This window comes from Spea bombifrons, chromosome 9, assembly GCF_027358695.1.
Source record: "Spea bombifrons isolate aSpeBom1 chromosome 9, aSpeBom1.2.pri, whole genome shotgun sequence".
Taxonomy (NCBI): Eukaryota; Metazoa; Chordata; class Amphibia; order Anura; family Pelobatidae; genus Spea; species Spea bombifrons.
In genome coordinates this window covers 23153435-23225523 of record NC_071095.1, presented here as the reverse complement: position 1 = coordinate 23225523, position 72089 = coordinate 23153435, and the positions used below count along the sequence as shown (strand labels likewise).

Below are 72089 nucleotides of genomic sequence, written 5' to 3'. Positions count from 1 at the left end.
CTCATGCAGCCACTACCACAGCTAAAAGCTTTGTGTAACTGGAAATAAGTCTCTGCCTCTCAAGGAATCGTTATACGTAGAACCTTTTGATGAGACAAGAGGATAGGAGCAAGATAAGCATCTTTAAGGCCTATGGAGACCAAGAAGTCGTTGGTCCATCTTGAATCTGAAATAACAGAGGTCTAATTTAAGATGGAAACTGCTGTTGGGACCAGGAAAACCGGAGAGTAGATTCCAGAATTCTTCTCTAGCTCAGGTATCGGTATAATAGCCTGAAAGTTTTGATTGAAAACGTCTGGTCTGATCTTGGGGAAGGAGACATCAGAAACCACTCTGGTCTGATATTAACAGGCAGGCTTCTGACCCAGGGATTTTGAGAAACTGAAAACCAGTTGTCTTCGAAGAACCTAAGCCTTCCTCCTACTGGAATACAGGTGGCGTCATGCCGAACCCTTAGGATCCTGGAGCTCCCTGTGAGTCTTTGGGTGCCTGGAGCCATATCCCTGGGGCGGACTAGGAAGGTGCGGATGGAAGAGCTTAAATCTTTTCACCATTGTTTAGCATTGAATACCTCAAAGAAAATCACCTGTAGGTCTTTCTAACTGGGATTCAAGATCTTCCCCAAACATGGATCTGCCCCTGAAAGGGATATTAAGTAGCCTATTCAACCATAGAGCTCTTCTGACAGCAACACAAAGCAGAAGCTCTGGCTGACATACTAATGGATTTGATAGAAGGATCACACAAAAAGTCCACGGCGAATTTGAAGGCAGCGATACTCTTCCTAATTTCTTCTTCAGAAGTCTTAGCAACGATGTTATCCTCAGTCTGTGACAGCCAAGGTCTGACAGCTCTGCCCACCGAAGTAGAGGAGATTCCTGGTTTGAAAGCAGAGGTGGAGTCTTCTCGGTAGCCGCTTCTGTCTTCTTCTCCTCCATCTGATCAGAAAAATGAGAACCATCTTCTAGCGGCAAGGAGGTCTTATTCCGAAACTTCCATGACTGCCTGATCCATTTCAGGTGCATCACAAGCCTGATTAAAGCCATCAAACAAATGCCCGGTACGTTTGGACAGGTTCATTCGCTTTTCAGGTTGACCTCACTCACTAAGGGGGGGGGTCACACGTTGGAGCGACATCTTCGGAAACATGCATAGTGCAGGAAAAAACAAAGAGCTTTCCCATCGGATGTATCTCCCAGCTCCATAAATCCTTCTCCCCGCAGGATCCGTGTCAGCCACAGACTTCGCACAGGCCGGGCAAAGTTTCCTTCTGGAACCCCTAGGACTTGTGACATCCTGAGAATTGCACATGTTTGGGTTTCATAAGAGCTTTTTTAGGCTTTTCCTCCACAAAGAGCAGTTCAGTAATATCAGGAGCGGATATAATACAAAGATGTAGCAGCACCTAGAAAAAGCAATATAGGCAGAGAATACCTATCCGACCAGCAATTAAATCCATGTCAAAACGTGACAGCGGTGAAATGATGCGTCCAAAACGAGGCTTGGAACCCATACCAGACTCACGGATCGCGCATTAACAGGGCGTTCAGGGCTCAGCCCCGTCTTCCTGCTACTCAGGACTGCTGCCATGAGAGAGGGATAGACAACAGACGGGGAGCTGCGATGCTCCGGTTCACCTCCCATCTGGACCCCCCATTACCACCACCGTGAGCGACAGGAGAGAGACTTTCAGCCCCCACAGGGGTAACTCGATGGGTCAGAAGAGCACCAACCCAGACAGGGGCTAAAGGCGCAGAGGGTTCCTCTGACCAAGGGAGCTTAAGCCCTGGAACCAGGCTCAACCGAGAGTCCTAAATATAACAGGTCGATGAGTCCTCCCCACCTAGAACAGTTCTAGAGCGGTTTCTAGGGTACAGAGGAGCCAATCTACTAGAGTCACCAGAGACTGCAGGGAAAATATACAGCTTAATAATATAACAAACCGCTTATTATACAGAATAATAATAACAATAATGACAAGTAATCTCGGATGTGGCCCCAGAGAGAGCTGCAGAGGAGACCAAAAAGCCAGCTGGTCTCAAACTATAAATCCAGCAGCCGTCGGGCTGTTTGTGGAATATAAAGAAGCAAAACCGGGTTCTGTATAAGGAGCGATTCCGGCGCAGTATGTAGTAGAGGAGCAATTGGTAGGAACGGTGTATTGGTTGCCATGGTGATTACTCCACTTGCTGCTTAATACCCCCCTGTAGCCGGTAACGCGTAGGGACTTGGGGTGATTTCAGACTATAGTAACTCACAATAAACTTTGGAGCCGCCGAAAATACATTAGAAATGAGTTATAAATTATATGCAAATCTGGACTGATCTGTGGTTATTGAATTGTCTCCGGTACATGAAAATAATTAATTTACAATAAGAATATATTAACCGGATCCAATACGAAGAGAAAATACCCCGGTCAATAACAAAAAGACATCACAGGCCTCGCTTCTACCTTATCGAGTACCATTATTATTATTACTTGTTAAGTGCATAAAAAAGGGAAAAAATAAAGCTTGAATACACAGCATTGTTACAGCAGCAAAAACACATTTATTATCAGATACATAGTATATGATATATGTAATAAATATAACATATGTAGAAATATTCATTGCTATTACGTCAAGAAAAACGAATACATGTATCTCCATAGGCCCATACACACAAATCCATATACATCCCCATATACACATATCACGCACATCCACCTATACATTCATCATATACATGCATATACCACACACGTGCATCATATACCTACACCATATACAAACATATATATCCCTATATACATATGCCACGTACACCATATACATACATCCCCGTTTCATAACCCGTTATAATGGAGCATATTAAGTACGTTTTTTGGGTGGATATACTGGATATAGGAGCGCAGAGCCAATCGTATAAAAGCCACAGAATGTAAAAGAGAATAATAATAATAAGAATTAATAAATAATAATAATAATTAATAAATACTACTACTACTAAATAATAATAATAATAAATAAGAATAATAATAATAAGAATTAATAAATACCATTACTACTACTACTAATAATAATTAATAAGGTAGTTTCTCGCTTACTGGGTTCCATGAGGAGTAATGGATTTTATGACTTTTTGCGAATAAAATGATAAATATCGTCTTATTTGGAAATATACAGAAATTGCTGATATAATATAATATGATGTCATTGTTCAAACAATAAAAAGCTATTCCCATGAAACATATTAACCCGTTGTATGCCTTTTGCCTACAGATGGACAAAGCGAGTGTTTCCAATAATTCGGGGGTTTAACGCCACATGAGAGCTTTCCAGAGTAACTCACCCATCGGGGCGACGCAGAGGTTTCCGGAGTAACTCACCCATTGGGGCGACGCGGAGGTTTCCGGAGTAAATCACCCATCGGGTTGACGCAGAGGTTTCCGGAGTAACTCACCCATCAGGGCGACGCAGAGGTTTTTGGAGTAACTCACCCATCGGGACGACGCGGAGGTTTCTGGAGTAACTCACCCATCGGGGCGATGCGGAGGTTTCCGGAGTAACTCACCCATGGGGGCGACGCTGAGGTTTCCGGAGTAACTCACCCATCGGGACGACGCGGAGGTTTCCGGAGTAACTCACCCATCGGGATGACGCGGAGGTTTCCGGAGTAACTCCCCCGTCGGGGCGACGCGGAGGTTTCCGGAGTAACTCACCCATCGGGGCGACGCGGAGGTTTCCGGAGTAACTCTCCCATCGGGACGCCGCAGAGGTTTCCGGAGTAACTCACCCATCGGGATGACGCGGAGGTTTCCGGAGTAACTCTCCCATTGGGACGACGCGGAGGTTTCTGGAGTAACTCACCCATCGGGGCGACGCGGAGGTTTCCGGAGTAACTCTCCCATCGGGACGACGCGGAGGTTTCTGGAGTAACTCACCCATCGGGACGACGCGGAGGTTTCCGGAGTAACTCCCCCGTCGGGGCGACGCGGAGGCTTCCGGAGTACCTTTCCTGTTGGGACGCGGAGGTTTCCAGAGTATCTTTCCTGTCGGGACGTGGAGGTTTCCGGAGTGTATGAGGAGGAATTATTAAATCACCTGTAAACCAGATGACTTATGGTAAATGGGACCTCCTATTCTGGGTGTCAGCTTCATACTCCCTACGCAGGGACCCCCGGGGTAAGTAAGCCCCATTATTGGGTAACGCAGACGAATTTTGACTTGGAGAACGATGAAGAATTACCCCATCTCAATGAATTCTCTTTTGTTTTAGGAAACAGAGTTTTCCAGCCGATGGCCAGAATCCCTAAAATCTCCGCCTGGACACACAGGGACCCTGTGTTATAATTCCTGCCCAGCCGGTATCTGCTGCGTGTGACACCGCCAGAGGCAGACGGTAAAGCTTCCCGAGGGCATATGCATGTACCCTGTTACACCATTTATCAGTATTAACCCCTCATATGCCACAAACTCCACACAAACCATCATCAGGCAATAAGGGAGCAGCCAACAAACACATTCGATTCCTCCCCAAGGGCTACATGATCAGGGACTGAGAAGCAGAGGCACAAATCCTCAGAAGTCCCTTCTTCAGATTTACATAATGCGCATATACACCCACTTTATATCCCATTACATATCAACGTGCATATACACCCACGTTATATCACATAACGTAACGTGTATATACACCCACGTTTTCTCCAATTACATAACGCGCATATACACCCACGTTATATCACATTACATATCAACGCGCATATCACATAACATAATGCACATATACACAAACATATCATATTACATAACGCGCATATACACACGTTATACCCCATTACATATCAACGCACAAATATACCCATGTTATATCACATTACACAACGCGCATATCACATAACATAATGCACATATACACAAACATATCATATTACATAACGCGCATATACACACGTTATACCCTGTGACGGATCGTCCTGTGCCCCAGACTGGACACATCCGCCTGTCAGCTCCTTCCCTCTCCCAGTAAGCGGACACGCTGTGGCTGTCCGAAGAAAGCAGTCACAGACCAGCACTTCCCTCCATCATGAGACAGAACTTCATGCTTTGAGGTTAAAAACAGAACTCCCTTTATTACAAACACACAGAACTTATATACAATCTCCATTCACTGTGCACCAAACCCAACCCCCAATCCCATCAGTCACATCCCCTCACAAATCCCATCAGTATACAGGGGATGTATCAGGTGAGGGGATTAAGGGATACAATGGGTTCCCCCACCTGTGTTATCCCCCCCTGTAGTGCGGGTGCCGTCTGGGCAGATAGAGCTGTGCTGGCTGATTAAGAGCCCCAGCCAGATTATAGGATCTTCTCTTTGAAGGCTGGAGCTGCAGCCACATTCAAACCGGGTACACATAAATATAATAATAATAATAACAGTGAGGATCAGACAGGGTTCGTCACATACCCCATTACATATCAACGCACAAATACACCCATGTTATATCAGATTACACAACGCGCATATCACATAACATAATGCACATATACACACACATATCATATTACATAACGCACATATACACACTTTATATACCCCATTACATATCCTAACACACACATACACCCACGTTATCTCCAATTACATAACGCGCATATACACCCATGTTATATCCTATTACACAACAATGCACAAATACACACGTTATAACATATCAACGCGCTTAAACACCCACGTTATACCCCGTTACATATCCGAACGTACAAATACACCCATGTTATCTCCAATTACATAACGTGCATATACACCCACGTTATATCACATCACATATCAACACGCATATCACATAACATAATGCACATATACACACACACACATTATATCGTATTACATAACACACATGTACACCAACGTTATATCACATTACACAATGCGCATATACACACAAACTATATATCTCTAGAGAGATCGAGCGAATATACATATTATATAATATATAGAGAATATACACGCAGTTTGGGACATGTTGGCCACTAAATGAGATGTCGAGCCTCTTCGGCTCCATTTACTGTATTCCGTCCCGTTTCAAAACAGAAGCGACAACTTTTACAATCTGAACGACATTTTATGGACCGAATATCCGGCCCCAAAGTCTCTAAAATGTTATTAAGATGCCAAAAGCTGCCGTTTCTGGTTTTAAATGACATTTTGTAAATATAAGCAAACCGGTTTGGATATTCGAAGCGTCTGCGGGAGGCGAGAATGCAAAGAAACAACAACATTATTCTGTAGAACGTGAAGAACGCGCATATACCCCCACGTTACGTCACATTACATAAAGCGCATATACCCCCACGTTATACCACATTACATAACAACCAAAGGTAGGCGTCATTGGGGGGCACAGATATGTAAATAATGTAAAACCAGCAGATTTCCGTGCAGAGAAGGAACGGACGTTCTGTATAAGGAGCGATTCTGGTGCAGAATGTAGAAGTGGAGTAATTGTCAGGAACGGTGAATTGGTTGCTATGGTGATTACTCCAATTTTACCACCAGAATTATCACTTATACAGAACCTCCGACGGCCCCGGAGCGTACAGGGGGTAACTGTGATGAAGTTATCCTGGAAGGGTGATGTGGTGAGTGACGCTATACCCATGCTACATCACATTACATTATGCGCATAAACACCAACGTTATACCCCATTACATAACACCGCCCATATACACCCACGTTATTCCGTATTGCGTGTGTGCGTGTGTGTATGCTTGTGGCATGGGTGTCTTTTGATTGGGGTATGCAAATGTAGAGGTGGGAATCCCTAGGGGATAAAGGGTGCCATCTGGGTGACCCCGGCCATTGTCACTTTTTTCAGAGACAGCTTATCTGCTTCCCACCCTCCTTCCCTAAATGTTATGTACTGACGTTCTTTTCTTTTGACACAGCTGGCGGTTTGCATGTTCTTGCCGGTCTGGTTTTGGTAAGTGATGGAGTGTGGATGATGGTGTGACGGAAGGCTCAATCCTCCCCTGACCTCTGGTATTTTTTATTGGACGTGCCCACCGAGCTTATGGACGGCTGGCGGTTAGCATTGGTTGTGACAGCGGAAGTTAGCTGTCATTTTTGTTTGGACGAGGGGGGGAGGTGAGTACCTGTGGTTTGGATTGTACATTGGTGAGTAGCCGGCAAGGATGGGGTTAATTCATTCATATTTGTATTCATTGTGATGGTTTATTGCATGTTTATGGTGTTTAGGCCAACACAGTTTTGTTTGTGGTTATTGTTAATAAAATACGCTGTGGTCTGTTTTATCCAACTTTAGTGTCCGTGTCGGTACTTGGTTGGTCTAGGTGGTAGTTTGTTGGTGGTGCACGGTACGCACTACCTACATACATGGAAGAAATGTTCGCAGCACTGTTACAAATCACAGGGAAGTAGGGTTTGGTTTTGACGTCATCTCATTGAAGTTATCTGTCTGCCATTATATGCAAATGAACACAGTCTCTCCATCACAGATATTTGAATAAGTGATGCCCTTTATTGAAAACTTTCATACAGTGGGATTTCTAGTCACACAGTCTTTGAAGATCTGAAGAAGAGACAACTGAAGTTGTGATCGCTCTTGTGACCACATCTTACTGTAACCACATCTTACTGTAACCACATCTTACTGTGACCACATCTTACTGTGACCACATCTTACTGTAACCGCATCTTACTGTAACCACCGGCTCTATCCTTATTCTCTTTACAGGAATGTGAACTATTGGGGGAAGCGGTGAAAGTTCCTGTCATTTCCTGATTAACGGGCTGTGCTTAATGTAATAAGAAATGCGTGGCCCCCGAGTCACCTGCGCTGTGCATCGGATGCGTTCCATGCACCACTAAGCTACTGTTTGTGCAAATACTCCAGGAATATTTGGTTGCAGCCATGACCTCCTCCTCTGTGTTACTGACCATGTTGCCTTCTGATTAACGTTGTAGGAGAGCGAATGGGAAGCAGAGAATCCTTGCAATAAACAGGTTAGTTCATTCAGTGCGTGTTACGTGAGAACTGTCATTGCGCGCGCACGCCGGTTTCTCCAGCCTCTGCCGAAAGGAGGATTTCTTCCCCAATCCTACATATTCCAGTTCATCACACCATATAAAGTAGCGTCACGGTGTTACAGATAACAATGTGATCCGTACGTATGTATGCAGTAAATATATTTATGCTGATTGCGCAGGGAAGGGTAGCTTTCTGCATTAATCTTCTCTGCTCATTCCCTCTAAGTTGCAGTGTTGAGGAGAGGGTGATAACGTCAGGCTACTATATGATGATAGCACCGCTTTCAGTGTAGGCGAATGGCAGATATTTTGTGAGTAGCTCGTTGAATTTATCGGTTGTTGTTTGGATATTTGTTGTGGTTTTGGGTAAATGTGTAAAGCCGTTACGCTCTGCTGACATTAGATTGAAATACCGTGGCCGGCGTAATCCAACTCGTCGGCTTCACGCTCGCTCTGTAATTGGATCCGGTTTTGTGCGGCGAGTATCTGGATCCTCTTAAATGGATGATGTGATCTATTTTCTGCTTCTATTGAGACCGTGCCTTTGTTGATTACTCGACCTCTCGCATTCCTTCACACAGTGGGCCCTTTGGGAAGCGTGACTTCCTGAGCTTTACAGGCATCTCTGTAAAGTTGCAAACATCCAGGTGTGTTTGGAGCTGTCTGCCAAGAGATAAGAAGGTAGCATGACAGCCAGGTGGCAGGGATTCAAGCGATGGTTACCGAAATTAGATGTAATCTCTGAACATCGGCCATTAGCAGCTGCATCTTGTCGGAGCCAGCTCTGCCTGCGGTTGGATTCCTGATGACTCTGGTGTCTGCAGGTTTGTGTCGGGGAGTCCTCCTCTTATCTGCGGTTTGAATTCCCACCTTAGATGCGAAGAACTTTAAAATCTGAACCGAGGAACAGCTTGCTTTTGCCTAATGCCAGGGGGTCTGTGTGCATTACTTAGCATTTGCCTTTGTGATCTAGCGGCATACTAATTGAATGCAACAATGAGGCTTTGTGGGAAGCTCTCACTGGTTGGCAGAAATGCAGAGCGTGATGGTAATCTTATATCGGATGTGTCTTGGGTTTATTCCGGGGCTTGTCCTTATATTGTCTTTGCGCTTCTAATATTGTCTTAATCATCAATGACCGCTAAAATCAAGAAATGTCACTTGTTATTGTTGCTGTTGTCAAGGAGAAGAGCACTAAGCTTGACTTTAGAAAAAAGCACTAAATCCTAGAGTAATTAAGTGAAATAGATGTGTAATTTAATAGATATTTATCCCGATATTTATTTACTAAACTGATCTTCAGCTCTCCAATAGATGGTTGATGGATCTTTGCGCCAGTCACCTTAATCAGTGAGAAGGGGCCGGTTACCTCCATGGAGCGCATTCAGCTCTCTGTCCTTGTTGTGACCACCAGAAATTCAATAGTTTGTGCCTTCCTGATTAATATTACTATGGCTGTTGTTTGTTACTGTCTCATAATTCCACTACCATAACAATACAGATTCCGAATCCCTCGCTTAAGAGATATGTAACGTGGCGTGATTTGAGTGTCTCCGTGCTGGGCGCTTCTAGTTACACTTCCCTAGATTGTGTGACGTGTAGGGCTGCAACTAACGATTATTTTAATAATCGATTAGTTGGCCGATTATTTTTTCGATTAATCGATTAATCGGATAAAAAAAATGTACATTTTTCATTTATTTAAAATAATTTACTAATTTGCTACGCTGCCTCCCAGACATGCCATGCTGCCCCCCCACATATGCCACGCTGCCTACCACAGCACTCCACGCTGCCTCCCACATTTACCACACCACGCTGCCTCCCACATATGCCACTCCACGCTGCCTCCCACATATGCCACTCCACGCTGCCTCCCACATCTGCCACTCCACGCTGCCTCCCACATATGCCACTCCACGCTGCCTCCCACATCTGCCACGCCACTCTACCCCCCACATGCCACTGTGCCTGGTACGCCTTATACCCCCTGAAACACCACTCCATCCTCCCCAGACATGCCACCCTGCCCTCCCCACATATGCCACGCCATGCTGCCTTCCACATCTGCCACTCCACGCTGCCTCCCACATATGCCACTGTGCCTGATACGCCTTATATCCCCTGATACCCCACTCCATCCTCCCCAGACATGCCACCCTGCCTCCCAGACATGCCACTTCTCTACCCCCAGATATGCCACTCTACCCCCAGATATGCCTTATACACCCTGATACACCACTCCGTCCTCCCCAGACATGCCACACTGCCCTCCCCACATATGCCTTATATACTGTATATGCCTTATACCCCCAGATATGTCACTTCACTGCCCCCAGGATTTAGATTCCCCTAAATTAACCCTAAACTCCCCATTAACCATAACTGCCCCTAAATTAACCCTTAACACCCCCTTAACCACAGCATCCCCTAAATTAACCCTAAAGACCCCATCAACCACAACTGCCTCAAATTAACCCCAAACACCCCATTAACCATATATACACATACATACATATATATATACATATATATACATATATACATATACTTACAGTTAGATGAGTGTCACAGCCATGTGGTTCTGGCCTGGAGAAGGAAGGGGCGGGGCCAGTTGTCACAGTGATTACAGGGAGGGGGAGTAAGTAGGAGCTGCTGCTGTGAGACGGTTAGTCAGACTAAACGGATTATATAATGAGGGGGATTTTTCAGAGCGTTTGCTCTGAAAAAACCCTCATTTTATAATCGATAATAATCGATTCAACTAATCGATAATGAAATTCGTTGCCAACGAATTTCATTATCGATTATTATCGATTTTATCGATTAGTTGTTGCAGCCCTAGTGACGTGGTACTCCTGGTGTCACCTCTGCTGGGATACTGTTCTTGGTCCCGTTATTTTTATGTAGATAATGTGTAGTGATATTCCTAGTTTTGTCCATTCCAGGGATTCTGTGCTTGACACTCCTAGTTACACCTCTGCTGGAGTTCTGTACTCGGTACTCCAAGTTACACCAGTGACATCGGTGCCCCCTGTAGTAGTGTTTGCGACCATACGGGGTTAATAGTTTCCGTCTGTGGTAGTTATTGTGTGAATTCTGTATGTCCCAACATATATGTGATTATTGTTATGATGCTTTAGTTCTCCCCTCATGTGTTACCCTGTCCATGTGCCTTATGTCCTGCTCCTGGACTTTAACCCCTCTTAGCCCGGACACCATCAACCCGACCACAGCACTATTGTATCGAGATACCCCACGGGCGGTGGAGGTATGGACCATGGCCGGTTTTTGGAGTTAGCCGCCTGTAGAACGTTTGGCGCTCGGGGTTCCTGAGAGGCTGTGTCGTCTGCTACGATTGCTTTTTAGTCCTTTTTGAGGACAATAGCCCCGTTGTGTGGGTCAGCTTTGGCTAGCCACAGTGGTGAGGCAGCCCCTGTAACGGGTTCACCAAGAGACCTGTAGTAACTCCCAGAGATCACCCACATGTATCCTCCTGTTGTCCCCGGAATCACTTCTAGCACCAGTCAGCATGCGCACCTTGGAACCCTGCTATGTGTACCCAATAAGTAGACACAACTACCTTGAACTGAGTACAGCAGACTCATATAACCACAGAACTGCATTAACATAAATTAATATTGTTAAACAGGTAAACAACCCAACCGTTAATCCCCTTTAGCTACTGAATCTCCCCCTAGCAGCAATCCGGTTATGGGATTAGTTTACACAGTGGAGTTCCTGCCTGTTTGGTAGCCAGGCTGGAGCCATCTTTGAGTACCTTGCGGCCCTGTATGACAGGTAATTCTGTCATAGCCCCTTTTCTCTACATGCTGGTTTTGTGTTGCGTCGAAGGGGTTAATTGCTGTTGGCCATGGGGCGGAGGAAGCGATGTTTGGCGGGTGTACCCATTTGGGGTGCAGGTCTGTCCCGCCACAACACCTCTGCATTCTAAGCAGCCGCTGAGTGGCTGCGAGCGGGATAGAAAGCCATCTCCTCCTGCCGCTGGTGCCTAATGAATTTTAAGGGGCCGGCGTGCACGCACCACGCCACCCAATGGCCGGTCCTCAGCACTTTGTCCCAGGTCTTAAAAGGGGTGGGACGAAGAGCTGAGGCATGGCTATTGGGTGGCGTGGTGCGTGCACACTAGTCCCTTTAACTTTATGAATGCCGCCCTCTACCTGCTGCCCCCACCAGACGCCAGGGAGTCTGAAGCAGTGGTAAGTCGGGGGAGGGGGGAAAGGTCCACTTTATTCAGCGGGCAAAGTGGCATTTGTCCAGGGCCCACTAACCTTCGGGGGCCCCCCTCTGAGCTTTTAATCATCCACAGTGTGACCACGCGCCCCACATAGTGCGGTTTTTTTATTATTATTTTTTACGCAGTGCGTTTCTCATGAACGTTTCAGCAATCACTCTGTCTCCTCCGGGAGGCCTCTAGCTCGGTTGTGGTGCAGGCGTGTCTTGCTGATCTCCGGAATATGATGTGAAGCAGCGCGCACTGCGGCGGAGCAAAGAGAAAGAGGCCTTGTGTTGTCACCGCAGGACGTCTGGAAGGTAAGTGAACTACAAAGGGGGGGGTGGATTCTAAGAAGGGTGGGGGGGTAGATAGCGAGGAAGAGTGTTGTATGAATATTGAAATAAAGAGTGAGATAATAAATGAATTAGTGTGTGGATGAATTGTGTGAATGAGGGAGAGTATGAAATAATGTGTGGATAAATTATTTGAATGAGAGAGAGAATGAATTTGTGAGAATACATTAATGAATATGTGTAATTGATTTGTGTGAGTGAGAGAGTAAATGATTATGTGAATGAAAGTGTCAGTTGGTGAGTGACTGTAAAAGTGTTTGTGTGTATCATCATAGATGTATAATTGATTAGTGGAAAGGCAAAGAGGGTGCATGTGCATTGGGGACAAAGATGGCATAGGATGGGCTCTTTGGAGACAAAGTTGACTTGTGCTGGGCTGTTTGGGAACAAAGATGGCAAGTCTTTTGTGTGTTATCTGGTTGCCAGTCAGGTTGTATGTGGGCAGTGTGGACGCCAAGGCTGGCTTTGTGGTGTGCAACCTGCGATCTGGGGTTTTATCTATATTTATGGGTGTGTGAAGCGGGTTCCAAGGAAATGCTTGCATAGGGTCCATTTTTATAAATATAAAATGTATGTGTAATATTTATATATATATTGACAGTTGGGGCTAATATTAATCTATATTGGCAGCAGGGTGTAACTTTAACCCCTTAATGACAAAGCCCGTACATGTACAGGCTCAAAATGCATTGTTTTCAATGGGTTTAGGGACCGCCCATTATCCTTAAGAGGTTAAAGAAACGGAGCAGTTCAGCTGTTGTTTTTACTTCAAAGTGATAAGTACATATGAAGGAGTTAAAAATGCATGTCTAACAACGCACACATATATATATATACACACACACACATATATATCTGTGTGTGTAATATCATGGGTGTCATAGTGTGTTTTGGAATGGCAGAAATAAGATGTGGTCACTGTGACGGAAGCCTCCATAACTGGGACCAGTGGAGAAGCCTGACTGCCAGCCTCCTCCCTATTGACTATGGGCTTTGGGTTTGTAAAGGCTTCTGTGGCTACCCCCAGCAGTATCATCTCATCACCGGCTGAGGGGATTATCTCTGGCAGACAGCCAGGATCTGCCACCAGGGAGTGACCACCATTGTTTCAGTTTAATGTTGTATAAATCAGTCCCCCCCCCATTGTATTGTTAATCTCGTTAGTGCCCCCGTTGTCTCTGGGAGGCAGAGTAAGGGGGCGGTTTGTGTCCCAATATCTTGTTTTATGTTAATGTGTGTTTTGCTGGATATATCCAGCCCCGTGTGTCCGAAATAAATCAGTCTTCGTTTGGTTTTACCCTACACTGAGTCTCGGCTAGTGACTGGGGAACCGGGGAAAGTGTGTGTCCAGGGCTAAGGGAGGACAAGACAGTTGAGGTAGTCGGTCGGACTAGCCAGCTCCGTGACATTGGTGGCAGCGGTGGGATTTCTTCTTAGTCTGAGGGACAATTACTTTCTACCGGGATTGACCGACAGGACGGCAGACTTGACGAGGACATGGATGTGGTATCAGAATTCCAGGGGCTTTTGCGGGTCATCCTGTCCTGCTACACCACTACTCTGCCTACAGAACAATACCAGAATCTGAGGCAACTGGTTCGACGGTCACTATGGCAGAGGGCTGTTATATGCCGGGGTCAGTGTCTTCCAAGCTCCGAACAAAAGATTAGAGACCAGCGGGAACTATAGATGTCATTCCTGGGACAGCAACCCCAGGAGCAATGGGTATTCGAATTGGACAAGCTGGTCCAACAGGAGGTAGAGCTGGAAGATCACTATAGGGCTCTGCAGGTTTACAGAACAAGCATATTGGGGAACTGCGAAATAATTTTCTCCAGAGGGCTATGACTTTGGTGGCCCGGGATTATTATGGGATAGTCTTCAGGAGGATCCGGACTTCGGAAGTACAGCGGAGTGGTGGATTGAGGACATCTGGGATTTCAGGGAGTGGGACCAACCAGATGCACTAGGACTTAAAGGTGATTAAGACTTTTGAACTACACAGGAGTAGGAACTGGAGAAGGCATATAAAAAACTGTTTTACCGCGTTCAACAGAATGCCCCAGTGTCCAGGGATTTTGTGGATGTTATTGAGTGGTCATCTGAGGATGTTGATCCAGGGGGGGTGGATGGGACTGCGGCCTCCACCCCTGAGTCACAGGGATACTGGGCAGCTAATCCAGATCCGATACCAGAGCTATGTGACTTTACACCACAACCGGATCCAGAGATTGTGGATCTAATTGAGTTTACATCTGAGGATGTTGGTCCTGGAGGGCTTGCAATTGGCTTATCTTCCCAGGGAAAGGAAGAAAGTTTTCTTGGGGTAGTGGATGGGACTGCGGTCTCCACCAGCACCCACCCAGCTGAAGAGCTAGCAACAGGGCAGAGCGCTGCTGGCTTCTCCCCTACACCTTCAATGGCTACAGGGATCCAGGGAGATGCGGCACCCGGCCCTGTACAATACAATAATGTTGTATAAATCAGTCCCCCCCCTCTATTGTATTCTTAATTCCCTTACTGCCCCCGTTGTCTCTGTGAGGCAGATTAAGGGGGCGGGTTGGGTCCTAATATCTTGTTTTATGTTAATGTGTGTTTTGCTGGATATATCCAGTCCTGTGTGTGAGAAATAAATCAGTCTTCGTTTGGTTTTACCCTACACTGAGTGTCGGCTAGTGACTGGGGAACCGGGGAAAGTGTGTTGTCCCAGGCTAAGGGAGCACAAGACAGTGGAGGTAGTCGGTCGGACTAGCCAGCTCTGTGACAGTCACCCTAGGTCCGCGGTAGTGGAATTTGAAGATGGCCGCACGTCCAGCGGCCTTCTGACTGTAGGGCCCCCCCTCCGCTCTTCGTCTTCTGGCCGCCTGCGGTGGCGTGGCGGACTAGGAAGCTGATTTAAAAAGATGGCCGCATATACTGTGGCATCTTTACTTCTAAAGAGATGGAGCGCTCGCTTCCCCCCGGCCTCAACGGCACTTCTCAGCTCTGGTGTTGAGAGCTTGCTGTGACTTATCGATGCAATGTTTTAAATGTGAAAAAAAAAAACCAAGCCAAGAGCACATTGGGCCTCCATTGCATAAGGATCCCCCTCCCTGTTGCTCAAGGTTTTGAATTTTCCCTCAGCCTCTTTTCATGATTATATCCATTATCCTCCCCCCATATAGCACCTATCCCCCCCACTGCATTGGGGGGGGGGCAGTGGCTGTAGTGGAGGGAATACAGGCTAGTAGTGGGGGCAACAGGGCTAGTGGGTCCTCAACTGTAACCCCCCCCCCTACTAGAAGCCTCTGTACTCCCCAGTTTTTGCATTTGATCGGTGGGAAGGCAGAAGGATGGGCCCACTATTATATTTTTTGCCCAGGGCCCACCAGAGCCTTGAATTGGCCCGGGGGGGTTTGTTATATGGGGGTATAAGGCTTTTCTGGAGGCAGAGTGCCCCATGATATGCCTTTTAACTCCCTTTATGCCACCCTGCCTCTAGAAATGCCTTTTAACCCCCCTATATGCCACTCTGCCTCCAAAATTGCATTTTAACCCCCTGTATGCCACTATGTCCCATGATATGCCCCTGGCATATAGGGGGTATAAGGCATATCATGGGGCAGAGTGGCATATAGGAGGGTTAAAAGTGGTTGGTCAGGAATAATTTTTCAGCAACCGCTCGGTGCCTCTCACTCGCCTCTGTGTCGGTTGCTCACTGCGGCAGAGCAGGGAGATAGAGGCCTCGTGATCTCATTGCAGGACTTTTACAAGGTAAGTGAACTTCAAATGGTGGAGAGGGTAGATAGGGAGATAGGGGGAGGATAGATAGTGAGGAAGGGGTAGAGGGTAGATAGTGAGGAAGCGGTAGATAGGGAGAAGGGGGGAGAAGGGAGGGAGAGGGGGTAGATAGTGAGAAAGGAGGGTAGCAAGAATATTGAAATAAGGAGTCAGAATGAGAGAGTGAATGTATTGATGTGTGGCTGGATTGTGTGAATGAGTGAGGGAATGAATGAATATGTGTAAATAGTTTGTGTGAAAGAATAAATGATTGTGTGAATGAAAGTGAATTAGTGATTGACTGTAAAAGTGTTTGTGTGAATCATAGGTGTATAATAATTGATTTGTCAAAAAGGCAAAGATGGTATAAGCAGGGTGTTTAAGTATTGGGGACCAAGATGGCATAGGCAGTGTGTTTATGGGAGAAAGATGGCATACGCTCTGCTGTTTGGGGACAGTGTTGACTCCTTCTGGCCTGTTTGGGTGCTGGTCAGGTTTTATGTGTACAGTGTGGATGTCAGGGTTGGCTTTGGGGGTGTGCAAGGGCCAGGCACGTGCAGGGCCAGAAGGGAGGGGGTAATTACTCTCCCTGGGGGGTATGTAAGGAAGGGTCGTGGCCTATAGGGGCAATCACTTTAAAGAAAATTTTACCTTTTGTCTTGCAGGTTCCAGATGACTTCCAGTATGGAATCCCTGCTCGAGATGTCGAGTGGCTCCGGGAGCGGCTGTCCGGGGTCCTGTCCTCTTCGCCGGCTCCGGGACCTTCTTCTGCTCCTGGTTCGTTGAGGTCCGGCCGATCCAGGGTCTCCCGTCTCCCCGTCAGGCTGAGCCCAGAGGTGTCTGGCCGGAGAGTGTCTGCCGCGTCTCCGGCCCGCCCTGCGGCCTGTTCGGGGCCTACCAAGCGCCGGCGAGATCCGGGAGGGCCGGCGAGCCCGGAGGTGCAGCCGCACTGTTCATCCCTGCCGCAGTCTCCATCCAGCTCCGGTCGAGAGCTCCGTTGCCGGTGTGTCCGGAGCTTCTGGAGCCGCCGGCGCGGTTTCCTCGCGGCCCGGCGGTACAGGCCCCCGAGTCGTGGCCTGGGTTGCGGGCCAGTGCGGGGACCCCGTGAGTGCTGGGTAGCTGCGGAGAGACTGGAGAGGCTGCTGCTGGTTGTCGCTCGGTTGCTCCACGCACTGAGACAGAGGATGATCTGCTGAACAGTCCTGCTGCTTTCCGGTCCGGTGATTCTGCTGCACATTCTCCGGAGGCTTTGCCTTCTACATCCACCGCTGGGGGTGCTGCATCTCAGGGTGAGCATTTGGTTCCATTAATTTCTCCTCTTTCTTCGCACTCTGCACCTGTTAGTGGGTTGGCTAGGAGTGGTGGGAGTTCTTCTGTTTTGCTGGGGAACTCGCCTGCGGTTTCTGGGGATCGGTCGGCATTAGCGCTCCAATTGCTTTCAGTTTTTCGTGATCTGGTGGCGACGTGGTTTGGGGGGTCAGGGTGCGTCTCCGGCGCAGGTGTGGGGGTCATGTGGTGCGCCTGGGGCTGGAGGTCTCAGTGCTTTGCGGAGTTGTAGTGTTGCACCGGCTGTTACTGGGGTGCCGTCTGGGGCTGTGGGGCTGGTAGTGCCGGCTCCTGTTACTGCTCCGGTTAGCGCTAGCAGCGTTTCTGCCGACCTGGCTGCTGGGGGTTCGCGCGCTGACATTGATTCTGTTCGGCTAGCTGACGCTGCCCGTGGAGAGGTGTATGTTTGTTTTGAGGCTCCTTTGGGTACGCATTTAAAGCAAGAAGTGTGGGACAAGATTAGGAAGGGGGAATATGTAGAAATATTTTGGCTCCTTCCTCTGGAGAAGTTCAATCTGGATAGGCCGTCTAAGAATGAGGCCACTAAAAAAGAGGATGAGGAGAAGCGGCAATACCGTTTGATTCGTCGCAACTTTTCTAATTGGCTGCAGGCTTTCGCCATTTTGGCCAGTGTCATTGGTCAGAAGGCGCCTGAGCATTGTTCCGGGATGCTGCCCGGTTGCTGGAGGAGGGTTTTCGGCACAGTTTTCGCATTCCGTCTAGGGTTGAGGGTTTATCTGCTCGGTCGCGTAACCTTAAGTCGGCGTTGGCCAACCCGGCTGTTGTTTCTGACAAGTTGCTTAAAGAGGTTCGGTTGGGTAGGATGGCGGGTCCGTTTCCTTCCTCCCCCATCCCTGATTTACGGGTGTACCCGTTGGGCCTGGTGCCCAAAAAGGAGCCGAACAAGTTTCGGTTGATCCATCATCTGTCGTGTCCCAAAGGGCAGTCGGTGAATGATGGTATGGACCCGGCTCTGTGTACGGTCTCTTACGCGTCTTTTGACAGGGCGGCGCATTGGGTGAGGGTGTCTGGTAGGGGGCGTTGTTGGCAAAGGTTGATATTGAGGCTGCTTTCCGTCTCCTGCCTGTGCATCCGGACGGTTTTCATTTGTTGGGGTGTTTTTGGGGTGATGGGTTTTTTGTTGACAGATGTCTCCCGATGGGTTGCTCCATTTCTTGCTCGTACTTTGAGAAGTTTAGCACGTTCCTGGAGTGAGTGGTTAGGGAAGTTGCGGGTCTCCCTTCCATTCTTCATTATTTAGAGGATTTTTTGTGTGTCGGTCCGGCGGGTTCTTCTCAGTGTGCGGTTTTGTTGGCCACAATGCAACAGGTGGCGCGTCTTTTTGGTGTCCTGTTGGCACCTGATAAAACTGAGGGGCCGTGTAGTTCCTTGTGTTTGTTGGGTATTGAAATGGGGGGACATGTCTTATCGGCTCCCTGAGGCAAAAGCGGTTGAGCTTGGTTTTTTTGTTGCGAGTTTTCGGCGGCTGCACAAGGGCACTTTGCGGCAGTTGCAGTCCTTGCTGGGAAAGTTGAATTTTGCGTCTCGGGTTATGCCGACGGGCAGGGTTTTTTCGAGGCGTTTGTGTTTAGCGACTGCTGGTGTATCGGCCACGCATCATTTTGTGCGGCTTACGAGATCCCTGAAGGAGGATCTTGAGGTGTGGGATTTGTGTCTGCGCGACTATAACGGTCGGACGTTGTGGATGGAGGAGCCGGTCACTAACGTGGACCTGGAGTTGTGGATGGATTCGGCAGGAGCGGTGGGGTTGGGTGCTTATTTTAGGGGTAGTTGGTGTGTGGGGAGCTGGCTGGCCGGCTGGGCTCGAGCGGGTTTAACAAAGAATTGAACTTTCTTGGAGTTGTGTCCCATTTTGGTGGCGGTGGAGGTTTGGGGTGATGGGCTCGCTAATCGCCAGGTTGGTTTTTGGTGTGACAACCTTGCGGTGGTTCAGGCGATTTCTAACCTCACCTCTTCCTTGGTTCCCACGTTGCGCTTGTTGCGGCGCTTGGTGTTGCGTTGTCTTCAGCTCAATATGTGCCTCCGCGCTTCTCATGTTCCTGGTGTTGAGAATTGTATAGCTGACTCCCTTTCTCGTTTGCAGTGGGACCGATTCTTTGCTTTGGCGCCCGGGGAAGACAAGGCGGGCACGGATTTTCCGGCTTGGATGAGGAGTCTGGGTGAGCTGGAGTAGAGGTCCTGCTGCAACGTTCCCTGGTCCCTTCCACGCGTGGTTTTTATGATCAGGTTTGGGGTGAATGGAGTGCTTTTTGGGTTGAGGCTTCCAGCTTGGAAGAGGGTCTCAGTAGGGCGGAGGGCCTGTTGCGGCTGGTGGGTTATTGGTTTAGTAGTGGGGTATCTGTTGCTGGTTTGGGTTGCCGGATGGCGGCGCTGGCTTTCCATTGTAAGGCCGGGGGTGAGCCTGATTTCACGAAGCACTGAATGGTCCGTCAGGCTCTGCGGGGGTACCGGTGGGGTGCTGTTAGCCGGGATACTAGGAGGCTGGTTTCATACCCCCTGCTGTTGGATTTGGTCTTTGGAGGTCCAAGACGGACCAGGAGGGCAGGGGGCGTTTTATTGTTTTGCAGGCGCTACCCGGCTCTGCGGTCTGGAGGCTTATCTTGCGGTACGGCCTCGGGTTGGGGGGCCTTTGCTTTTGCATATGGACGGTTCCCCTTTGTCTCGGTTCCAGTTTATTGCCTTGTTTAGGCGGGCTCTTGCGAGCCTCGGTTTGTCGGTTAGTGAGTTTGGGTCCCATTCCTTCCGGATTGGGGCGGCTACGGAAGCTGTGCCATGGGGGTTGCGTCAGGAGGTGATTATGAGGTTGGGTAGGTGGGAGTCTAGCCGTTTTGGGTCGTATGTTCGTCCTCATTTGCTGTGATGTTTGTTTTTTTGACGGTTGTTTTTCTTTGTTTGCTTTTAGGAGCAGTTTGGATCCTGGGGCATTCTGGCTTGTCTGGTGTGTGTAGATGAGATCTGTGTAATAATGCTGTGACATAGGCCAAAGAAAGGAAATGTACCTTTTTGTGACGGTGCAATAGGTACGGAGCGGAGTTAAAGTAGCGGTATCGGAAAGAAGAACACAGTCTGCGGAAACTCGATCCATGCTGAATCTAATCTGATGTATCATGATATAGATATATCAATCACAATAGTTTCTGCTGTGGGATATTACCGACTGTGTTTGGATTTGCTGGGGGTCCGACTGAATGGTTCCTAATGCGGATATAGAGCAAACGACACCTCCGCTTGCTATGGAGCACAGCAAAGGGTATTGAGCTGATTTGTCGAAGTTATTATTGTCAGCGACATCATCGTGTATACAATGTAATGTATGTAACGCTAATTATTAATATTTCAAGAACATTCCACGCTTTGTTGTAGAGTCTAATATATGATTTAGGTTTGATTGGTATTAGTTTAGGTGCGTGATTGCTCCTTGTTGTATGCTTTTAACATTGGAGGTCTTTATGTTTATGCTTTCTGGCGCTGGATGGTTTCATTGTTTCCTCGTCTTTAGGAAGAGGTTCCTCAAGATGTCCCTTAGTTGAAGGTAAAAAACTCTTCAAGCTTAGCTCCAACTATCGGTAGTCATGTAGCTAAGGGGGCATCTGTGGGCTCCACGCAAGAAGAGTCACTTCCCCCGCTGAACCCGGGCAAAGATCACGGGGGGGCGACAACCACCCAGGATCCCACTTTGTCCGCACTCGACGAGGATCTGGAATTTCTGCTGAGGCAAGCGGCCAACCCACTGTGGGAGCAGAATGTGAGGAGAATGACCTGCAGGCGACACCCAAAAGACCCGGTAAGTGAAAAAGTCTGCGATGTACATTCAGTCTTTGCCTGGTCTGTTTTTTTAATGCCTCTACGCTCCAGAGCACAAATCTCCAGTTTTCTACAGGTGACGTGCGGGGAGCTCCCAGCCAGCTTCAGCGGGGGGTTCACGCAAGTAAGCGATGAAAGAATACCCCCCCCTACACACACTGGCTTGCTTATGCACAAACAGCTCTTCCATTGGTTTTAATGGGAGCGCTTCAATGCCAGTGGGTGGCAAGAACTAGTGCAGGCCATAAAGGGAGGGATGCCCTGAGGCTCTCGAGGTCCATGCACTGAATGTGTACTACGGCGCTTACAAAAATTACTTGCGTGGTGAACCCGGTGATTGTTGCTTCCTAAGATGTGTGTGTGTGTGTGTGTTGTTTGTACCGAAGGCAGCTTTTTACACACACACACGCTTTGGTGCCTCCTTCGTTAAACAAGGCTGGATCTTTACAGCTGCCTGAACCGTTGTAGTTGTTATCCAATTTCCTCCAGAATTCTCAAGCAAGCACCGGATCGATGAGTCCTCCTTCTCCTGCTATGTATCGTACGGCGTGCAGCTGAAACCGCTAAAGCTCTACTCCCGGGAAGGTTTGTCGTACGGGAAGACAAGACAACATTGAGAATATGGCTCTCAAACACTTGGTGGGCTTGTCATAGACGAGACGCAGTCAGCTCCATGTGTGTTTGTTTGTGAAACTACCCGTTGACCATAGAGCGTCAGCTCCTTTTAAAACGGAGACAGACGACAGGTAAAGATGCTAGCGACGCATCGATCGACTGGGTCTGCTTTGAGCAGAGGACTAAACTAAATCTAGAGTAAAATGTTGTCCATGAGATATTGTTTGAAAATGGTTGTTTGTGGCTACTTGAAGCAAGCTCTTGATAATACTGATCCGTCTCCTTTTTTGCAGACACCAACGTTATGGAAGATGTCGGTTCAGCTGCTGATGAGAAGCAGACAGAGATGACTGAAGAAGATCTGGAAGACTGGTTGGACAGCGTGAGACGTGCAAATTGCACACAGCGATGTGTCGTCACACCCCCGGGAAGGATGTTTAAGGCGAGTGCGGAAAGGGAGCCATCCCCGCTGTGATATTGGGCACAGACCGTTGTTAAGAGTACGTCAGAGGGAATGTCCTGCGCTAGGTAGGGCAGTAAAATGTATGACGATTGTGTATTTAGCGTCACATAGTAACATAGTAACATAGTTCATAAGGTTGAAAAAAGACCAAAGTCCATCAAGTTCAACCTATATACATATTGTGTCCCTACCGTGTTGATCCAGAGGAAGGCAAAAAACCCTTATGAAGCAGATGCCAATTGCCCCATACCAGGGGGAAAATTCCTTCCCGACTCCAAATATGGCAATCAGAATAAATCCCTGGATCAACGTTCTGTCCCTATTAATGTACTATCCATAACTTGTAATATTATTGCTTTCAAGAAACACGTCCAGGCTCCTTTTAAACTCTTTTATTGAGTTTACCATTACCACTTCCTCTGGCAGAGAGTTCCATAGTCTCACCGCTCTTACTGTAAAGAACCCCCGTCTGTGCTGGTGTAGAAACCTTCTTTCCTCCAGCCATAGAGGATGTCCCCTTGTTATAGATACAGTCCTGGGTATAAATAGGTCCTGGGAGTGATCTCTGTACTGCCCCCTTATATATTTATACATAGTTATTAAGTCCCCCCTAAGCCGTCTTTTCTCCAAACTAAATAACCCTAATTCTGATAATCTTTCTGGGTACTGCAGTCCTTCCATTCCCCTTATTACTCTGGTTGCCCGTCTTTGAACCCTCTCCAGTTCCACTATATCTTTCTTGTACACTGGTGCCCAGTACTGTACACAGTATTCCATGTGTGGTCTGACTAGTGACTTGTACAATGGTAGAATTGCGAGAATAAAGGCGTGCTTCTCTTGACCGTTTTGTATCTGCGCAGTAAGACACCGAGCTCAGACGGGTGAGTGTTTATCGCGACGGGCACTTTATTGTATGTGAAGAGAAATGCATAAAGTTAGCAGCTTCACTACAGCACTTACCAATGACCAGAAAGCAGTGCTTGAATTTGGCCTAAGATTTCACTTTGAGAGAATTCTAGATGTTTAAGATACATTCCAGTTTCCTGAAATAACAGCAATCAATCAGCTGTCATTAAAAGAAAACCAGCGGAATAGCAACCCAATGCGGTTTTTCATCTCATACAGTAAGATGACTTTTAGTCATTGTAATAGACTACCGGTAAAATTAGTAAAGAATAAAACACATGTAGCACGTGTCTACAGACGGTTAAGGCACTTAATCGATTGAGTTCGGGTCTGTCAAAATGTTAACAACAATGTTTCTCCTTTTTGTTATCTCTTTTTCCTTCAACTGCTTGTACAGAAGTTGTGGTGGGAGGTAAAGGTGATGCTGGGAACCCGTTCCACTTAACATTAAGGGGGTATGTAGAAGCGTTATTAAACAAACACTCGTCTACAGACACGAGACAGGCCAGAAGGCTTACTTTCCTCTCCGAAATCTCATGGCGCTGCCACAACCACAAGGGATTTTATCAGCAGCTTTACCCACCATAACTTCTGATGCTATGGTTGTTTTTGTGGACCTCCCAGCCTGGAGTATGAAGTCAGTATGACAACCTCCCGTTAAGAAGCATGAAACAGCTGTCCACGAGCGGCGATCTGGCTATGGCACCTCTTTCCGAGTTTTGTGTAAAGGCTGTCCTGTACGGCGGGCAATGACTTTCAAGGGATCCATGTATAAAGTAAGGGAAAATGGTAGAAACAAACAAAGTACAACAGCTATATATATATATTATTATTTATTCCATCAATCAATTGTCATTGATTAGACTCTCGTATCTTACAAAGGTGAACAGCGTGTCCAGTTTGGAAGTGTGAACCATGGCTGTGTACAGTTGGGTGTTTGGGTTTGCTAACAGCAAACACCTAAGGCTGTAGCCGTTGTAACAACAGATCCTATTTTTTCAGGGTGGAGAGCACAATGTTTTTAGAGACAGACCACACAATGAATGTCGATAAATGTGGAGTCTGTGACCAGCGTAAGGTTCTTACAAGTGATGTCGTCAAAAGCCAATGGCAACTCTTTAAAAGATAGATAGATAGAAATACAAGGAAAAAGATAGGGGAAATCCTATGCATGCTGTCCAGACACGGGATCCACTCTTAAGTGGCGGCTGAGTCAGTTTTCCTCTGTCTGTGAGTCGAACAGATGCCTCAGTAGTGTGTGTGTGTGTGTGTGTGTGTGTGTGTGTGTGTGTGTGTGACAATAGGTATTGTGCATTTCAGATGGGTGTCCATTAGCCTTTGTGTTCTGGGGCAGCCCATGGTGGCTCTTGAATAGTGAGGTGTGTGTTTATGTGACTGATGGATGGCATACTGGGTGTTGGTGTAAACGTGTGGCTCTAGGTCTTTTCTAGATTCATTCAGATACGGTGTAATGGTTTATCATCAGCGTCGACTCAATACACGGCACTATGGTTGATTGTGTGTGGTAGTGCATTGGTTTCTTGATGATCTACTGTAGTGATTAGTGTTTGATCAGGGATGTAATTGCACATTAGTTAGGACATCCTTGATTGAAGGAAAGGACTCTGATCCAGACGAGCAGCAGCAGCAGCTTGCGATGTGGTAGGGTAGTGTGTGTCCAGTAGTCGTCTCCCAGGGGATGTGAGTTTTGGCTTTGGGTGACTCTGTTATCTTTGTATTGTTTGCGGAAACAATTGCCGGCAGGGAAGAAGTCCCAGCAACGTTCCTGGTACATCTTCCATACGTAGGATTCCTAGAAAGGATATGAGTGGTGAGCTCGATGCTCGATTTGGTAGAACCCAAACCTCTGGTGGTTGAGCAGAGTGTAGCTGCTAAGTGAAATGTCAAGGTTATGTGAAATGTGCAGGATGAGGATATATTATTTATGGCAAAAGAGGAGGGATCTAATTGAGTTTACATCTGAGGATGTTGGTCATGGAGGGCTTGCCATTGGCTTCTCTTCCCAGGGAAAGGAAGAACGTTTTCTGGGGGCAGTGGATGGGACTGCGGTCTCCACTCGCACCCACCCAGCTGAAGAGCTAGCAACAGGGCAGAGCGCTGCTGGCTTCTGCCCTACACCTTCAATGGCTACAGGGATCCAGGGAGATGCGGCAGCCGGCCCATCTCCCCAGTGGCGGCTCACATGTCCGGCAGCGGAGGAACCGGTCCTCCCTCCCCAGCGGCAGGCCGACCCACAAGATTCCCTAACCCCAGCTGAAGCGTTGGCAACTGGACAGAGCATCGCTGGCCTCTGCCCAGCACCTACCAAAGCGGCAGGAATTCAGGGAGATACAGCGGCCAACCCGCCTCCCCAGCAGAAGCAGGGAGGTGGAAGAGCCGGTCCATCTCCCCAGCGGCAGAACCTAATTCCGGGACCGGATCAACCTGACCTCCCTCCTCAACGGCAGCAGGAGCACCAGGGAGGGGATGCAGGAGGCATCCCTCCCCAGCGGTACCCGGGAGATGGCGCAGCCGGCCCATCTCCCCAGCAGCAGCAGGAGCACCAATTTGGGGAGGGCATTGATGGGGCAAATTAACCGACTGACTACGGAGTCAACCCGTTTGGGGTCTCATCCTGTGTCAGTCCAATTCGAAAGGGGGAGAATTGTGACGGAACCCTCCATCACTGGGACCACTGGAGAGGCCTGACTGCCAGCCTCCTGCCTATTGACTATGGGCCCTGGGTTTGTAAAGGCTTCTGTGGCTACCCCCAGCAGTATCATCTCATCACTGGCTGAGGGGATTATCTCCAGCAGACAGCCAGGATCTGCCACCAGGGAGTGACCACCATTCTTTCAGTTTAATGTTGTATAAATCATATTTGCTCTGATAAGGAAATTAAATCCTTCTCTCAGATTCTGGAGGAATTTTTACTTCCTTCTAAGGAAGTACTCTCCTATTTTAGAATTAAAGGATTCCTTTCGAAATATGATATATTAAATACTGTTGAAAAATGGTCCCTCCTTAACTCTCTGCATAATATGACACAGTCTAAGGGAATGATTACCAAGTGCCTAACTCTTATTAAATTGAGATGTGAACATATGCCTGTAAAAGCAATTAAGACGTGGGAGAGAGAATTGAATCGATCTATCTCCTGGGATATTTGGAGATCTACAATACAATCGGTTAATAATGAGATTCATTGCTTAAATTTGAGAGAGAATTTTTTTAAGATTTGTTATAGATGGTACCTTGTTCCCACAAGGTTGGTAAAAATGTGTGCACACAGTGAGGTAAATTGTTGGAGATGTGGAAATGAAATTGGAAGTTTCTTACATATCTGGTGGACCTGCCAATATTTATTTAACCTTTGGAGAAAAGTATCTCAACAGATAAAGCAAATTACAAATGTTTCTTTACCTTTTACACCAGACTGTTTCTTATTACACCTAGATTGGCCAAAAATGTCTAATCTCCATAGAAGCTTGATAACCCATATCTTTGCTTCTACTAAGCTATTGATAGCAAAGAATTGGAAAAGCAAAAAACTGCCTAATTGGGAGGAGATAAAAGCTAGTACAATCTACCATTGTAAAATGGAATTGGGCATTATTAAATTAAATGGATTTAACGTAATTAAAATTAGGAAATGGGAAAAAATCTTAAATTTATTGGAAATTAGAGTTTAACTGGCCCCGGGCTTTCCTTCCTTTGATGCAAATCAAAATGTTTTTTTTTTTTTTTTCTTTCTATTTTTTAATGTCTGTCCGGCGAATATTTATTATGTTTTAGAGAGATGTCTTACACTTCTGGACTTGTGTTGGTGTATTATGCTTTTTCCTTTTGTATTTTCTTTTGTTTTAGTAATGCTTAAGTATGGCTATACTATATAAGCATTCTTTTGTGATGTTATAAAAGAATAAAAAAATATATATATATAAAAAAAAAAATGTTGTATAAATCAGTCCCCCCCTCTATTGTATTGTTAATCCCGTTACTGCCCCCGTTGTCTCTGGGAGGCAGATTAAGGGGGCGGTTTGTGTCCTAATATCTTGTTTTATGTTAATGTGTGTTTTGCTGGATATATCCAGCCCTGTGTGTGAGAAATAAATTAGTCTTTGTTTGGTTTTACCCTACACTGAGTCTCGGCTATTGACTGGGGAACCGGAGAAAGTGTGTTGTCCCAGGCTAAGGGAGCACAAGACAGTGGAGGTAGTCGTTCGGACTAGCCAGCTCTGTGACAGTCACCCTAGGTCCGCGGTAGTGGAATTTGAAGATGGCCGCACATCCAGCGGCCTTCTGACTGTAGGGCCCCCCTCCGCTCTTCCTCTTCTGGGCGCCTGCGGTGGCGTGGCGTACTAGAAAGCTGATTTAAAAAGATGGCTGCATATACTGTGGCATCTTTAATTCTATAGAGATGGAGCGCTCGCTTCCCCCCGGCCGCAACGGCACTTCTCAGCTCTGGTGTTGAGAGCTTGCTGTGGCTTACCGATGCAATGTTTTAAATGTGCAAAATAAGAACCCAGCCAAGAGCACATTGGGCCTCCATCACATAAGGATCCCCCTCCCTGTTGCTCAAGGTTTAGAATTTTCCCTCAGCCCCTTTTCATGATTATATCCATTATCCTCCCCCCATATAGCACCTACCCCCCCCCCACTGCATTGGGGGGGAGCAGTGGCTGTAGTGGAGGGAATACAGGCTAGTAGTGGGGGCAACAGGGCTAGTGGGCCCTCAACTGCAACCCCCCCCCCACTAGAAGCCTCTGTACTCCCCAGTTTTTGCATTTGATCGGTGGGAAGGCAGAAGGATGGGCCCACTATTATATTTTTTGCCCAGGGCCCACCAGAGCCTTGAATTGGCCTGGGGGGGAGGGTGTTATATGGGGTATAAGGCTTTTCTGGAGGCAGAGTGCCCCATGATATGCCTTTTAACTCCCTTTATGCCACCCTGCCTCTAGAAATGCCTTTTAACCCCCCTATATGCCACTCTGCCTCCAGAAATGCATTTTAATCCCCTGTATGCCACTATGTCCCATGATATGGCGTTTCTGGAGGCAGAGTGACATAAAGGGGGTTAAAAGGCATATGGGGCAGAGTGGCATATAGGAGGGTTAAAAGTGGTTGGTCATGAATAATTTTTCAGCAACCGCTCGGTGCCTCTCACTCGCCCCTGTGTTGGTTGCGCACTGCGGCAGAGCAGGGAGATAGAGGCCTTGTGATCTCATTGCAGGACTTTTACAAGGTAAGTGAACTTCAAATGGTGGAGAGGGTAGATAGTGAGGAAGGGGTAGATAGGGAGAAGGGGGGGAGAAGGGGGGGAGAAGGGGGGGGAGAAGGGAGGGAGAGGGGGTAGATAGTGAGAAAGGAGGGTAGAAGAATATTGAAATGAAGAGTCAGAATGAGAGAATGAATGTATTAATGTGTGGCTGGATTGTGTGAATGAGTGAGGGAATTAATGAATATGTGTAAATAGTTTGTGTGAAAGAATAAATGATTGTGTGAATGAAAGTGAATTAGTGAGTGACAGTAAAAGTGTTTGTGTGAATCCTAGGTGTATAATTGATTTGTGAAAAAGACAAAGATGGTATAAGCAGGGTGTTTAAGTATTGGGAACCAAGATGGCATAGGCAGGGTGTTTATGGGAGAAAAATGGCATACGCTCTGCTGTTTGGGGACAATGTTGACCCATTCTGGCCTGTTTGGGTGCTGGTCAGGTTTTATGTGTACAGTGTGGATGTCAGGGCTGGCTTTGGGGGTGTGCAAGCTGTGATCTATGCGTGTAATTTAGGGGGGGTTTACCTATAGCTTTTAATGCAGAGGTTTTTTATGTGAATTGCAATTGTTTGATACCCGCAAAGCTGTTTTGTGTGTTATTCGGGAGTGCTGTTGTCAAGAACAGCCCCGGAGGGAAAGAATTGGACAGAGGGGGCCACATGAATGTAGTGCGGACGAGGTACCCATGGTCAGGCCTGTTTAAGGGGTTAAGGCGTGACTAAGCGGAAATTTTGGTACTGAAAGTGTTAAGTTGGTGGCGCGTGCAGGGCCAGAAGGGAGGGGGTAATTACTCTCCCTTGGGGGTATATAAGGAAGGGTCGTGGCCTATAGGGGCAATCATTTTAAAGAAAATTTGACCTTTTGTCTTGCAGGTTCCAGATGACTTCCAGTATGGAATCCCTGCTCCAAGAACTTCAGGAGGCTGCCGGGGGGAGATGTCGAGTGGCTCCGGGAGCGGCTGTCTGGGGTAGTGTCCTCTTGGCTGGCTCCGGGACCTTCTTCTGCTCCTGGTTCGTCGAGGTCCGGCCGATCAAGGGTCTCCCGTCCCCCCGTCAGGCTGAGCCTGGAGGTGTCTGGCCGGAGAGTGTCTGCTGCGTCTCCGGCCCGCCCTGCGGCCCGTTCGGGGCCTACCAAGCGCCGGAGTTCCCGCCGGAGGTGCAGCCGCACCGTTCATCCCCGCCGCAGTCTCCATCCAGCTCCGGGGAGGAGCTGGGCGGCGCGGTTGAGAGCTCCGTTGCCGGTGTGTCCGAGTCGCGGCCTGGCTTGCGGGCCAGTGCGGGGACCCTGGGAGTGCTGGGTAGCTGCGGAGAGACTGGAGAGGCTGCTGCTGGTCGTCACTTGGTTGCTTCACGCACTGAGACAGAGGATGATTTGCTGAACACTCCTGCTGCTTTTCGGTCCGGTGATTCTGCTGCACATTCTCCGGAGGCTATGCCTTCTACATCCACCGCTGGGGGCGCTGCATCTCAGGGTGAGCATTTGGTTCCATTAATTTCTCCTCTTTCTTCGCACTCTGCACCTGTTAGTGGGTTGGCTGGGAGTGGTGGGAGTTCTTCTGTTTTGCTGGGGAACTCGCCTGCGGTTTCTGGGGATAGCTCGGCGGGAGCGCTCCAATTGCTTTCAGTTTTTCGTGATCTGGTGGCGACATGTGGCGCAGGTGTGGGGGTCATGTGGTGCGCCTGGGGCTGGAGGTCTAGGGTTCCGTCTAGGGTTGAGGGTTTATCTGCTCGGTTGCGTAACCTTAAGTCGGTGTTGGGCAACCCGGCTGTTGTTTCTGACAAGTTGCTTAAAGAGGTTAGGTTGGGTAGGATGGTGGGTCCGTTTCCCCCCCCATCCCTGATTTACGGGTGACCCCGTTGGGCCTGGTGCCCAAAAAGGAGCCGAACAAGTTTCGGTTGATCCATCATCTGTCGTGTCCCAAAGGGCAGTCGGTGAATGATGGTATGGACCCGGCTTTGTGTACGGTCTCTTCCGCGTCTTTTGACAGGGCGGCGCATTGGGTGAGGGTGTCTGGTAGGGGGGCGTTATTGGCAAAGGTTGATATTGAGGCTGTTTTCCGTCTCCTGCCTGTGCATCCGGACGGTTTTCATTTGTTGGGGTGTTTTTGGGGTGATGGGTTTTTTGTTGCCAGATGTCTCCCGATGGTTTGCTCCATTTCTTGCTCGTACTTTGAGAAGTTTAGCACATTCCTGGAGTGGGTGGTTAGGGAAGTTGCGGGTCTCCCTTCCATTCTTCATTATTTAGAGGATTTTTTGTGTGTCGGTCCGGCGGGTTCTTCTCAGTGTGCGGTTTTGTTGGCCACAATGCAACAGGTGGCGCGTCTTTTTGGTGTCCCGTTGGCACCTGATAAAACTGAGGGGCCGTGTAGTTCCTTGTGTTTGTTGGGTATTGAAATCGGGGGACATGTCTTATCGGCTCCCTGAGGCAAAAGCGGTTGAGCTTGGTTTTTTGGTTGCGAGTTTTCGGCGGCTGCACAAGGTCACTTTGCGGCAATTGCAGTCCTTGTTTTTAAGGGTTTTTTCGAGGCGTTTGTCATTAGCGTCTGCTGGTGTATCGGCCCCACATCATTTTTTGCGGCTTACGAGATCCCTGAAGGAGGATCTTGAGGTGTGGGATTTGTTTGTGCGCGACTATAACGGTTGGACGTTGTGGATGGAGGAGCCGGTCACTAACGTGGACCTGGAGTTGTGGACGGATTCCGCGGGAGCGGTGGGGTTCAGTGCTTATTTTAGGGGTATTTGTTGTGTGGGGAGCTGGCCGGCCGGCTGGGCTCGAGCGGGTTTAACTAAGAATTGAACTTTCTTGGAGTTGTTTCCCATTTTGGTGGCGGTGGAGGTTTGGGGTGATCGGCTCGCTAATCGCCAGGTTTGGTTTTGGTGTGACAACATTGCAGTGGTTCAGGCGATTTCTAACCTCATCTCTTCCTCGGTTCCCGTGTTGCGCTTGTTGCGGCGCTTGGTGTTGCGTTGTCTTCAGCTCAATATGTGCCTCAGGGCTTCTCATGTTCCTGGTGTTGACAATTGTATAGCTGACTCCCTTTGTCGTTTGCAGTGGGACCGATTGTTCGCTTTGGCGCCCGGGCAGACAAGGTGGGCATGGATTTTCCGGCTTGGATGTGGAGTCTGGGCGAGCTGGAGTAGAGGTCCTTCTGCAACGTTCTCTGGTCCCTTCCACGTGTGGTTTTTATGATCAGGTTTGGGGTGAATGGAGTGCTTTTTGGGCTGAGGCTTCCAGTTTGGAAGAGGGTCTCAGTAGGGCGGAGGGCCTGTTGCGGCTGGTGGGTTATTGGTTTAGTAGTGGGGTATCTGTTGCTGGTTTGGGTCGCCGGATGGCGGCGCTGGCTTTCCATTTTAAGGCCGGGGGTGAGCCTGATTTCACGAAGCATTTCATGGTCCGTCAGGCTCTGCGGGGGTACCGGCGGGGTGCTGTTAGCTGGGATACTAGGAGGCCGGTTTCATACCCCCTGCTGTTGGATTTGGTGATGTTCTGGATGGGGCTTGTGTGACGCGGGAGGAGTTCTTGTTGTTTAGGCTGGCGTTTGTTCTGGCCTTTTTTGGTGCCTTCCGTATTGGCGAGCTTGTGAGTCCCAGCAAGTCTGTCCCTGGGGGCCTGATGTTTGATGATGTTTTGCTCTCCAGCGGGGGTGTCCGGTTGGGTCTTCGGAGGTCCAAGACGGACCAGGAAGGCAGGGGGCGTTTTCTTGTTTTGCTGGCTCTACCCGTCTCGGCCGTTTGTCCGCATGGCTGTCTGGAGGCTTATCTTGCGGTACGGCCTCGGGTTGGGGGGCCTTTGCTTTTGCATATGGACGGTTCCCCTTTGTCTCGGTTCCAGTTTATTGCCTTGTTTAGGCGGGCTCTTGCGAGCCTCGGTTTGTCGGTTAGTGAGTTTGGGTCCCATTCCTTCCGGATTGGGGCGGCTATGGAAGCTGCCTGATGGGGGTTGTGGCAGGAGGTGATTATGAGGTTGTGGTAGGTGGGAGTCTAGCCGTTTTCAGTCGTATGTTGGTCCTCATTTTCTGTGATGTTTGGTTTTTTGACGGTTGTTTTTCTTTGTTTGTTTTTAGGAGCAGTTTGGATCCTGGGGCATTCTGGCTTGTCTGGTGTGTGTAGATGAGATCTGTGTAATAATGCTGTGACATAGGCCAAAGAAAGGAAATGTACCTTTTTGTGACGGTGCAATAGCTACGGAGCGGAGTTAAAGCAGCAGTATCGGAAAGAAGAACACACTCTGCGGAAACTCGATCTATGCTGAATGTAATCTGCTGTATCATGATATAGATCTGTCAATCACAATAGTTTCTGCTCTGGGATATTACCGACTGCGTTTGGATTTGCTGAGGGTCCGACTGAATGGTTCCTAATGTGGATATAGAGCAAACGACACCTCCGCTTGCTACGGAGCACAGCAAAGGGTATGTAGCTGATTTGTAGAAGTTATTATTATTCTCAGCGACATCATCGTGTATACAATGTAATGTATGTAACGCTAATTATTAATATTTCAAGAACATTCCACGCTTTGTTGTAGAGTATAATATATGATTTAGGTTTGATTGGTATTAGTTTAGGTGCGTGATTGCTCCTTGTTGTATGCTTTTAACATTGGAGGTCTTTATGTTTATGCTTTCTGGCGCTCTGTGTGCGTCGAGTTGAACTGTATGCTTTTATTGTTTTCTCGTCTTTAGGAAGAGGTTCCTCAAGAAGTCCCTCAGTTGAAGGTAAAGAACTCTTCAAGCTTAGCTCCAACTATCGGTAGTCATGTAGGTAAGGGGGCATCTGTGGGCTCCACGCAAGAAGAGTCACTTCCCCTGCTGAACCCGGGCAAAGATCACAGGGCGGCAACCACCCAGGATTCCACTTTGTCTGCATTCGACGAGGATCTGGAATTTCTGCTGGGTCTGGAAGTGCTGCTCACCGCTGAGGCAAGCGGCCAACCCACTGTGGGAGCAGAATGTGAGGAGAATGACCTGCAGGCGACACCTGAAGGAGCGGGTAAGTGAAAAAGTCTGCGACGTATATTCAGTCTTTGCCTGGTCTGTTTTTTTTAATGCCTCTACGCTCCAGAGCACAAATCTCCAGTTTGCTACTGGTGACGTGCGGGGAGCTCACAAGCCAGCTTCAGCGGGGGGTTCACGCAAGTAAGCGATTAAAGAATACTCCCCCACACACACACTGGCTTGCTTATGCACAAACAGCTCTTCCATTGGTTTTAATGGGAGCGCTTCAATGCCAGTGGGTGGCAAGAACTAGTGCAGGCCATAAAGGGAGGGATGCCCTGCGGCTCTCGAGGTCCATGCACTGAATGTGTACTACGGCGCTTACAAAAAGTACTTGCGTGGTGAACCTGGTGATTGTCCCTTCCTAAGATGCGTGCGTGTTGTTTGTTTGTACCGAAGGCAGCTTTTTACACACATACACGCTTTGGTGTCTCCTTCGTTAAACAAGGCTGGATCTTTATAGCTGCCTGAACCATTGTAGTTGTTATCCAATTTCCTCCAGAATTCTCAAGCACCGGATCGATGTATCGTACAGCGTGCAGCTGAAACTGCTAAAGCTCTACTCCCGGGAAGGTTTGTCGTACGGGAAGACATGACAACTTTGAGAATATGGCTCTCAAACACTTGGTGGGCTTGTCATAGATGAGACGCAATCAGCTCCATCTGTTTGTTTGTGAAACTACCCGTTGACCATAGAGCGTCAGCTCCTTTTAAAACGGAGACAGACGACAGGTAAATATGCTAGCGACGCATCGATGGACTGGGTCTGCTTTGAGCAGAGGACTAAACAGATGGAAAGTAAATCTAGAGTAAAATGTTGTCCATGAGATATTGTTTGAAAATGGTTGTTTGTGGCTACTTTAAGCAAGCTCTTGATAATACTGATCCGTCTCCTTTTTTGCAGACACCGACGTTATGGAAGATGTCGGTACAGCTGCTGATGAGAAGCAGTCAGAGATGACTGAAGAAGATCTGGAAGACCGGTTGGACAGCGTGAGACGTGCAAATTGCACACAGCGATGTGTCGTCACACCGCCGGGAAGGACGTTTAATCCGAGTGCGGAAAGGGAGCCATCCCTGCTGTGATATTGGGCACAGACCGTTGTCGAGAGTACGTCAGAGGGAATGTCCTGCACTAGGTAGGGAAGTAAAATGTACGACGATTGTGTATTTAGCATCATTTGTGAGAATCAAGTCGTGCTTCTCTTGATCGTTTTGTATCTGCGCAGTAAGACACCGAGCTCAGACGGGTGAGTGTTTATCGCGACGGGCACTTTATTGTATGTGAAGAGAAATGCATAAAGTTAGCAGCTTCACTACAGCATTTTCCAATGACCAGAAAGCAGTGCTTGAATTTGGCATAAGATTTCACTTTGAGAGAATTCTAGATAGTTGTTTGTTGAAGATATATATTCCAGTTTCCTGAAATAACAGCAATCAATCAGCTGTCATGAAAAGAAAAACGAAATAGCAACCCAATGCAGTTTTTCATCTAATACAGTAAGATGACTTTTAGTCATTCTAATAAAATGAATAAAGAATAAAACACATGTTGCACGTGTCTACAGATGGTTAAGGCACTTAATCGATTGAGTTCAGGTCTGTCAAAATGTTAACAACAATGTTTCTCCATGTTATTTCTTTTTCCTTCAACTGCTTGTACAGAAGTTGTGGTGGGAGGTAAAGGTGATGCTGGGAACCCGTTCCACTTAACATTAAGGGGGTATGTAGAAGCGTTATTAAACAAACACTCGTCTACAGACACCAGACAAGCCAGAAGGCTTACTTTCCTCTCCGAAATGTCATGGCGCTGCCACAACCACAAGGGATTTCATCAGCAGCTTTACCCACCATAACTTCTGATGCTATGGTTGTTTTTGTGGACCTCCCAGCCTGGAGTATGAAGCCAGTATGACAACCTCCCGTTAAGAAGCATGAAGCAGCTGTCCACGAGCGGCGATCTGGCTATGGCATCTCTTTCCGAGTTTTGTGTAAAGGTTGTCCCGTATGGCGGGCAATGACCTTCAAGGGATCCGTGTATAAAGTAAGTGAAAATGGTAGAAACAGATAAAGTACAACAGCTATATATATTATTATTTATTGTATCAATCAATTCTCCTTGATTAGACTCTCGTATCTTACAAAGGTAAACAGCGTGTCCAGTTTGGAAGTGTGAACCATGGCTGTGTACAGTTGGGTGTTTGGGTTTGCTAACAGCAAACACCTAAGGCTGTAGCCGTTGTAACAATGGATCCTATTTTGTCAGGGTGGAGAGCACAACTTTTTTAGAGACAGACCACACAATGAACGTTGATAAATGTGGAGTCTGTGACTGGCGTAAGGTTCTTACAAGTGATGTCGTCAAAAGCCAATGGCAACTCTTTAAAAGATAGATAGATGGAAATACAAAGAAAGAAAAAGATGGGGGAAATCCTATGCATGCTGCTCCAGACACGGGATCCACTCTTAAGTGGCGGTTGAGTGAGTTTTCCTCTGTCTGTGAGGTGTGTGTTTATGTGACTGATGGATGGCATACTGGGTGTTGGTGTAAACGTGTGGCTCTAGGTCTTTTCTAGATTCATTCAGATATGGTGTAATAGTTTATCAGCGACGACTCAATACACGGCACTATGGTTGATTGTGTGTGGTAGTGCATTGGTTTCTTGATGATCTACTGTAGTGATTTGTGTTTGATGAGAGATGTAATTGCACATTAGTTAGGACATCCTTGATTGAAGGAAAGGACTCTGATCCAGACGAGCAGCAGCAGCTTGCGATGTGGTAGGGTAGTGTGTGTCCAGTAGTCGTCTCCCAGGGGATGTGAGTTGTGGCTTTGGGTGACTCTGTCATCCAAGCCGGTCTTTGTATTGTTTGCGGAAACAATCGCCGGCAGGGAAGAAGTCCCAGCAACGTTCCTAGTACATCTTCCATACGTAGGATTTCTAGAAAGGATATGAGTGGTGAGCTCGATGCATCCGTGAAATAATTGATACCCTATCATGGTGTTAATCTATGAGCAAGTGGGATTTGATCCATAAATTTGGTTGAACCCGAACCTCTAGTGGTTGAGCAGAGTGTAGCTGCTAAGTGAAATGCCAAGGTTATGTGAAATGTGCAGGATGAGGATATATTCTTTATGGCAAAAGAGGAGGGAGCAGATCAGGGCGTAGGCACTGCTATGTAAGTAAGTAAGTGGAATATATGCATGTACTAACAACAAACATGCAAACCTTCTGTAACATGGATTCACTCTAACAAACAAACAGCATACACTTACACACTGAGTCAAACAAACAAACAAACATCATGCATCGTCACGTATAGATATGTACATGCAGAGTAACACAATCAATCGCATTGTTATGAATGAGTGATAGATACTCTTCTTCCTAGTTTTCATTGTTATTTGAGAAATGTAATGACTCAATGAACGTGTTTGTACCTGACCAGTATGTTCTGTTTCATCCTTATTAATGATATACATGAGAAAGAATGTGGAAAACGCAAAAATGGAGAGATGATGATGATGATGATGATGATGTTTACGTAAACTGTGGAGTCTGGTAAATTGTGAGATAAGATGTCTGGATTGATGAGCACCGCTAGCGGTTAATGAGCTTTTGGGAAGGACTGTCTGTCTGCAGTCTAGGAGGTAGCGATGGATTATCTACATGCTGCAAGGAAAACTTTTATGTTGTTTGTCATCAGACAGACATTTGAGATAGATAGATAGATAGCTAGGTTTTTTTTTTTAGGGGTCTGTCTGGTTTAGTGAAAGTGTAGAAGGAAGGAGTAGGTTTGAGGAGTTTTTGAGCCGAGTGGGAAGGTTTGAATAATTTGACAGCTAAAGATGCAGATATTCCCTTTGAGCAGCGAATAAGATTGCAGTACACGGGCAGCACTCTCTGATGGACAGCGACAACTGTGACAATGGAAAGGCGGTTGTGAATTGAAAGAAACAGGTAGGTAGTGTCGTCTATGTGGAGTTTGTGTCATCCTGATTGCTGAGTGACATGTTTGTTGGTTAGTTTGCAGATAATAATATCTATCCTCTTAGTGGAGGATGTTGTGGGCAGTATGGTTTCATGGCTATGGAAGGAAAGAGGGAGCGAATGAGTGAGATGAGAGGTGAGTCCATGAGACATTTACAGATAGATAGATAGTGTGACGGAAGCCTCCATCACTGGGACCACTGGAGAGTCCTGACTGGCAGCCTCCTCCCTATTGACTATGGGCCCTGGGTTTGTAAAGATGTCTGTGGCTACCCCCGGCAGTATCATCTCATCACCGGTTGAGGGGATTATCTCCGGCAGACAGCCAGGATCTGCCACCAGGGAGTAACCGCCATTGTTTCAGTTTAATGTTGTATAAATCTGTCTCCCCCCCACCTGTTGTATGTTTAATCCCAATACTGCCCCTGTTGTCTCTGGGAGGCAGATTAAGGGGGCGGTTTGTGTCCCAATATCTTGTATTATGTTGATGTGTGTTTTGCTGGATATATCCAGTCCTGTGTGTGAGATATAAATGAGTCTTCGTTTGGTTTTACCCTACACTGAGTCTGGGCTAGTGACTGGGGAACCGGGGAAAGTGTGGTGTCCAGGGCTAAGGAAGCACAAGACAGCGGAGGTAGTCGGTCGGAGTAGCCAGCTCCGTGACATCGGTGGCAGCGGTGGGATTTTTTCTTAGTCTGAGGGGCAATTACTTTCTACCGGGATTGACCGACAGGACGGCAGACTTCGGTCGCCTTGACGAGGACATGGATGTGGTATCAGAATTCCAGGGGCTGCTGCGGGTCATCCTCTCCTGCCAATAGAACAATACCAGAATCTGAGGCAACTGGTTTGACGGTCACTATGGCAGAGGGCTGTTATATGCTGGGGTTAGTGTCTTCCAAGCTCCAAACAAAAGATTAGAGACCAGCGGGAACTACGGATGTCATTCCTGGGACAGCAACCCCAGGAGCAATGGGTATCCGAATTGGACAAGCTGGTCCAACAGGAGGTAGAGCTGGAACATCACTATAGGGCTCTGCAGTGGTATACAGAACAAGCATATTGGGGAACTGCGAAATAATGTTCTCCAGAGGGCTATGACTTTGGGGGCCCGGGATTATTATGGGATAGTCTTCAGGAGGACCCGGACTTCGGAAGTACAGCGGAGTGGCGGACTGAGGACATCCAGGATTTCAGGGAGTGAAAGTGGGAGTGGGAACTGGAGAAGGCGTATAAAAAACTGTTTGACTCAGTGTCCAGGGATTTTGTGGATGTTATTGAGTGGTCATCTGAGGATGTTGATCCAGGCAGGGTGGATGGGACTACGGTCTCCACCCCTGAGTCACAGGGATACTGGGCAGCTAATCCAGATCCGATACCAGAGCTATGTGACTTTACACCACAACTGGATCCAGAGATTGTGGATCTAATTGAGCTTACATCTGAGGATGTTGGTCATGGAGGGCTTGCCATTGGCTTCTCTTCCCAGGGAAAGGAAGAAAGTTTTCTGGGGATAGTGGATGGGACTTCAGTCTCCACTAGCACCCACCCAGCTTAAGAGCTAGCAACAGGGCAGAGCGCTGCTGGCTTGTGCCCTACACTTTCAATGGCTACAGGGATCCAGGGAGATGCGGCAGCTGGCTCATCTCCCCAGCGGCAGCTCACATGTCCGGCAGCGGAGGAACCGGTCCTCCCTCCCCAGCGGCAGGCCGACCCACAAGATTCCCTAACCCCAGGTGAACCGCTGGCAACCGGACAGAGCATCACTGGCCTCTGCCCAGCACCTACTAAAGTGGCAGGAATTCAGGGAGATACAGCGGCCAACCCGCCAACCCAGCAGAAGCAGGGAGGTGGAAGAGCCGGTCCATCTCCCCAGTGGCAGAACCTAATTCTGGGACCGGATCAACTTGACCTCCCTCCTCAACGGCAGCAGGAGCACCAGGGAGGGGATGCAGGAGGCATCCCTCCCCAGCGGTACCCGGGAGATGGTGCAGGATTTTGGGGAGGGTATTGATGGGCCAAATTAACCGACTGACTACGGAGTCAACCCGTTTGGGGTCTCATCCTGTGTCAGTCCAATTCGAAAGGGTGAGAATTGTGATGGAACCCTCTATCACTGGGGCCACTGGAGAGGCCTGACTGGCAGCCTCCTCCCTATCGACTATGGGCCCTGGGTTTGTAAAGGCTTCAGTGGCTACCCCCAGCAGTATCATCTCATCACTGGCTGAGGGGATTATCTCCAGCAGACAGCCAGGATCTGCCACCAGGGAGTGACCACCATTCTTTCAGTTTAATGTTGTATAAATCAGTCCCCCCCTCTATTGTATTGTTAATCCCGTTACTGCCCCCGTTGTCTCTGGGAGGCAGATTAAGGGGGCGGTTGGTGTTTTAATATCTTGTTTTATGTTAATGTGTGTTTTGCTGGATATATCCAGCCCTGTGTGTGAGAAATAAATGAGTCTTCGTTTGGTTTTACCCTAAACTGAGTCTCGGCTAGTGACTGGGGAACCGGGGACAGTGTGTTGACAAGACAGCGGAGGTAGTTGGTCGGACTAGCCAGCTCTGTGACAGTCACCCTAGGTCTGCGGTAGTGGAATTTGAAGATGGCCGCACGTCCGGCGGCCTTCTGACTGTAGGGCCCCCCCTCCGCTCTTCCTCTTCTGGCCGCCTGCGGTGGCGTGACGGACTAGGAAGCTGATTTAAAAAGATGGCCGCATATACTGTGGCATCTTCAATTCTATAGAGATGGAGCGCTCGCTTCCCCCTGGCCTCAACGGCACTTCTCAGCTCTGGTGTTGAGAGCTTGCTGTGGCTTATCGATGCAATGTTTTAAATGTGCAAAATAAGAACCCAGCCAAGAGCACGTTGGGCCTCCATTGCATAAGGATCCCCCTCCCTGTTGCTTAAGGTTTTGAATTTTCCCTCAGCCTCTTTTCCTGATTATATCTATTATCTTCCCTCCATATAGCACCTATCTCCCCCACTGCATTGGGGGGGGGCAGTGGCTGTAGTGGAGGGAATACAGGCTAGTAGTGGGCCCTCAACTGCAACCCCCCCTCTACTAGAAGCCTCTGTACTCCCCAGTTTTTGCATTTGATCGGTGGGAAGGCAGAAGGACGGGCCCACTATTATATTTTTTGCCCAGGGCCCACCAGACCCTTGAATTGGCGCGGGGGGGGGGTTGTTATATGGGGGTATAAGGCTTTTCTGGAGGCAGAGTGCCCCATGATATGCCTTTTAACTCCCTTTATTCCACCCTGCCTCTAGAAATGCCTTTTAACTCCCCTATATGCCACTCTGCCTCCATAAATGCATTTTAATCCCCTGTATGCCACTATGTCCCATTATATGCCCCTGGCATATAGGGGGTATAAGGTGTTTCTGGAGGCAGAGTGGCATAAAGGGGGTTAAAAGGCATATCATGGGGCAGAGTGGCATATAGGAGGGTTAAAAGTGGTTGGTCAGGACTAATTTTTCAGCAACCGCTTGGTGCCTCTCACTCGCCTCTGTGTTGGTTGCGCGCTGCGGCAGAGCAGGGAGATAGAGGCCTTGTGATGTCATTGCAGGACTTTTACAAGGTAAGTGAACTTCAAATGGTGGAGAGGGTAGATAGGGAGATGGGGGTGGTAGATAGTGAGGAGGGGGTAGAGGGTAGATAGTGAAGAAGGGGTAAATAGGGAGAAGGGCGGGAGAAGGGGGGAGAAGAGAGGGAGAGGGGGTAGATAGTGAGAAAGGAGGGTAGCAAGAATATTGAAATAAGGAGTCAGAATGAGAGAGTGAATGTATTGATGTGTGGCTGGATTGTGTGAATGAGTGAGGGAATGAATGAATCTGTGTAAATAGTTTGTGTGAAAGAATAAATGATTGTGTGAATGGAAGTCAATTAGTGAGTGACTGTAAAAGTGTTTGTGTGAATCCTAGGTGTATAATTGATTTGTGAAAAAGGCAAAGATGGTATAAGCAGGGTGTTTAAGCATTGGGGACCAAGATGGCATCGGCAGTGTGTTTATGGGAGAAAGATGGCATACGCTCTGCTGTTTGGGGAAAATGTTGATTCATTCTGGCCTGTTTGGGTGCTGGTCTGGTTTTATGTGTACAGTGTGGATGCTAGGGTTGGCTTTGGGGGTGTGCAAGCTGTGATCTATGCGTATAATTTAGGGGGGTTTACCTATAGCTTTTAATGCAGAGGTTTTTTATGTGAATTATAATTGTTTGATACCTGCAAATCTGTTTTGTGTGTTATTCAGGAGTGCTGTTGTCAAGAACAGCCCCGGAGGGAAAGAATTTGACAGAGGGGCAACATGAATGTAGTGTGGATGAGGTACCCATGGTCAGGCCTGTTTAAGGGGTTAAGGCGTGACTAAGCGAAAATTTTGGCACTGAAAGTGTTAAGTTGGTGGCATGTGCAGGGCCAGAAGGGAGGGGGTAATTACCTTCCCTGGGGGGTATATAAGGAAGGGTCGTGGCCTATAGGGGCAATCATTTTAAAGAATATTTGACCTTTTGTCTTGCAGGTTCCAGATGACTTCCAGTATGGAATGCTTGCTCCAAGAACTTCAGGAGGCTGCTGGGGGAGATGTGGAGTGGCTCTGGGAGTGGCTGTCCGGGGTCCTGTCCTCTTGGCTGGCTCCGGGACCTTCTTTTGCTTCTGGTTCGTCGAGGTCCGGCCGATCCAGGGTCTCCCGTCCTCCCGTCAGGCTGAGCCTGGAGGTGTCTGGCCGGAGAGTGTCTGCTGCGTCTCCGGCCCGCCCTGCGGCCCGTTCGGGGCCTACCAAGCGCCGGAGTTCCCGCCGGAGGTGCAGCCGCACCGTTCATCCCCGCCGCAGTCTCCATCCAGCTCCGGGGAGGAGCTGGGCGGCGCGGTTGAGAGCTCCGTTGCCGGTGTGTCCGAGTCGCGGCCTGGCTTGCGGGCCAGTGCGGGGACCCCGGGAGTGCTGGGTAGCTGCAGAGAGACTGGAGAGGCTGCTGCTGGTTGTCGCTCGGTTGCTCCACGCACTGAGACAGAGGATGATCTGCTGAACACTCTTGCTGCTTTCTGGTCCGGTGAATCTGCTGCACATTCTCCGGAGGCTATGCCTTCTACATCCACCGCTGGGGGCGCTGCATCTCAAGGTGAGCATTTGGTTCCATTAATTTCTCCTTTTTCTTTGCACTCTGCACCTGTTAGTGGGTTGGTTGGGAGTGGTTGGAGTTCTTCTGTTTTGCTGGGGAATTCGCCTGCGGTTTCTGGGGATAGCTCGGCGGTAGCGCTCCAATAGCTTTCAGTTTTTCGTGATGTGGTGGCGACATGTGGCGCAGGTGTGGGGGTCATGTGGTGCGCCTGGGGCTGGAGGTCTAGGGTTGAGGGTTCCGTCTAGGGTTGAGGGTTTATCTGCTCGGTCGCGTAACCTTAAGTCGGCGTTGGCCAACCCGGCTGTTGTTTCTGACAAGTTGCTTAAAGAGGTTCGGTTAGGTAGGATGGTGGGTCCGTTTCCTTCCACGTCTATCTTTGATTTACGGGTGTTCCCGTTGGGCCTGGTGCCCAAAAAGGAGCCGAACAAGTTTCGGTTGATCCATTATCTGTCGTGTCCCAAAGGGCAGTCGGTGAATGATGGTATGGACCCGGCTCTGTGTACGGTCTCTTCCGCGTCTTTTGACAGGGCGGCGCATTGGGTGAGGGTGTCTGGTAGGGGGGCGTTATTGGCAAAGGGTGATATTGAGGCTGCTTTCCGTCTCCTGCCTGTGCATCCGGACGGTTTTCATTTGTTGGGGTGTTTTTGGGGTGATGGGTTTTTTTGTTGACAGATGTCTCCCGATGGGTTGCTCCATTTCTTGCTCGTACTTTGAGAGGTTTAGCACGTTCCTGGAGTGGGTGGTTAGGGAAGTTGGGGGTCTCCCTTCCATTCTTCATTATTTAGAGGATTTTTTGTGTGTCGGTCCGGCGGGTTCTTCTCAGTGTGCGGTTTTGTTGGCCACAATGCAACAGGTGTTGCGTCTTTTTGGTGTCCCGTTGGCACCTGATGAGACTGAGGGGCCGTGTAGTTCCTTGTGTTTGTTGGGTATTGAAATCGGGGGACATGTCTTATTGGCTCCCTGAGGCAAAAGCGGTTGAGCTTGGTTTTTTTGATGCGAGTTTTTGGCGGCTGCACAAAGTCACTTTGCGGCAATTGCAGTCCTTGTTGGGAAAGTTGAATTTTGCGCGTCGGGTTATGCTGAGGGGTAGGGTTTTTTCGAGGCGTTTGTCATTAGCGTCTGCTGGTGTATCGGCCCCGCATCATTTTGTGCTGCTTACGAGATCCCTGAAGGAGGATCGAGAGGTGTGGGATTTGTTTGTGTGCGACTATAACGGCTGGACGTTGTGGATGGAGGAGCCGGTCATTAACGTGGACCTGGAGTTGTGGACGGATTCCGTGGGAGCGGTGGGGTTTGGTGCTTATTTTAGGGGTAGTTGGTGTGTGGGGAGCTGGCCGGCCGGCTGGGCTCGAGCAGGTTTAACTAAGAATTTAAGTTTCTTGGAGTTGTTTCCCATTTTGGTGGAGGTTTGGGGTGATGGGCTCGCTAATCGCCAGGTTCAGGTGATTTCTAACCTCACCTCTTCTTCGGTTCCCGTGTTGCGATTGTTGCGGCGCTTGGTGTTGCGTTGTCTTCAGCTCAATATGTGCCTCTGGGCTTCTCATGTTCCTGGTGTTGAGAATTGTATAGCTGACTCCCTTTGTCGTTTGCAGTGGGACCTTTTCTTCGCTTTGGCGCCCGGGGCAGACAAGGTGGGCACGGATTTTCCGGCTTGGATGCGGAGTCTGGGCGAGCTGGAGTAGAGGTCCTGCTGCAACGTTTCCTGGTCCCTTCCACGCGTGGTTTTTATGATCAGGTTTGGGGTGAATGGAGTGCTTTTTGGGCTGAGGCTTCCAGCTTGGAAGAGGGTCTCAGTAGGGCGGAGGGCCTGTTGCGGCTGGTGGGTTATTGGTTTAGTAGTGGGGTATCTGTTGCTGGTTTGGGTTCGCCGGATGGCAGCGCTGGCTTTCCATTTTAAGGCCGGGGGTGAGCCTGATTTCACGAAGCACTTCATGGTCCGTCAGGTTCTGCGGGGGTACCGGCGGGGTGCTGTTAGCCGGGATACTAGGAGGCCGGTTTCATACCCCCTGCTGTTGGATTTAGTGACGTTTCTAGACGGGGCTTGTGTGTCGCGGGAGGAGTTCTTGTTGTTTCGGCTGGGGTTTGTTCTCTCCTTTTTTGGTGCCTTCCGTATTGGCGAGCTTGTGAGCCCCAGCAAGTCTGTCCCTGGGGGCCTGATGTTTGATGATGTTTTGCTCTCCAGCAGGGGTGTTGTGTCGGGTCTTTGGAGGTCCAAGACGGACCAGGAGGGCAGGGGGCGTTTTATTGTTTTGCAGGCGCTACCCGGCTCTGCGGTTTGTCTGGAGGCTTATCTTGCGGTACGGCCTGGGGTTGGGGGGGCCTTTGCTTTTGCATATGGACGGTTCCCTTTTGTCTCGGTTCCAGTTTATTGCCTTGTTTAGCCTCTTGCTAGCCTCGGTTTGTCGGTTAGTGAGTTTGGGTCCCATTCCTTCCGGATTGGGGCGGCTACGGAAGCTGCGCGATGGGGGTTGCGGCAGGAGGTGATTATGAGGTTGGGTAGGTGGGAGTCTGTTTGGGTCGTATGTTGGTCCTCATTTTCTGTGATGTTTGGTTTTTTGACGGTTGTTTTTCTTTGTTTGTTTTTAGGAGCAGTTTGGATCCTGGGGCATTCTGGCTTGTCTGGTGTGTGTAGATGAGATCTGTGTAATAATGTTGCAACATAGGCCAAAGAAAGGAAATTTACCTTTTTGTGACGGTCCAATAGGTACGGAGCGGAGTTAAAGCAGCAGTATCGGAAAGAAGAACACAGTCTGCGGAAACTCGATCCATGCTGAATGTAATATGTTGTATCATGATATAGATATATCAATCACAATAGTTTCTGCTGTTATATTACCGACTGCGTTTGGATTTGCTGGGGGTCCGACTGAATGGTTCCTAATGCAGATATAGAGCAAACGACACCTCCGCTTGCTATGGAGCACAGCAAAGGGTATTGAGCTGATTTGTCTAAGTTATTATTATTCTCAGTGACATCATCGTGTATACAATGTAATGTATGTAATGCTAATTATTAATCTTTCAAGAACATTCTATGCTTTGTTGTAGAGTATAATATATGATTTTGGTTTGATTGGTAGTAGTTTAGGTGCGTGGTTGCTCCTTGTTGTATGCTTTTAACATTGGAGGTCTTTATGTTTATGCTTTCTGGCGCTCTGTGCGTGTCGAGTTGAACTGGATGGTTTCATTGTTTTCTCGTCTTTAGGAAGAGGTTCCTCATGATGTCCCTCAGTTGAAGGTAATGAACTCTTCAAGCTTAGCTCCAACTATCGGTAGTCATGTAGCTAAGGGGGCACCTGTGGGCTCCACGCAAGAAGAGTCACTTCCCCTGCTGAACCCGGGCAAAGATCACGGGGGGGCAACAACCACCCAGGATCCCACTTAGTCTGCACTCGACGAGGATCTGGAATTTCTGCTGGGTCTGGAAGCGCCGCTCACCGCTGAGGCAAGCGGCTAACCCACTGTGGGAGCAGAATGTGAGGAGAATGACCTGCAGGCGACACCCGAAGGACATGGTAAGTGAAAAAGTCTGGGACGTACATTCAGTCTTTGCCTGGTCTTTTTTTTTAATGCCTCTATGCTCCAGAGCACAAATCTCCAGTTTTCTCCAGGTGATGTGCGGGAAGCTCACAGCCAGCTTCAATGGGGGGTTCACGCAAGTAAGCGATGAAAGAATACCCCCCCTGCACACACTGGCTTGCTTATGCAGAAACAGCTCTTCCATTGGTTTTAATGGGAGCGCTTCAATGCCAGTGGGTGGCAAGAACTAGTGCAGGCCATGAAGGGTGGGATGCCCTGCGGCTCTCGAGGTCCACACACTGAATGTGTACTACGTCGCTTACAAAAAGTACTTGCGTGGTGAACCCGGTGATTGTCCCTTCCTAAGATGTGTGTGTGTGTGTTGTTTGTACCGAAGGCAGCTTTTTACACGCATGCACGCTTTGGTGTCTCCTTCATTAAAAAAGGCTGGATCTTTACAGCTGCCTGAACAGTTGTAGTTGTTATCCAATTTCCTCCAGAATTCTCAAGCACCGGATCGATGTATCGTACAGCGTGCAGCTGAAATCGCTAAAGCTCTACTCCCGGGAAGGTTTGTCGTATTGGAAGACACGACAACTTTGAGAATATGGCTCTCCAACACTTTGGTGGGCTTGTCATAGATGAGACGCAGTCAGCTCCATGTGTGTTTGTTTGTGAAACTACCTGTTGACCATAGAGCGTCAGCTCCTTTTAAAACGGAGACAGACGACAGGTAAAGATGCTAGCGACGCTGGTGTTCAGAGCTTGCTGTGGCTTACCGATGCAATGTTTTAAATGTGCAAAATAAGAACCCAGCCAAGAGCACATTGGGCCTCCATTGCATAAGGAGGGGGGGCAGTGGCTGTAGTGGAGGGATTAGAGGCTAGTAGTGGTTGCAACAGGGCTAGTGGGCCCTCAACTGCAACCCTCCCCTACTAGAAGCCTCTGTACTCCCCAGTTTTTGCATTTGATTGGTGGGAAGGCAGAAGGATGGGCCCACTATTATATTTTTTGCCCAGGGCCCACCAGAGCCTTGAATTGGCCCGGGGGGGAGGGTGTTATATGGGGGTATAAGGCTTTTCTGGAGGCAGAGTGCCCCATGATATGCCTTTTAACTGCCTTTATGCCACCCTGCCTGTAGAAATGCCTTTTAACCCCCCTATATGCCACTCTGCCTCCAGAAATGCATTTGAACCCCCTGTATGCCACTATGTCCCATGATATGCCCCCTGGCATATAGGGGGTATAAGGCGTTTCTGGAGGCAGAGTGGCATAAAGGGGGTTAAAAGGCATATCATGGGGCAGAGTGGCATATAGGAGGGTTAAAAGTGGTTGGTCAGGACTAATTTTTCAGCAACTGCTTGGTGCCTTTCACTCGCCTCTGTGTTGGTTGCGCGCTGTGGCAGAGCAGGGAGATAGAGGCCTCGTGATGTCATTGCAGGACTTTTACAAGGTAAGTGAACTTCAAATGGTGGAGAGTGTAGATAAGGAGATAGTGAGGAAGGGGTAGAGGGTAGATAGTGAGGAAGGGGTAGATAGGGAGAAGGGGGGGAGAAGGGAGGGAGAGGGGGTAGATAGTGAGAAAGGAGGTAGCAAGAGTATTGAAATAAAGAGTCAGAATGAGAGAGAGTGAATGTATTAATGTGTGGCTGGATTGTGAGAATGAGTGAGGGAATGAATGAATATGTGTTAATAGTTTGTGTGAAAGAATAAATGATTGTGTGAATGAAAGTGAATTAGTGAGTGACTGTAAAAGTGTTTGTGTGAATCCTAGGTGTATAATTGATTTGTGAAAAAGGCAAAGATGGTAAAAGCAGGGTGTTTCAGCATTGGGGACCAAGATGGCACAGGCAGTGTGTTTATGGGAGAAAGATGGCATACGCTCTGCTGTTTGGGGACAATGTTGACTCATTCTGGCCTGTTTGGGTGCTGGTCTGGTTTTATGTGTACAGTGTGGATGTGTCAGGGCTGGCTTTGGGGGTGTGCAAGCTGTGATCTATGCGTATAATTTAGGGGGGTTTACCTATAGCTTTTAATGCAGAGGTTTTTTATGTGAATTATAATTGTTTGATACCTGCAAATCTGTTTTGTGTGTTATTCAGGAGTGCTGTTGTCAAGAACAGCCCCGGAGGGAAAGAATTGGACAGAGGGGCAACATGAATGTAGTGTGGACGAGGTACCCATGGTCAGGCCTGTTTAAGGGGTTAAGGCGTGACTAAGCGAAAATTTTGGCACTGAAAGTGTTAAGTTGGTGGCACGTGCAGGGCCAGAAGGGAGGGGGTAATTACTCTCCCTTGGGGGTATATAAGGAAGGGTCGTGGCCTATAGGGGCAATCATTTTAAAGAAAATTTGACCTTTTGTCTTGCAGGTTCCAGATGACTTCCAGTATGGAATCCCTGCTCAAAGAACTTCAGGAGGCTGCCGGGGGAGATGTGGAGTGGCTCCGGGAGCGGCTGTCCGGGGTCATGTCCTCCTCGCCGGCTCCGGGACCTTCTTCTGCTCCTGGTTTGTCGAGGTCCGGCCTGCGGTTTCTGGGGATAGGTCGTCGGTAGTGCTCCAATTGCTTTCAGTTTTTGGTGATCTGGTGGCGACATGTGGTTTGGGGGGTCAGGGTGTGTTGCCGGCGCAGGTGTTGGGGGTCATGTGGTGTGCCTGGGGCTGGAGGTCTCAGTGCTTTGCGGAGTTGTAGTGTTGCACCGGCTGTTACTGGGGTGCCGTCTGGGGCTGGTAGCGCCGGCTCCTGTTACTGCTCCGGTTAGTGCTAGTAGCGTTTCTGCTGACCTGGCTGCTGGGGGTTTGCGCGCTGACATTGATTCTGTTCGGCTGGCTGACGCTGCCCGTGGAGAGGTGTATGTTTGTTTTGAGTCTCCTTTGGGTACGCATTTAAAGCAAGAAGTGTGGTACAAGATTTGGAAGGGGGAATATGTAGAAATATTTTGGCTCCTTCCTCTGGAGAAGTTCAATCTGGATAGGCCGTCTAAGAATAAGGCCATTAAAAAAAGAGAATGATGAGAAGCGGCGATACCATTTGATTCCTGGCACCTTTTCTAATTGGCTGCATGCTTTTGCAATTTTGGTCAGTGTCATTGGTGAGAAGGCGCCTGAGCATTGTTCTGGGTTATTTTGCTACCTTGACTCGATTGTGGAAGCGTATCGGGTTTATGGTGGGCAAGCGTGGTTGCGGTATGATGAGCAATTCTGTCAGCTCATGGCGGTGCGTCCTGGGGTCCGTTGGGACAATAAAGATATAGCGCTGTGGCTGCGCGTTATGACGCCGGGTCGTCCTAGGTCTCAGCCTTTTCAGATGGGAGCCGGCACTCCCAGAACAGTCCCAGTACAGAAAGGGTACTGCTGGAAGTTTAATGAGGGGCAGTGCAAGTGGGGCACATTGTGTTGCTTTAAGCAGGAATGCTCTGGCTGTAGTGGCGCACACCTGCTTACTAAGTGCCTCAAGCGGCAAAAAGGATGAAAAGGCCGGTGCTGGAAAAAGGGGAGACTCCGGTGTGGCTGGAGATGATGCTGCCCAGTTGCTGGAGGAGGGTTTTCGGGAAGGTTTTGGCATTCCGTCTAGGGTTGAGGGTTTATCTACTCGGTCGCGTAACCTTAAGTCGGCGTTGGCCAACCCGGCTGTTGTTTCTGACAAGTTGCTTAAAGAGGTTCGGTTGGGTAGGATGGCGGGTCTGTTTCTTTCCCCCCCCCATCCCTGATTTACGGGTGTACCCGTTGGGCCTGGTGCCCAAAAAGGAGCCGAACAAGTTTCGGTTGATCCATCATCTGTCGTGTCCCAAAGGGCAGTCGGTGAATGATGGTATGGACCCGGCTCTGTGTACGGTCTCTTACGCGTCTTTTGACAGGGCGGCGCATTGGGTGAGGGTGTCTGGTAGGGGGCGTTGTTGGCAAAGGTTGATATTGAGGCTGCTTTCCGTCTCCTGCCTGTGCATCCGGACGGTTTTCATTTGTTGGGGTGTTTTTGGGGTGATGGGTTTTTTGTTGACAGATGTCTCCCGATGGGTTGCTCCATTTCTTGCTCGTACTTTGAGAAGTTTAGCACGTTCCTGGAGTGAGTGGTTAGGGAAGTTGCGGGTCTCCCTTCCATTCTTCATTATTTAGAGGATTTTTTGTGTGTCGGTCCGGCGGGTTCTTCTCAGTGTGCGGTTTTGTTGGCCACAATGCAACAGGTGGCGCGTCTTTTTGGTGTCCCGTTGGCACCTGATAAAACTGAGGGGCCGTGTAGTTCCTTGTGTTTGTTGGGTATTGAAATGGGGGGACATGTCTTATCGGCTCCCTGAGGCAAAAGCGGTTGAGCTTGGTTTTTTGGTTGCGAGTTTTCGGCGGCTGCACAAGGTCACTTTGCGGCAGTTGCAGTCCTTGTTGGGAAAGTTGAATTTTGCGTCTCGGGTTATGCCGACGGGCAGGGTTTTTTCGAGGCGTTTGTCTTTAGCGACTGCTGGTGTATCGGCCATGCATCATTTTTTGTGGCTTACGAGATCCCTGAAGGAGGATCTGGAGGTGTGGGATTTGTTTCTGGGGGACTATAACGGTCGGACGTTGTGGATGGAGGAGCCGGTCACTAACGTGGACCTGGAGTTGTGGACGGATTCCGCGGGAGTGGTGGGGTTGGGTGCTTATTTTAGGGGTAGTTGGTGTGTGGGGAGCTGGCCGGCCTGCTGGGCTCGAGTGGGTTTAAGTAAGAATTGAAGTTTCTTGGAGTTGTGTCCCATTTTGGTGGCGGTGGAGGTTTGGGGTGATGGGCTTGCTAATCGCCAGGTTGGTTTTTGGTGTGACAACCTTGGGGTGGTTCAGGCGATTTCTAACCTCACCTCTTCCTCGGTTCCCGCTTTGCGATTGTTGCGGCGCTTGGTGTTGCGTTGTCTTCAGCTCAATATGTGTCTCTGGGCTTCTCATGTTCTTGGTGTTGACAATTGTATAGCTGACTCCCTTTGTCGTTTGCAGTGGGACCGATTGTTCGCTTTGGTGTCCGGGGCAGACAAGGTGGGCACGGATTTTCCGGCTTGGATGCGGAGTCTGGGCGAGCTGGAGTAGAGGTCCTTCTGCAACGTTGCCTGGTCCCTTCCACGTGTGTTTTTTACGATCAGGTTTGGGGTGAATGGAGTGCTTTTTGGGCTGAGGTTTCCAGCTTGGAAGAGGGTCTCAGTAGGGCGGAGGGCCTGTTGCGGCTGGTGGGTTATTGGTTTAGTAGTGGGGTATCTGTTGCTGGTTTGGGTCGCCGGATGGCGGCGCTGGTTTTCCATTGTAAGGCCGGGGGTGAGCCTGATTTCACGAAGCACTTCATGGTCCATCAGGCTCTGCGGGGGTACCGGCGGGGTGCTGTTAGCCGGGTTACTAGGAGGCCGGTTTCATACCCCCTGCTGTTGGATTTGGTGACGTTTCTGGATGGGGCTTGTGTGTCGCAGGAGGAGTTCTTGTTGTTTAGGCTGGCGTTTGTTCTCTCCTTTTTTGGTGCCTTCCGTATTGGCGAGCTAGTGAGTCCCAGCAAGTCTGTCCCTGGGGGCCTGATGTTTGATGATGTTTTGCTCTCCAGCGGGGGTGTCTGGTAGGGTCTTCGGAGGTCCAAGACGGACCAGGAGGGCAGGGGGCGTTTTATTGTTTTGAAGGCGCTACCCGGCTCTGCGGTTTGTCCGCATGGCTGTCTGGAGGCTTATCTTGCGGTACGGTCTCGGGTTGGGGGGGCCTTTGCTTTTGCATATGGACGGTTCCCCTTTGTCTTGGTTCCAGTTTATTGCCTTGTTTAGGTGGGCTCTTGCGAGTCTCGGTTTGTCGGTTAGTGAGTTTGGGTTCCATTACTTCTGGATTCGGGTGACTATGGAAGCTGCGCGATGGGGGTTTGCGTCAGGAGGTGATTGTGACGTTGGGTAGGTGGGAGTGTAGCCGTTTTGGGTCATATGTTGGTCCTCATTTTCTGTGATGTTTTGTTTTTTGACGGTTGTTTTTCTTTTAGGAGCAGTTTGGATCCTGGGGCATTCTGGCTTGTCTGGAAAATTTTCATGTTGTTTGTCATCTGACGAGAGATGCAGCGAATAAGATTGCAGTACACGGGCAGCACTCTCTGATGGACAGCAACAACTGTGACAACGGAAAGGTGGTTGTGAAAAGAAAGTAACAGGTAGGTAGTGTTGTCTATGTGGATTTTGTGTGGTCATCTTGATTGCTGAGTGACATGTTTGTTGTTGGTTAGTTGACAGATAATATCTATTTTCTTGGGGCGAAGATGTTGTGGGCAGTATGGTTTCATGGCAATGGAAGGAAAAAGGGAGTGAATCATTGAGATGTGAGGTAAGTCCATGAGATATTTCCAATGATGTTCTTCTCTGTGTATTTGTTTGGATAGGTCAGCGTAGATGAATGCCTCTAGTTGACGTAGTTACAGGTGTGTGTGCAATCTTCAGATTTTGTTTGTTTACCTCTTTACAAGCGCATGTAACTAAGTAATTAAGATTTGACTCTTAACATGTTATATAGGAGTTGTTTGTTTGTTTACATCATAATACTAGTTATTTGTATGTATGATGATGATATGCCATGGGAATGAGCATACAATTAATTGACAAGCAATAGCTTTTGTTTATTTCATAATAAATAACAATAGTAATGAATGTGTTTGATGTGGAGGAAGAGCTTGTGAGTTATGTGATATATGTATTGATTTGATTTACTTAGGTTCCAAAAGCAGGGGTTCTCGTACTGCGGCCCTCCAGCTGCTGCAGGACTACATCTCCCATAATGCTCCTGTGAGTATATGGGAGAGAGTGCGCTGTCCCTTTAACTGTGTGGGGTGTGGTGCTTCCATGGAGCCTAGGGTTGTTGATTGGTGGGCGGGGTTTAGCCCAGGTGCGACTGCTCGTTGGCCTGGCCGACCAATGGGGTTGGGTTTCCTGCCCTATATCCTGGAGGAAGTGACTTGGTAGAGCTTGCTTGGTTGTAGAGCTGCTCGGTGTAGGAGCTGCTTAGTCTTGTGGAGCTGCGTGTCGAAGTGGAGTCGTGTCAAAGTGGACTCGGGTGGACGAGTTTGGACAGAGTTCGGATCAGAGAGCGGAACGGAGAGCGGACAGACCAATCACACCAGAAATACGCACAGGTAAGGAGGCACCCCCGTACCCCCTAAGCCTCACCTACCTCCACAAACCCTCTAAAACCCACGCTCCCGGTAATCCCACGTATCATGCTATAAACTCTATCACCGCTTTCACTGCACCTCCCCACCTTCGTTCCTCTCCCTACCTTCCACAAAACTGCACCTAAATCCCTTTATCTCTGCCTCCGTTCCCTCACAATCTCTACCTCAAACTCAACTCTCAAAAACACAAAAAAACCTCTCTCAAAACCCAATTGCTCAAGGAAACGTACAACATTCCTTTCCAGTACTCCCGACCATCAATCAATCAATCAACAGCTGCAACGCATCATCGGAACCAGATCAACTCAGCCCCACCCGACCGTCCTCTCCAATTCTAACACTTCCCCCGCCGACTGCATTGTAAACTGACAAGAGCGGAGCCCTTTGCGCCACATTGTTATTGTATATATGATGTATTTCTACATTGCTTTTCTCACCCCAACAACTCTACACAATCTACAAGCACACTATCAATAAATGTTAATCTTACTGTGTCTCCATTGGGGGGGATGTGTGTCAGTCTGGGTATATATATAATAAAAGTCTCTGCCTTTCAGTCAGCATCTACCTGGAGCTCTTAGTATGCGTCTTCCTCAACATACCCAGACACACACACACACACACACATCCATATTCCTTGAATCCATCAACTGTTTCCAGGTAGCAAATTGTCATCAATCAATCAACATGGCTGCCTCTCTCCTGCAACTTCTCCATTACAGCTGAGTAAAGAAATATTACAGCAGACCATGCAGTTGGACCTTCCCATCTACAGCCGCACAGTGCGCCAATAGCACCCACTGGTACATTACAAGACAATGAGTGTATCTATCTCTGTGTGTGTGTACACCATGCAGTCCATTAACACCACGCCACACTACACAAATCATGAGATGACATTCATTGATAAATACAGTCAGTCAATGATCTAAACACAGCATATCATAAATGCTGACACATTGGCCACCAGAGAGAGACGACATATATCAATCACTTACATGTGATCACCACCCCATCTTAAGCTGAGTCAAGGTAATAAATAAATATATATATATATATATAAAAAGATAGATGGATATAGATAGATAGATATAGATATATATATAGATAGATATAGATATATATATATATAGATATATATATATATAGATTTAGATATATATAGATATAGATATATAGATATATATATATATATATATAGATATATAGATATATAGATATATATATATAGATAGAGATAGATGATATATAGAGAGATATATAGATATATATATATATATATATATAGATATATATTTATACATATATATATAGATATACATATATTTATACATATATAGATATAGATATACATAGAGATATATATAGATAGATGATATATAGAGAGATGATATATATATAGATAGATATAGATAAATAGATATATAGATATATATTTATACACATATATATAGATAGATAGATAGATGATATACATATAGATAGATATAGATATAGATATATTTATACATATATAGATATACATAGAGATATATATAGATCGATCAATAGATAGATATATAGATATATATATAGATAGAGATAGATAAATAGAGATATAGATATATATATATATAGATAGAGATAGATGATGATATATAGAGAGATATATAGATATATCTATATATAGATATATATTTATACATATATATATAGATAGATAGATGATATACATATATAGATATAGATAGAGATAGAGATAGATATAGATAGATGATATATAGAGAGATATATATATATATATATAGATAGAGATAGATATATATAGATCGATCAATAGATAGATATATATATATCTATATATAGAGATAGATAAATAGAGATATATAGATAGAGATAGATGATATATAGAGAGATATATAGATATATATATAGATATATATTTATACATATATATATATATATAGAGATATACATATAGATAGATATATTTATACATATATAGATAGATGATATATAGAGAGATATATATATAGATATAGATATATATAGATTGATATATAGATATAAATAGAGATATATATATATATAGAGATATATAGATAGATATAGATAGATAGATATAGATAGATAGATACAGATAGATATAGATATAGATAGATAGATATATCTATATATATATATATATAGATATATAGAGATATCTATATATATATATAGATATATCTATCTATATATATATCTATATCTTATTATAACTAACTAAACTAACTCTCAGTTACTTAGATCAACAAACTAACTATTCAAGTTATACTCCAGCCCCCTTCAAGACATTTATGTTTGTTGGTTTGTTGTTTGTTTGTTATCTGATCATACCTACAGTTTTCTATCCGAAAATGCAGAGGAATTCCAAAATGGACATCTATTTCGTCACACAACCCATCCTCAGCTATGCCGCTGTATTTTGTTCAATGAAAAGCATCAAAGTATATTGGAATCAACAATCCTCTACCCTGAGGCTATATGGCCAAGTGGCCTATCCCTTCAACCTACTATTTCAGAGTTGTACCTCCATATCATCTCAGACTTGCTCTTGTTGATCTCTGCAATATTTTTACTCCACTCTGGCCCCTCCCCGTACTCCACTCTGGCCCCTCCCCCTCCCGTGCTCCACTCTGCCTCCTCCCCCTCCCCCACTCCACTCTGGCCCCTCCCCCTCCCATACTCCACTCTGGCCCCTCCCATACTCCACTCTGGCCCCTCCACCGTACTCCACTCTGCCTCCTCCCCCTCCCGTGCTCCATTCTGGCCCCTCCCCCACTCCACTCTGGCCCCTCCCCTTCCCGTGCTCCACTCTGCCTCCTCCCCCTCCCGTACTCCACTCTGCCTCCTCTCCCGTACTCCACTCTGCCTCCTCTCCCATACTCCACTCTGGCCCCTCCACCGTGCTCCACTCTGGCCTCCTCCCCCTCCCGTGCTCCACTCTGCCTCCTCTCCCATACTCCACTCTGGCCCCTCCACCGTACTCCACTCTAGCCTCCTCCCCCTCCCCCACTCCACTCTGGCCCCTCCCCCTCCCATACTCCACTCTGGCTCCTCCCCCTCCCATACTCCACTCTGCCTCCTCCCCCCTCCCATACGCCACTCTGCCTCCTCCCCCTCACATACATCACTTTGCCTCCTCCTCCCACTTTGCCATATACCACTTTGCCTCCTCTCCTCTCCCATACAACTCTGGCCCCTCCCCCTCCCATACTCCACTCTGGCTCCTCCCCCTCCCATACTCCACTCTGCCTCATCCTCCCCTAAAATACTCCACTCTGCCTCCTGTCAGCAACAGATCTTCACTAGACACCAGGGAGCCGGGTAGAGAGGCAAAACCCTCTAAAAAAAAAAAACATTTGGACGTGCATCACAGCTGGCAACAATCAACCAATTACCATATTTGCTCCATTATAACACAACCCCCCCCCAAATCGCAATCCCTGCCTCCGTTCCCTCAGACTTACTCACTGTGGAAATATTTCGCCCCTCCTCATACGGGGGACACCTCTCCTGAGCCAAAAGCCTCCCGGGAGCTCTTGAGTAAATCTGCAGAACCTTCAGAGCGGCAGCACAGATATCTGAGAGAAGTAAATAATTCAGACACACACAAGGTGTTCGTTCTCAGTCACTTCTCAATTTATTCATTGTTGCGAGCGGGTTTAAATACTATTACAGGGGGACTGCTACAAAACCATTCCCAAAGAAAAATGATACACTCAGTGTCACGGTCAGGACTACTTGCCAAGCCGTGACTGTGTGGAGGGCATGGGCATAAAGGGGTTAATAGCACCAGGCCTCTGGATTTACTAACTTGACCCCTTAACAAGTCATAAGCTATACCAAATTAACCCCCAAATCCTGCCTGTATCCCCCCAGGTAGTCTGCCACCACTCACGATTTTGATACCGGATTCGTGAGAAATCCAAGCTAGAACCTTTATCTCTATATATATATATATATATATATATATATATATATATATATCAACCCACCCCGGGCAAACAACACATATATATATATATATATATATATATATCTCCAGTAGAACTTAATAACAATATGGTAACGTGGTATCCTCTCTTAGGGTTCGTGGATATCGATAATAGAGCCCAAACACAGACTTAAATTATGAATATTTTAATAACAGAAATACTAAGATTACACAGTGCCTGAATTACAAAAAACAAGACATACAAAAGATAAATAAAACAGCAAACAGTTCTTAAAAACAAAGGGACTTAAACACAGGACCCTCACTCACGAGTTTCTCCAATAAGTAGGCCTGTGGGAACTCGTTAAATCCAGATGGTTCTTATGATGTTGTTCCGATCAGAGTATATCATGGAGTTCTGCTTTGAGCTCGCTGCATTGTCCCTAAATCAGACTTTTGCAAGCAAACGCCCCTCTGACCACATGACTGCTTATATGACACCATCCCCAAGAATCGGGTCCCATCTTTGATGTGCCAATAAGTTATGGTGGGGTAAAGGTGATGGAAACCCCCCCACACTTAAGATAGGAATGGAATTCCTATAACTAAGGATCCTCATCAGTTAGGCCATCAATCACCACAGGGGTCCTTTGGGAAGATGACACCTCTAGCCAGAACAGATACAGAGGGCATTCACAAAGAAACACATTACATCAACCTCAGATTAACTCATTGAATGCTTAAACAAAGAAACTAACCACCTCTGCTGGGTTACCCTTCCATGCATCCACTACATTAAATGAGTTAATCATGACACTCAGCATATAGTGGGTACAACCACTCCATATCAAACACAGACCAAGGTACAAAGTTCTTATTTACACAAGAGTCAATATCTTCCTAGCATCCAGACAGGTAAACGTATGTTGTTATCTCGTTACATAAGGATGAGAAAGAAATCATTAACAAGACTCGTCTACGTTGGCAAAAGTGTCTACAACAACAACAACATGTATATTTCATATAAAATGGTGTTCATTTCAATTTCATATTTATATTCTGCCTCGTACTCAACCGTCAACAACACAACACAACACCTCTCTGACAACCCACCTGCTCAAGGAAGCGTACAACATTCCTTCCCAGTACCCCCGACCATCATAATCATCATCAAGCAAGCAAGCAATCAATCAACAGCTTCGACACATCATCGGAACCGGATCAACTCATCCCCACCCGACCCGTCCTCTCCTATTCTCTCACTTCCCGCTCCAACTGGATTGTAAGCTGACAAGAGCGGAGCCCTTTGCGGCACTTTGTTATTCTACGTATGTATTTCTACATTGCTTTCCCAACCGCAACAGCTCCACAGAATCTGCAAGCACACTATCAAGAAATAAAATATTAACAGCTAACTGTGAATCTTACTGTTTGTCTGCCTGACCATTGGGGGATGTGTGTCTGTCTGGGTATATATAATACAGTTGTCTGACTGTCACTCAGTCAGCATCTACATTACATTACATTTATTTATAAAGCGCCAGCCCATTCCACAGCGCTGTTACATTCATTAGAAAACCTTATAAACAAACACAATAACAAAAACAGATGCAAAGGAGAAGAGGGCCCTGCTCTTGCGAGCTTACAATCTAGCCGGTGGTTGAGGGGAGTGAGACGATAGGAGAGGACGGCTTGGGTGAGGACGACTTGATCTGCTTCTCGTGTGTTGAAGCCGTTCATTTGTTCCAATGGCTGAAATTAGGATGAAGGTTGGGAGTACTGTAATGTTGTACACCTCCCTGAACAAGTGGCTTTTCAGAGAGGTTTGGAAAGTTGTGTACGAGGCAGAAAGTCTGACTCAACGGGTAAGAGGATTCAACAGGAGGGGAGCGGCACGGGTGACATCCTGAATACGGGAGTGGGAAGAGGTAACTACCTGGATCTCTTACTGTGCATCTTCCTCAACATACCCAAACACACACACGCGCACACACACAGACATCCATATTCCTGGAATCCATCAATCAACTGTTTCCAGGTAGCAAACTATCAATCAACATGGCTGCCTCTCTACTGCTATATCTCCATTACAGCTGGATAAATAAATAAATATTACAGCAGACCATTCAGCACCATGGACAGTGGGACCTTCCCAGCTACAGCCACCCAGTACACCAATAGCGCCCACTGATACATTACAAGACAATGAGTGCATCTCTGTGACGATACGGATACCTGGAGCAGCCTCTCCCCCAGGATGGATCGTCCACAAAGGAGCGTCGCTGAGACCGGGGTCAAGTCGGTGACTGTATCTCCCCCAGGATACTGGTCTCAGTAGGGGAAACTTCTGGAGCGAGGCTGAAGGGTCAGTAGACGGTAGCAGGTTTGAACTGAGCTGGGGTAGGCATCGACTCCTTTAACCACTGGATAGGGAGGCAGGTATTGATCCCTCTGCCGCAAAGTACAGCCGTTACAGAGGCTGCCAAGTGTTAAGCTCAATGCTGACAGATCCCAAGACTCTGCCGCAACCCTCCCCAGAAAGGGACGCACACCAAACTCTTGGGGAAGACTTCTCTGTTTATTTCAAGGCAGACAAGGTTATATAGGAAAACAAGGGGTGGGTCAAACACTACAAACAACCAAGTACTTTGTAGACATAAGGAAATTAACTCAGGCATTTCATTAATACAATCCAGTAGTTCACACCACAACAAAGGATCAATACCATCATCAGCTCAAGATAATGGCAGTGCAGACAGGAAGCAGCACCAATAAACATAACGGGATTATACAATGAAGGAACATTGGTTTGAAAAGACTAAATACACATTAACCCTTCTATGCCCGCAAGTCTCAGACGTCTACCATCACATGCACCGTGTCACTGCAGTCCGTTAACGCCACACAACACATATCATGATATGACATTCGTTAAATAATACAGTCAATGAGCCAAAAACAGCATATCATAAATGCTGACACATTAGCCACCAGATAGACAGACATATATCACTTACATGTCATCACCATCCCATCTTGAGCAGAGCCAAGGTCATTTATAATAGAACTAACTCGCAGTTAGTTAGTTAGTTAGTTAGTTAGATCAACAAACTATTCAAGTTATACTCCAGCCCCCATACACACCATCAAGACATGTATGTTTGTTAGTTTGTTCTTTTGTTTGTTAGTGTGACAGAATAATCTGTCATACAGGGGGCCCAAGGTACTCAGAGATGGCTCCAGCCTGGCTGCCAAACAGGCAGGAACTCCATTGTTAAACTAATCCCATTAACAGGATGGCTACCAGGGGGATATTCAGTAGCTAAAGGGGATTAAAGGTTGGGTTGGCTACCTGTTTATCAATGTTCATTTATGTTAATGAAGTTCTGTGGTTATATCAGTCTATGTTTTACATCAATAAACTGTTCATTCCTGCTGTACTCAATTCAAGGTAGTTGTGTGTCTACTTATTGGGTACACATAGCAGGGTTCCAAGGTGCGCATGCTGGCTGGTGCTGGAAGTGATTCCGGGGACAAGAGGAGGATACATGTGGGTGATCTCTGGGAGTTACTACAGCTCTCTTGGTGAACCCGTTACAGTTAGTTTGTTGTTTTGTTTGTTATCTGATCATACCTACAGATTTCTATCCGAAAATGCACTGATTCATTCCAAAATGTACATCTATTTGGTCGCACAACCCATCCTCAGCTATGCCGCTGTATTTTGTTCAATGAAAAGCATCAATCAAAGTATATTGGAATCAACAATCCCCTACCTTAAGGCTATATGGCCAAGTGGCCTGTCCCTTAAAACTACTATTTCAAAGTCATACCTCCATATCTATCTTCTCTGACTTGCTATTGTTGATCTCCTCTCAATTCTCCAAAGGCATCAATGATCACACCTGGTTTGGTTTGTTTGTTCTTTGAACAAAACACACACAAAACAAATGAACATGACATTGCCAATGAAAACACATCAACATACACACATGAACTATAGCAACCAATTTCATTGGATTGGCCCATTCCAAACATCTATACATTAATAAGACACAATAGCTAACAATGCTATGTTTGGGTTGGCTGGTTGGTTGGTTTGTTAGTTAGGAAGGACTGACTTACTTTTACTTCTAAACGATTGCTTTACTTACTACAGTCATTCAACCACTTGTAGCAATAACACTGTCTATATGTAAAACAACAAACAAACAAACAAACACCCTCTAAAAAAAAACATTTGGACTTGCATCACAGCTGCCACCAATCTAGGAATTACCATATTTGCCCAATTATAACACAACCCCCCCCCAAATCTGATTATTAATCTAGAAACAAGAGATAAAGCCAAAATTAGAAGACAGACAAACCTATAGGGAACAAGTTTGACCAGAAACTGTTCATTCATGGAAACTATGCAAACTCTTTGGTTTTTAAGAAAAGCTAGATCGTATTTGCTCCATTATAAGACAAGGAGGGGGTTTTGTCCAGCACAAATGCTCTGAAAAATACCCCTCGTCTGAAAATCAGGGTCGTCTTATAATCAAAACTCAAATAAGTCTGATTATGAGACTAAAGTCCAGATCCCCTGCATTGATGAAGGGGACCTGGATCCTCCTGTGTTATCCCCCCCCCCCCAAATTACCATTGCTTCTGAGTCCCCGGTGCTTAGTCCTGCCAGCGTGTAGAGCTCTACACAATTCACGTAGAAAAACTCTGCTCAATCATGTAGCGGACTAAGCACCGGGGGACTCGGAAACTCTGCTAAGTTTGGAGGAGAGAGGGAGTGTTAAATGGAGGGCATAAGGCGGCATTTCTGGAGGCAGAGTGCTCTGTGAAATGCCTTCTAACCCCCCATTAATGCCACTCTGCCTCCAGAAATGCCTTTTAACCCTCTATACGCCACTCTGCCCCATTATATGCCTTTTAACCCCTTTTAATCTGGAGGCACAGGGGCATATAGAGGATTAACACAACCCCAGCCTGTAGAGCTCTATGCTATTCGCGTAGACAACTTCCGCTGCAGCTGGAAGGAGGTGCGGTTAGCAGCAGAGGGTTGTCTGCATCCATCACCTTCCCCAACTGTCAGACATCAGAGTCCCCCGGTGCCAGGAACTCTCCTCGCTAACAGCCTGGGAAGGTCTATGCCGATGGATGCAGACAACCCCCGCTGCTAACCGCCCCTCCTTCCGGCTGCAGCAGATGTTGTCAACACAAATCGCATAGACATTTACACACTGCCCGGACAACACACGGGGGACTCGGAAACACCCGTAAGTTGGGAGGAGGGCATAAGACAGAACGATCCAGGTCCCCTGCAGCACTGCAGGGATCTGGATCTTAGTCTCATAGTAACAACTATTTGACAACCCCGATTTTCAGACGAGGGTATTTCTCAGAGCACTTGCTCTGGGAAAAACATCACCTTAGAATCAAGCAAATACAGTATTACATCCTTTACAGAGGATCAGGTTAACAAACGCTCAATTAACTATACTTTACTCTAAGGTTACACATTTGGGAAGTATGACAAAACAGACTGTTGTATATACTTCTCCTCTCTCAAACCAATACCACCAATTGATATGCGTGGAGAATAATCCGCTCTGCGTTGTGTATTAATGATAAATGTAATACCCCTTGTTACCTCCTCCAAGAACTAACATATAACCGGATCCCCTTTTCCAGATAATATATATGTCTAGTTCTACTAAAGTTTTCTACCCGATATTACAATAAAACAGCCAACCCAAGATTCTTACCAGAGAGAGAGCTTTAATTAGAATCTGCCCAGATATATGTTACAGCAAAGACAAAACCAGAGTTACAGTATATACAGATGACAATCATTCATACCGATCACAAACATCCCATCTATCTAATATCTGCTGCTAAGTGTGTATGCTGTGTGGGTGATGTGCCAAGGGTGAGACTCTCCAATCCAGTCTCCTTCTGTGTGTGTTTCTACAATGTCTTTTTAAGGGATTTCTCTATTGATGTGTAAATGAGGTCCCTGTCCTGTGTTCCCAAGACCCCACCGTGTGATGTTATAGACTTGCTATGTTTCCCATGCCTATCTCCAGGTGATGCATTTCCTTCCTTCTCTACATAGTATGTGGGTGTGATATCTTCTTACAGCTGTCTTTCCTGTTACTTCCCCCCTAAGTGGCTTGCAGCTATCATACATACATATATACACACATAAACTTAATCAAGCACATATTAATTACAGATATACATACTTTGTATTTACCCCAACACAGACTACACCTAATAACATCACATTGAAGTTAGTTAGTTAGAGCTAAAAGTCATCATGGTGGTGAGCTTAAACCTCCACTTCTGGGTAAGGTGCTCAAGCACCAGCTAAAGCTGAGCATATGTCATTACACCTTGCTTGGAACATAGGAACACAGCAGCGATTGGTTAATAAGGAAGGAACTATGGCATGAATAAGGAGAACGCAGGCATTGGACGCACCATGAATAATGGCCAAAAGGATGACAATTACAAACAAGAAGAAAGTGACGTCGTCAAACACGATGCGGTACATTTCATACGGATCCCCTGCGGGGTCTTCCATCTCATCTCCGATGCCACCTCCGGCTCTCACCCCCACATACATGTGGAAAAGACGAGAACACTGCAAGAAAAGGTTGATAAATGACGCACCCTACTTTCGTTGTCATTTCAGCTCAACTCACCAAGCATTTGCCTGTTGGGTGCATATTTGGGACAAGTGCATGTTTGTGCCCTTACCGTCATCATGTCATCACACTTCATATCAGGATCGTCCTCATCCTCGCTTTTGTTATAGAATCGACGGGAAAGGTTGAAGGCCACCACCGTGTAAAGATACACAACAACAAACAGCTACAAGTCCCGCCGTGAGTACCAGCTGCAAGACAAAAAGCATCGGTGTAAGTAAGTAAGTGCTGAGCTGCACTTCAGTCAGGTACAAGACGTACAACCGGCCCTCGGCTTCTTTACGCTGTACCCGAAGGCAGCCGGGCCGAGCCAAGCCTCTGCTTTCCATCATCACGCTGCGTGCCAATGATCACTATTCCAATATCTGCTCGTCTTAACTGTGAATGTAAGCCGGCGGTTCCAAATGAGGAAGCTATGAGGACATCTTAAGCATTGCTTTTCGCCTTCATCCACCCCTTCAAATAAATAATACCCACCGCAGAGAATACAGCCAGGACCGCTACTTGTGCTATGCTATGATGATACAGCATTCAATACATCAAGTATTTCTATGATATATGATTCAATCTAGGTCACTTCATATAAGGCAGTATAGGAAAACAAACATATTAGACATATACAAACAAACACAATATTATATATAGCAATAACAAACACATATGACACACACACACAGGAACCTTATAAATCAGGTAATCATATTAATATGTACACTAGCTGGGGTGTATAAGGAAGGGGGGGTAGAGCAGCAATGCCTGTAGTGTACATCATCTCTTTTTTAACACTTCTTATGGGTTTAATGCATTCGTTCCTCTTATTACAACGCTGTCATCTTGACATTTTTTCGGAGGGAAAGGAAAATCATACAGCAATTTCCGCCTTTTGCTAACGGAAACAGAACAAAAAGAAAACACGACAGCAGACGAGAGACGGCCACTTCTTGTGACTAAAATGAACAGTCCGCGTCGTGTTTCAAGCAGCTGTTCGGTTTCAATAATTCATGAGGAAGCTACAACAAACATGGCAGAGGAGGGAAAGAGAGAGAGCAGGCGTAGTATTCCACCAGGAAGAAGGTCAGGTGAATTAGAAAATAATAATTAGTAGATAGATACACACATAGATAGATAGCACTAACAAACAAACAACACAGCACTCGATACAATACATAAATTCTAGGCCTAGAACAAGACTGGAATTGACAGATTAAGACAAACCGATACATTAGGTGGACAGAGAGCCCTGCACAGGACTGGTGTGTGTGCGCCACTCCCGCAACATGTGTGTGACCAATCCCACCCGCTCCCGCCACTAATGTAGCCAACCCCACCCACCCCCTTACCTCAACCGCAGATTTCCCGCACAGTCCCACAAGGCTGCCTTCACATTGCTCCCTCACAACATCTCTTTTCTTGATCCGCCCAGGAACCCAGCACAGTCACGGGAAGTGACATCACACCACGTGACTCAGCTGGGTTCCTGGGCCAAGCAAGAGTAGAGATGCTGTGAGGGAGCAACACGAAGGCAGCCTTTGCGGAACTGTGCAGGGTTACCAAGACCCACAGGTACAGTGCCTGACCACCTGCCCGCAACACCAGCAAGACCGCCCGCAAGTTGTTTTGCCCAATGCAGTACCCTAGTGGAGAGTGCCCAGCTCGCAAGCTTACAATCTTGACGAAACAAGCATTAGGCACAGACAAAGGGTCAGAGGTAGTGCGCCTTCTCCAAACAAGTGGGTTTTGAGATGTTTCATGAATGTTGGGAGGGAGGGTGAGAGCTGAAGGTTCCATAGAAGTAGATTCCAGAAATATGGGGGCAGATCAATCTTGGAGATGGGAAAAGGAAGAGGTCATAAGTGAGGAGGAGAGCCTTAGCCCATGGGGAGAACATAAGGATCGAGTAGGAGAGTATTTGCTTATGAGGGCACACATGTATGGGGAGGCAGTATTATGGAGGGTCAGTACCAGGACTTGAAATGTCATTCGAAAGGTCATTGGGAGCCAGTCAAGGGTTTCACAGAAGGGGAAGCAGAAAAGGAGCAACGTGCAAAGAACATAAGCCTAGCGGCGGCATTTAGGACATACTGTAGAAGAGAGAGAGTCGATGCCAACCAGAAGAGCGTTACAGTAATCAAGACGGGAAATGACAATGAGTGAATGAACCAGACTTTTTGTGGCTTCTTGGGTGAGGAATGGGCAGATGCGAGAGATGTTTCTTAGGTGCAGGCAGCAGGATCTGACAAGGGACTGAATATGAGGGAAAAAGGAAAGGTTAGAGTCAAGGATTACCAAGGCCAGCCCAAGACATAACGCCACCTGAGGCAAAGTTGAAAGCTGCCCCCCCCACACCAGGGGTCATTATCTAACCTTCCTCTCCCTCCCTCCCTCCCTCCCTATTATCTACCCCCCCCCCCCCCCCCGTTGCACTTACCTTTCAGCAGTCCTGCAGCAAGTCTCCCTGGTAGCGTTGTGACATCCATGAAGAAATAGCAGACAAGCAATTGGTAATACGGGACATGAGAGATGTAGAGAGATCGGGAGAAGACAGGTAAGTCTGCATATCGATGATACTAGAGGCCAAATGAGTTGATTGGTTTGCCTGGGGATGATAGGAGTTGGAGTACAGCCTCTTTATGCCATGCTACCACCACCACCCCCTTACACATCCATGCTATCACACACACACTCATTCACAAACATTTAAATACTCATTCGTTCCATTAATCACACATACTTCACACATTAATCACAAAAACCCCCTTACCTGAACTGCAGATCTCTCACTCAAAGACTTCTGCAGGGGCCCGTCTGCGCGAGCAACTTCTCTGGCCCCGCCCCCAGAGAAAGGAGGGGGGAGGTAGAGTTATGTGAGGACTTTGCTAGCTTCCTGTTCTCCTGCTGCTAATAGCAGAGACGCTGCTCGCGACCAAAGCGCGGTAAGCAGCACGGCCCCAGCAGACATTTTTTGGAGGTCTTATTAGAAGACGACCTCGATTATTCCGAGCATTTGCTCTGGAAAAAACCTCGTCTTATAATTAAGCAAATACGGTATATTGCACATTATATTTACTGTCACTCTTACAATTATAAGCCCAACACTTTATTACATCTTTCCATATTGTTTGGCCTACAGATACCAATCATTTACGCACCATGACACGAGGGATCCTTCATCGGGTTGGGTCTTTTCCACCGGGCTAAAATCTAGAGCGTTTTTTATCCAGACCCAGAAGTTCAGCGATTCGGTCTGCCCCGTACAAGTCGCCGTATTTGTTGATCACCTAAATACGCAAACAAACAAAAGCTGCACACAACGGTTGTTGAATTTTCAAGGTCCTCCTTAAGGTGAACACATATTTTGAATGGATCACTGTTATGGTTTGCTAGGGCTGCAACTATATCGTCTTTAAACAGGAGAGAATTTGAAGGGGAGCAGCTTCTAAAGCCTAGGAGTTTCTAGGAAACATTGCCTATATTTCTGCAGATTTACTACTGTCACCTTTGTAAACAACTTGGAAACTCGGGAAACAGGTTGTCCTTGGCTCGTGTCAGTAATGGACTGTGCTGTCCTCCGTGACCAACGCCAGCTTATAATGTCACATCCCGGCCTTCCTGCTCAGAACAATGTGCAGCACCATGTACTATACATACATATATATGTGTCTGTGTATATATAGACACACACACACACAACTGCAACACTGCATACTAACACACGATACAGGAGTCACGGCGATGTGATCTTTGTATTCTCTGTAGATTATCTAACCGCTAGAGACTCTGCCTCCCCATGGATATATGAAGCCTGCCTGCTCCTGACTCACATAGATTCATATGCACCTACTCTAACACTTTACAAAAGACAAATATCCGCGTAAGCAGAAACCTCGCATGTTACATAAGACCGCCATTTATTATTCAGCTGCTCATTAGTTTAATTCGCACAGCGTGCGCTGACAAAGACACCGTACAGTTGTTATTGTTGTTATATATATGAGGCACTGCCAGCCTAATGGGAAGTTGCCCACTATCCAGGTCGGCCAGTCAGGCCCTAGAAACACAAGCGATTGAATACCACGCGCTGCAATAATCTATCAAAACGGGTCAGTTATGTCATAAATGTTAAATATAACAATGATACATAAACGACGATTACTCTTTACTAGGTGAATGCGTGCTTCTAAGAGTTCAACTGACCTTGAATCCCCACTTAGATGGATTCTTCATTCCCCTATTTATTTCCATAAAGTCTGGCATTGTTAATAATGTTGGCGATGCTGGGCGGCAGCATTACTGATAAACTTTCATTGCAGAATTCCATTTAATGGGTAAGTCATTTGGAATAACACCACACTTTGATGCGCTGTTTGATGTATAACAGATAAACGGAGAGACGCTGCCGGCGACAAACTAAACGTAGAAGGAGACTGGGTTGGGTGACGTTACTTGCCTCCCCTCCCCCTCCCCCTCCCAGAGAAACATGACGTTTGGTACTTAAAGCATTTGTTCAACCAACACATTCTCTAAGCGGTTATCGCAGCACAATGTGACCCGATGTGGTAAAGTCCCACAATACATTATCACAGACAGACAACAATTACATTTGGCAGATCAAAGGAACCAAAAGAGAAGAAGAGGCGAGCGCATGCACACGATCACAGACACATCAATGAAAGCATCCCCCCCGGGCCGTTCCCCGGGAACGTATCGGCGTTTCTATTCTCCCTCTATGACGGAAGAATGTTATTTGGGACTTGTTTAATTTACAGAGGTAGCCGCCGGAAGCTTCGGTACAGTAAATTCACCTGGCGTTCAGCTGGGACTTAACATCTCTTCCCCGAGACTTAATATCCATGGTAACTTAAGCCAGTGGATGGAACGCTCAGATCACAATGTGAAATTGCACAGAAAAGTGACAAAGCGCAAATCGGTTTTCCGCGGTGCACACGACCGGCATTGCTGTTACTCGGCGATAAAGCTGACGGGCAAACTGGAAACGATACCGACAGGGATATTTACTAAAGGGCTCCTGTCTGAAAATCCTGCTGTTAGCAACAACACTACATGACTTATCGCACATGTCTCAGTAACCCAGATCCCACATCCCCCTAAGCCTGCGGCTAGCAAAAACATGAGGTAGGAGACGCACGCGCCACACTATCAGCCAAGCAAAATGCGTCGGGTGCAGAGACTGATCGCGGCACGCGCCGATGATACAGTCAAGTGGGTTTTGGACGTGCCCCTCAGCCAGCACTCCAGATCAGTGCCGCGTATCCGCTTTCCAGAAGGAGAGTCACTGGCTGGGGGTTATTAGTTACCCACGTAATAATACCACTAAACATATTGGGCTTTTGGACAGGATCATAGTCTAACAAACAGCTCCGGGGGCTACCAGCTGGACAGAATTGGAGAAATGGATGAAATGGCTAAAATAACAATGGCTGTTGGCACAGTTCGTTTGAGGGAGTTTTTTCAAACATTTTCCCTATCATTGCCCCTTTAAGCTGCTGAATCTTTCAGAACTTTTTAAATACTGATTGCTTTGACCACTAAGCGCACCGCTAGAGAAGTGAATCGCAAGCAAATGTGGCCAGTTACGTTACTTACCTTCCTCTTGACAAATTTATCCCAGTCATTATTAGGAAACAACCTAAAAACACAGAAAAAGGATATATGTTGTTTTAAATCAAACAAACAAACAAGCAAAACATACAATACTGCGTTTGCCCCCTTTTAAGATCTAGCTTGTTATCCACTACGCTGGAAGCGTCTCCGCCACCCTTTGCCATATAGTTTCTGACCGGCAGGCTTTGACACGAGTGCTCTGCGTGTGTATACTTTATACACGGATACAGTTGAGTTATTCGTTTTGCATAGCTGCACGACCAATGGTAACACACTGTCTGTTGTGTTTGTACATGCGCTGGCACCTTCCTGCTAAAGTACTGGGACGACTAACCGGAAAGTGCAGCTTGGACGCTGCTGGGTTCGACTTAGAAAGGCTTTTGCTCGATGCTCTGAAGCACTGCCTGATGTCCCGCATTGGCTTTCTAGCTGGAGATACATTAATGGCGGATACATGTGTTCTTTCAAAGCCGCTCCAGCCACAGGGGCCGATAGAGTGGCGTCCATACGAGAGCCCAATACGTTTTACTCATTGGGAAAAGACACACCATGCCTGTGTGCATGGACAGATGTCATATATAGATCTAGATATATAGAGAGATATATATAATATATAACCCCCGGCATAAGTCGTGAACTGTAAAACCATGCTAGCCATCGCTTATATCCACAGCCAAGAAGCACAGGCCACCGATGATAAGACAGGGCAGATCCAAGGCACGCGACTTACAGGGTGTTTATGACGAGCCGGTCCCACTGCCCTTTGATGTCGTCTGGCGGCTGCTCCGTGATGTACAGACCGTCAAACTCCACGTTGCGAACAATTTCTTTCTCTCGTTTAAATCCCACAAGAGGAACCTTTGGGGAGAGGGAAGAAGGTCACGGAACATCTGGCAGCGTTGTTAGTAACATTTTTAGTCTGGTTTCGTGTCGGATAGCGGATCAGCCACAGGTGGGACCGCAGTTAATCCCTTCCGTGGGAATCTGCCTTTATTCACTTGACTAGAAGCTCACTGGGGAAACAGGGTGTTTGTTGTTATTGCGAATGAATTGCCGAACCGTCAAACACAAGCATTTCGTGGAATTCTTTGTGTTAAAAGGGCATTTCACTTCATCCCCAATGCCGAGCTTTGTTAGGAATATAATTATCAACGCTGCCCTACAGGTAAGGATAGGAAAAGGAAACGAGGTCTGCTGGGATTGATCGATGGGCGCATATGTAATCAGTGTTGCTCAAAAAACAAACTAATTCATCATGGCAGGTGGATCCCTGCAATCACGTATGTGAACATCATGTGAAATACATGGCGTGGACGCATTGTCAGGGAAGGAGAAGGTATGGCTTGGTGACTGGGGTAGAAAGCATCCATTCCCCTTAGGACTGGAGACAGAGCGACATCATTCTGCACTGCCCCCTGTGTCACCGATACACGGACAGACAGAGGACCTCCGTACGCAAGCCTTCCGCGTGCCTGTAATGCAGCCAGCGTGGCAAATAGCGTACCTGCGTCTGGAATATCATCCCAGGACCTACAACTCATCGGCCAGGTTCCTGAAGGCACTACGGTCAACTCTATCAACATTTTACAGGAAAGACACGTGCCGGTATATACAGTACCTTCAGGCAGTAATATCCAATAACGCAGAGAAACGAGATTACGGTATGGATGATAGCAAGGATGCGGAGGGTCGGAGCCATGTAACCGGTGTTCTCTTGCAGCACAAAATAAACCGTGCCTTTGTCTGCATCCTCCTCCTCCTCCTCACACCTTCGAGTCATTGTCGGCTCTTCACGGGAAGCTTCCTCTGTCACCTAGGGGGACCTAATTTAAATAAATTTAAAGAAACATATATACAAAACAAAACACAAAATAAAGACACAACACAATAAATCTTGGATGAACCAGGCTGTGGATTTTTATTTAGTTTTAATCTTACATACAAAATAACTTTCATATAACTTATAACCGATACATATAAACCAAACCACTTTAGCCCTTGGCACAAGCGCCAGAGCACTTCCTAAATCAAAAACACCAATTGCCAACCGCCCTATAAGCCAGCTGGCATAACTTTAAACGTCAGTTCACCCCAACCGCCTCAAATGGTTATTTATTAAAGTCTTTCTAAACCATTTGAGGCCCTACCCCACAAAACCACGGCCTGTTCAACCATACATTGTACATTCACATTAAAAAGATCACAACCAATGTCAGACAAGTGAACACCACCCTGCCTATACAAACCC

At 47.2% G+C, this 72089-nt stretch overlaps 3 long non-coding RNA genes and 1 pseudogene across 3 annotated transcripts; 2 read left to right on the top strand and 2 right to left on the bottom strand.

Moving 5' to 3' along the window:
* Positions 1 to 36415: 36415 nt before the first annotated feature.
* On the bottom strand, positions 36416 to 71621 carry LOC128504391 (ryanodine receptor 3-like; annotated as a pseudogene).
* Positions 52404 to 52680, top strand: LOC128504963 (uncharacterized). The gene is made up of 2 exons (XR_008355514.1): positions 52404 to 52546; positions 52619 to 52680. It is a non-coding gene; the product is annotated as an uncharacterized LOC128504963 (long non-coding RNA).
* LOC128504961 (uncharacterized) lies at positions 53358 to 54130 on the top strand. Its single transcript, XR_008355512.1, has 2 exons — positions 53358 to 53518; positions 53803 to 54130. It is a non-coding gene; the product is annotated as an uncharacterized LOC128504961 (long non-coding RNA).
* Positions 57196 to 57648, bottom strand: LOC128504962 (uncharacterized). The gene is made up of 2 exons (XR_008355513.1): positions 57588 to 57648; positions 57196 to 57515 (listed from the first exon to the last, which is right to left on the bottom strand). It is a non-coding gene; the product is annotated as an uncharacterized LOC128504962 (long non-coding RNA).
* Positions 71622 to 72089: the final 468 nt, after the last annotated feature.